The sequence below is a fragment of the Phalacrocorax aristotelis genome, chromosome 5 (assembly GCF_949628215.1).
Source record: "Phalacrocorax aristotelis chromosome 5, bGulAri2.1, whole genome shotgun sequence".
Classification (NCBI taxonomy): domain Eukaryota; kingdom Metazoa; phylum Chordata; class Aves; order Suliformes; family Phalacrocoracidae; genus Phalacrocorax; species Phalacrocorax aristotelis.
The window spans coordinates 767,057-827,958 of record NC_134280.1 but is presented as its reverse complement, the minus strand read 5'-3'; the positions used below and the strand labels follow the sequence as shown (position 1 = coordinate 827,958).

Genomic DNA, 60,902 nt, shown 5'->3' with positions numbered 1-60,902 from the left:
GAGATGCAATGCCAGCCAAAAGCCAGGGCAGGGTGACAGGCATGGTGATGCTGGAGACAAACGTTCCCACTGCTGCGCACAGACAGGAGGGATTACATGTCACTTGAACACCCAGAGGAAAACTTCCTGTGGATCATGCCAACAAAGTACAATCAAGCATTTCCATTTTGTCAGCAAGATAAATACCTCATGTTTATGAAAAAATGTACTGTGAGATTCCTCTTCTATAGAAAATTTCAGAATTTTACCTTTCCATGGAGCAGAGGGATGAAAGGAAAGGCATGGGCATTCCCCCTGGCAGAACTATGCCAGGCACCAGCCAGCCGTCGCGTGTCCTCGGGGCCGGGATGCTGCTGCTGCTGCCCTGATGCTCCTGCGGCCACGCTCGGCTTCAGAGGTGAGCTGCAGGCGGAGCGGCACGTTTCCTCTGAAAAACAGGAATACATGCCAGAGCGATGCAGCAAGAGCACGCTACTCGCAAACCGTGGGCACATGAAAAGTAATTCAAGTTTTAACAGTGTTAAAAATAGGCAGCTACTGCTTTCTTCCTGGCAAGCACAGCACAAGGAGCCTGAAGGGATCACTAATGAGGGGAGAGCCACCCCTGCCTATTTGAAGGCATTTGCCCGCACAGGTTGGGCTCCCCAGACCATCCCCAGCTCATCACGGTGACTGAAAGCCTGGAAGCTGCTTGGATGCTGCAGCATCCCAGCGGTATTTTTAAGCAGGCAGAGTTCGTAGCTGGGCTTGGAAAAAGGAAAAAGTAGCTGCAGGTTCCTCCCACCACAGGCAGCTATTTATAAACAGAGCTGGGCAAAACCTCCTCCCAAGGCCAGGAAAACATTTCATTTGCACAAACCTCAGGCGGTGTGATTGCTGCCTCTTTAAGCTTTTAAAAAAAGAAAAAGCCTGTACTGAAAGAGGCAAACTTTCCGGAAGCAGCTCAGGCTGCGACTCTTTCCCAAGCAGAGCTCTCTGCCCTCCCGGAGGCTTCCATCCGCATGAGGAAGCTCCTGTCCCCACCTGCCTGCGGGTGCCACCGGGCCATTTCCCGGCCGTGCAGCCCGGCATTGCCATCCTCAGTCACAGGCCATCAACCCTGCACCAAGTTGGCAAGGCCTCGGCGCTGGGGCCCGTCGGACGGACTTTGGGCTTCGCTGTCTTGGCCTTGCTGCGATGGCGATCTCTGTGCCTGACCAGGTGCCAACGCTGAGTTTGCTTTGCTTTTGCTCATCTGTGTGCGGCACAGCCATAGTTTTGTGCAGATGGCAAGGACAAGCAGCTGGTCTGTGCTGGGACCACAGCAGTTTCTTGGCTTTTTGTATGTATAAGGCGTGCTTCCCCTCTGCCTTGCAGTGGCAGGCAGGACAAACTCCGGCTCCCGCGATAACTACATTTTGTGATCTTAGTGCTACGAAAGCTGGGTGCAGCCAGCTGCTACACATGAAAACTTCTAAAACAGCTGCATGAGAAAGGAAATGTCAGCTACGAAAGCAGAAATCGGCGGAGCAGAACTGCACACAGGAAGGCAGAAACAGAGCCATCCCTGAAAAGCGTGCAGAAAAACGGTCGCTGAAGTGAAGCCACCTGCTCTGAGCACAACCAAAACCGAGCAGAACCCAGGACAGGCAGAAACAGAGGTCAGGCAGAAAAACACAGAAACTCCTCACGTATTTCAGCAGCTTCCAGGGCTGGACCTTTAATCTGCGACGGGAGAGGTTTTCCAGGATAGTATAGCCTTGAAGCCAGAATGATTTTCCACTGGATTTGAAACATTCCTAGCAGAAGCCACAACTTGTTTCATGGTTTTGTGGAAAAAAACTTCTGCAGTAGAAATTACAGGCCAAGAAAGCCCAGCAGGAAAAAAACCCAAACCAGCTATTGCAAAGGAAAAGGGCAAGGCTGGCTAGAGGGCTGCCAGCCAGTGAAGGAGGTGAACAGGTCTCAGGGCAGCAGCTGAAGAGGCACTTCTAGGCCCTTGGAGAACATTGCTGCGATGGCCCCCGCCCAGTGCGGGAGCCGCAGGAACCAGGGCGCTCAGCAGAGGGGCCGTGCCTGCACCCCCTGCACCCCAGGAGCAGCCGAGCGACCCCGGCACTGCGCCTGCCTCTCTGCCAGTGCAACGCCAGCGTGTGAGGCTGTGCTGCTACGGCAAAGAGGTTTTGCCAGCCCTTGTGCTGGAAATGCCTCAGCTCACTCTGTGCTGTGCTAAATCAAGCCTAAAGATTTAGGACCCAAATATTCCCCTCACCTCAAGGGGGTTTTCTGCCCATTTACTGCTGACCCCGGGGCCGAGTGCCGTGACTGTGCCTTGCCCATATTTGATGCAGGGTCTGGAGTTCAGGGAGTGGTTGCCTAGAACTGGGCACTGGGCAAGACCCGGTTAAGGGTTTAAGAACCCTTACAAGGTCAGGCTTAGTAGCACTCAGCTAACTAATTAAAGTTTTAAGTTTAAAAAGGAATTGCATTATTCATAGCAGCCCCACTTCTTTCTGCAGTAAACTCACGTTGCCCCCTTTATCCAGAGGGGATAAGAAGAGAGAAGGTAATCCCTTGGCTATTAGGAAATCAAGCAAACCCTACAATGACTCCACGATCAGTGAGAACACCTCCTCTGCTGAAGGTCCAGAGCACCGACCACACACATTGCTCAGAGCCCCAGCCCTGTGAACCACGGCGTCACCACGCAGCATTGCCTGCACACCGCAGAGCAGGGATCATTGCAGATTGCTCGCTGCAAGGGGAAACGCCATTTTAAAAGAGCTTTCCCATTCATTTTGCTCTCTGAGCTGTTTGGTTTGCCTGTGACCTCCTCCCTCCCCTCGGGAGGCTGGGGCACTGTCGATCTCGACACCTGCTGCAGCGGCCCCGCGGAGCCTGCCTGTCACCCACATCCTGTTTTTCATTGTGGCCTCAAACATGTCGTCGTCTTGTAGCAGCCAAAGCATGCTCCTGCCACTGCTGGAAGGCTGTCTTACTGCCCTTCTTAAGCTTGTTGGATGTCTAGGCCCATTCCGCCTTTCCACACTAATACCAAGAACATATCTCACAAGGTATGTCAAATTAACTTTGCATACCAAAAGGAATCACTGCTTTAGACCATAAAGCTGCATTAATTTCCACCAGAGATGCAGCCTTAGGGAATAGAGTTCATACAGTGTTCTAAATACCATTTTTCCCCTCTATAAAGCAAGGTGGAGGATGTAGGCTGTGACCAAGGCACCCTGCCCAGCCCCACCTCTGCCACTGGCTCTCTATAAACCAGCTGCGACAAAGGCAAAAGGAGACTTTAATTCAGGAGCTGTAGAGGGAAAAGCGAAGCAGGCCCCGGTCAGGCTAACTCATTTTCATCGGTCTCTGCAGATCAGTCAGCCCACGCTCTCCAAGGCAAACACCGCCGGCCTGGCTCTGGGCATGCACTGATTTTCACCCAAGCAAAAGAGGCCGTAGCACCGGTGGACAAAGCTTCAACCCTCCGGTCAGACACGTCGGGCTAGGGATATTTTGTCCTCTGACACAAATGCATGCAAAAGTCACGGCTACAAATATCCTTTGGCCAGGCAGAGAGAGTAGTGCTCCCACTCCTGAGGAGCAAAGCACCACCGGCCCCTCAGGCCACGTGCAGCAACGTGCCAGACTTTGCCTGGACGCGTCCACGGGCTCTGCAAGCGGGCAGGTGACGGCCCTTGGCTGTCGGTGCGGCACCTGGAGCCAAGTGTCCCGACTGCAGCGCGTCACTGGGTTTAAGGTCCCTTCCTAAGTGCTGGAGCTGTTCGTTCTCTTTGGGGCACCATGGCAACCTTCACCAGATTTTCTGATTATTGTGTCCGCAGCTGCTTTCAGACACCCATATATCTGCCTTTAACTCCACAGTCTGTCCAAATAGAAATAACCTCTACTTTTTTTTCTCCTTTCAGCTGGTGTTGCTGGCAAAGAAAAGTAAATCACAGGCAAAAAACTTGATGTGTAGCAATGAGCTCCAGAGCCCAGCACCCGAAATATTGGCTGGAATCAGCCTGGGCTGACGGATGGGCTTTGGCTCTGTGCAGGTGTCAGACCAAAGCCCACCTCCGGGGCTGGGGGCTGGGGGCTGAACCGACAGCAGAGGGGCTCACGGGCTGAACTGCAGGTGCTCAGTTCAGCAGCATGGACAGAACATCCCTCCCATAGGCAAAAGCCTCGTGAGCAGCTCTCCCGGGCATTCGCCGTGTTACTGCCTACTTAATCCTTTTAAGAGAAATTACAGACGCCAGTATAGATTCTGCTGGCTTTGAAATGTTCGTTAATTAGAGAAGTATTGGGAACAGGTTGTTTCTGTTTGGGGTTTATGTTGGAGGGAAGCTATTTGGTTTAGCCTGAGGTTTCTGAAAAGACCAGGAAATCCTGCCACAGCAGTACCTGAATGTAAACAGCCGCATGGTCTGCTCGGTCAAAAGATGAATGAGTCACACAAGGTATTTAAATTATATTTAAAATTCTTCCAATTGTATTTGAAAAACATAATTAGATTGCTCAGGCTGAACAAACAGCCTATTTCTGTGTTGCCTGGGAGGGAAATAAAATTTCTCTTTTTCTTCACATCTATGCCCGTATTTATTAAATCACTTCATATAAGCCATCAAGTAAATCTTACTGCCTGAAGTCTCTGCTCCTGAAGAAATGTGAACAGCTAATGATGTTTCTGCCGATGAGCAGCCCAACACCCGCCCAAGGGGCACCTCCTGCAGCCCCCGGGACCGCAGAGGGACCAGGCGCAGCCCGCTAGGGAGGTCCCCAGAGTACGGCTTGTGACCTGCCACCACGTCCAGGCACAGAACACTCCTGCTCGTCCCTGCAGGACAATCCTCTGCCTTTACTTCTCTTGCCTTAAAGAGGGCAAATCAATCCGAGCTGTATAGTTACATCATTGTAAGCGGGCAAGTATTTTCTCAAATCTCCTGAAATTCTGGCCAGGCGACTTGAGCGCTGTGCACTCCGGGGGTGCGGGGGGACCCCGGCCCTCGGGTGGCCCTTGCCGAGCTGACCCCCTGCAGAAAGCGCTGTTTCTAGCAAGGCCGGCAGGCACTGCAGGGCACCACAACTTTGGCAGGGAGCCACAGAGCCGCGCCGGGAAGCAGGAGGCATACAGAGACCTGCCGCCCTTCGCTGGCTCCCCACTGCCTGCACTTGCACCCTCCCCACGGCAGCCACTGCCGCTGGCCCCTTGCCCCCCCCCAGACCACGCAGACCCATGCTCCTCACCCTTTTTCCCTTGGGAGCACTCTCTCGACAGGGGCCACCAGCCTGTTTGCACCCCTGCCCAGTGCTGCTGGCGCTCCCCACCGCGCTCCTCCTGTGTTTGACACAGGAGCCCACACGGGTACGTGGTGACCAGTGCTCCGGGCACGCAGAGCTGCGCAGGACACCGAGTGCACGGCCACCACCGGCTTCCCGTGCACTGGCACGAGGAGCCCCGGGGCTGCGTCTGTGCTCAGGAGGGTCCTTTCTATCCGAATGCCCCGGAATAAAACAGGTTTGGCAGGACACGGGATATCAGCTACTGGCAGAGATGGCGGCTGGTCAGATCACAACTGATAAACCAGGTTATTGCAGGGTTTATACAACGGCTGCTAAGAGATGTGAAAGCATTGGCAGCCAGCGTTTACTTCATGAATCTGTTTATTGATGCTGTCAGCATGGGGGACCCGGTCCCTGCTTTGGAGACTGGGAAGTGGATTGTGGAGCTCACCCTTTCTTTTTCTGACACACGTACCGAGTGTGCACGTCCTCGAGCAGCAGCAGCGCCTTAGGGCAATGGCCTGGCACAGGCGGCGGGAAGCGGCCGCCACGGGTCCTGACGTGGCAAGTGTGCTCCGGGCCTGCCCCAGCGCCCCCGCGTAAATCTCCCACCGCAAAGCGCGGGTGAACCAGTGCCCTCTGGTTCAAAACATTCCTGCCCAGGGTCTCTCTCCGATGTATGCTCTGGTCTCCATCTGCTTTCTAATGGGACTCTGTCGCTGGTTTTAGTAGAAGCACTTGCTTTATAAAGACTTCTGGAAGACTAAGACTTTGGTAACAGGAAATAAATAGCTATCAATTTTGCATTCAATTAAAAACTATTATTAACATTAAAGTACGCTGAGGAAGTTCTGCAAAGGTTCCTCACATTCCAGAGTTCACCATTTTTCACGTTAATGAAGAGGTCCACAGCGTCCTCTAATTAAAAATTAAAATAATTAAAAAGTCCAGAGGTTTTTAAATATCATCAGTACTGTTTGTTGGAGGACTGCCATGCAGTGCCCCCACACTTCACCCACCGCATGCTGCCGGGTGAGCCGCTGCCCTCGGTCCGTGCCACGCAGCCGTCCCACGTGCAGAGCCCCAGACAACAAGGATGACACGTGCGATGTCAGACCCGACTTTCTTCCTCTTCCACCGCCCGGTGAAGGCCTGGAATGAATTTCAAAAGATGCTTTCGGACACTGGATCTCCTGCTTTTCCGTGGGAGGGTCCCAAAACTACTGGTGCCGCTGCTCCCCTCCCAGAGCGGGGACATGGACCCGCTGCTGGCCAGGCTGATGCTGCGGTTCCTCCGCAGGGAGGACCGCCCGGCAGCGCTGCCCCCATCCCGGGGGAAGAAGCAGTCGTCATCCACGCTCGACTGGCGGCTCAGGCTCTCTGCAGCTGAATCCTCGAAGGCACAGCTCTGGTAGAAGCTGTCCTCGCTGTCCACGGTCATCAGGCTCAGCCGGCTGCGGGAGCTGCTCTCGCTGGAGAAGCGAGGCTTCGTCGGAAACAGGGGCTCTGCTGTGCTGCAGCCGCCAAGCACGCTGGACTCCTCCAGTTCCAGCATGCCCAGCAGAGCATTGTCGTTCACTTCCCCTGGAAGCAGAAGCGGAGCGTTATTTACCGGCGCCTGCTCAAGGCCGCAACGGAGGATGCTTGTGCCACGGCGGCGCAGCACCTCAGCGCGGGGAGCAGCCCCTCTCCCTCGTGGGAAGCTGTTTCCCAGCTGTGGGGTGCTCTCTGCCCCTGCCTTCCCCCACACGCAGAATCAAAGCTGCTCCCTGGGCAACCCATAAAAAACCCCAAACAAACTAAACTCTCCCCTGATAAGTCCAGAATAAGAATGGGAAAAAAACTTTGCATCCTGTATCAACTCCTTTCCTAGAACTAATGCAAAGGATCCTTTGGTCTGTGTTAGTCAAGTGGCATCCAAAGCTTTCCCAGGGGCCAGCCCCATGCCTTCAGTAACAGGGAAAAGAAAGCAAACGAAAATCAGATTAAAGGATTGCTTCTGCAGAAGGACTCAGCAGCGCTGTGGTTTCCTACCCGGAAACAAGTACGCACCGTGCAGCAAGCGCTGTTCCTGTAAGAGCAGAGAATGCAGCTCCACCCATTTCTGCTGCAGAGTTTGCTGTGGAGGAGAAAGAGGGCTCTGTCACTCACACACTTTTGCAGAAGCACAAAACACTTGTAAAGATAACAGTGTGTTCAGAAAGTACAGGTCACCTGAGCTTGTACATCCCTCTTATTACTAAGACAATTTTCCCAGAATTTAGCGAAGTGCTTCTGGAAAGCTCGATCCTGCTCGTGTGCTGGTGCTTCGGCTGAGGTACTGCATGTGCGCGATCTGAAAAGCAGAAGCCTGGCACCTGGGGCGCGTGCTGCTTGCCTTCGGCTACAAAGGGCGACACCGGCTCCCCTCAGCAGCCCGCAGGCTGCCCTCCGCCCACCCTCTGCAGCTCCAGAGCCCCCCCGCCAGGAACGGGCACCCCCTCCTCCTTCCTGGGTCTGGCAGGGCAGCGCGGGCACGGCACAGCTAACCATCCCCAGCTCCCGAGCAAAGAGCCTTGTAACCTCTAAGTGCTACACGCCAGCCAACCGTGAGCAACAGTTTTCTTTCCCTGTGTTGCAGGTCAGCTTTTGGTGGAAAAATAAACCTTTGCATAGTCAATTAAAAAAAAAAAAAACCAAAACAGCAGGTGAACCTCCAGCCAGAGGTAGTCACCGTAGGCACTTCCCCAGTAATCTGCACGAACCCGGAGCCCCTCAGACACCAGCCTGAGGTGGCAAAGCACACATTTATACAACCAAACTGACCAGATAAAGCTTGCGTGGGCAATCCTGTTGTTGCACTCACATATTTTTTTCTCTTCTCCACATTTCAGAAAAATCAACAACAAAACGATAACCATGGCCCGGCTTGGTTTTCCACCTTGCAGGGTGGCAGCGCCCACACGGCAAGCCCCCAGTCCCCGCGGAGGCCAGGCGGGACCCAGCAGCAGGAGGAGGGGGCGGCACGGAGGATCTTCCTGGGGCTCCCCGAATGTACTGAAGAGCAGCAATTTTCAAGGGCACTGGGAAAGAAGCCTTTTCCCAGCTGCTCTCCTCCCTGAATCTCCTCGTAGGGGATTTGGGCACGACCTGGCAGAGAGCTGGTGCCTGGGGTCTGACCGGCGCGGGCCGGCTGGGCGGCCTTCACCAAGGCAGAGGTACAGGGTGGCTCCAGCTTCCCCACAGAGCATTCCTACAGCACCGAGACAGGCTTGCCGGTAAAATGGGAGCAATGGCTGCTTTTAAGGAGAATTAGTTTGGACAAGTTTGCTCTTACGGTCTCTACACAATGTTGAATAAGGTAGTTTTTAGAAGTTTATAATTCAACTAAACCTAGGAAGTTGTATGCAAGAGATGCTGTGGAGTTGTCCAAAGATTTTCTTTATCCTCGTCCGGACCCAGCCAAAACAGCATCCACCTCCTAGTCCTGGTTTCTCCCATCTCATTAAAGCATAACAGCGGCGGGGCTGTCAGGAGGACTGGTGCACGGAGAGGGTACCCGCTCGCAGCTGCCAGGACGCCCATTCCGCCAGCACGGCGCGGCGGGCGCAGAGGGCTGCGGGTCCCACCTGCGGTGCCTTGCAGGGGCTGCGCTGCTGCGTCCCGGGGGCAGGACACGCTTGTGCAACGCACATCCAAACCTGCCGTGCTTAGCACTCACGGGCACTGTCGCGCTGTGGTTACAGGGGTTCGCAGCAACCGAGCACGCCCTTCAGTGGGGCATCAGAGACAGTTATAAACAGAATTAGGTTCTTTCTGCTGCAGCCACACCGGTGTGAGAGTGCAGGGCTGAGCATATACCCATATTTGACTCTGTAACGACATTTGCCACAGTGGCTTGGAACATTTGCGAAACAGCTGTTATCTAAAACCAGAACATTTCACAGCAGATTTTGAGATTTTGGCTTTATAATTTCCCTGGAAAGGGGTGAGGGGGGGACACGGACACGGGGAGAGATCCCATTTCTGGTAATGTCCCTGGTTATTTCATCCAGATTGCTACGGGGCCTGACCAAACGGCTTGCCATGCAGCACTGACCGTGGCCGGGACAGAAGCATCCTGCTGCTGTGTTCTCATTAACACAGTGATGAACTCTGCGGCTCTGGGGTCTGGCTCGTTTCTCGCCAGGTCTGGACTAGCTGGCTGGCCGGGCGGTCTCAGCATCCCCAACCAATGCTCTGGCTCCCGCCAGCCTTGGGACCCAGTGACGTGGTCACACACAGCTCCACGCGAGGCCGGCACGGCCCCTGCACTCGCACCCGTCTCCCAACGCCTCCCACCCTGCTGGACCATGCCGGGTGTGCGGGGCTTTGTCCCAGCACCACAAGGAGCACCAGGGCTGCCTCTGGGCTTGGCTCTCCCAGCTGCTCCCACCACCCAAGAGCCCCCACTGCCTGTTAGTTGGTTTTACCTCCTTTGAAGAGAAGATAACAGCCAGCTGCGGGGAGCAGTGCCTAAAACCATCCCAGCTATTTCCAAAAGAATCCTACCTAGCCCCTGTCAGTGTAATGAGCCTCTGAGGGGAAACGAAGCTCATGGAGGTTTTGCCCTGCTCTCCTTGCCCCTGCCCATCTTCTAGGCTGAAGTGACGGTGACCAAGACACCGCCTGTACAGCCAGGCACTGCCCTCCGCACCCCGCTGGCCGCAGACCGGCAGAGGTTGGGAGGGAACCTCCTTCCCTCCCTGTCCAGCCCCCACGGCCACCGCTGACATCATCTACAGCATCGGTGACACGCAGCAAGTTACAACAGCCTGTGCTGTACTCTCATAAATACAGTGCAAAGCAAATTAAATAAACATTGTTTTAAACATGCTAAATACTGAATATAGAAATCACCCCCGTGGCAGGGCTTATATTTTATAGGCAGTGGCACATATGGCAAACCCGTCCCCACTGCTCAGCTTTGGCAAGCCTAGCCCATTTGGCATGAGGTTTGTTCTAGCCAGATTAATTTTTAATGCACTTTTAAAAGTACCATACTACTGCGCGGAGGGTTTTGGCATAGAGCTGCCATAAGGAAGAACCCCTGGCTCAGGCTGACCGAGTCCCGGCTTTGGAAAGCCCTGGCCCTTGCGGCGCCTGCGGCTGCAGCGGGGCGAGCAGAGAGGCACGGCAGGGCGCCGGCACATGCAAACCTGCTGCCGGCCCGGCAGCCTCGGACTTGGCTGGGGAACAGCAGTTCTATGAATCGGTGGTGCCGTCACCCTGCCGTCCCTAATGAGCCTGAGTTTTGCTCGTGAAAGCCTGCTTTCCCTTTTTGCTGAATACAAAGCACAGTAAAATAAGCTGTTCTGTTCTTACAGGGGAGGATTGCCTACAGCCTGGGCACAGCTGAGACACAGAGGGAAATGGAAATTCTTAGAGAGCTACAGAAAGTATTGTGGGGGAGAATATTACAAAAAAAAGTTATACAGAAAATATTACAGGGACCGCGGCTGGGGGTGCTGGCGGCACGGGACGCATAGGGGTCCTGACCCAGCCCCACAGACACCCACTGGCAACGAATCCACAACGGATTAACTAATGAATTATATTACCTTCAGTAACTGCAGCTTGGTCTCAAGCTCCATTTTCCGCAGAAACATGGCCGCGTTGACAGTCTCTAACCTGTGAAGAGCAGGTGACGTCGGCGTCGAAGTGGAGAGGAGCGACGAGCGCTGCCGGGGCTGCCGGACCCCGCACCGCGGCTCACCGCACTGCAGCGTGCTGCCGTGGGGTCCTTGGGGAGCAGCTGCACGAGGGGATGGGGAACACCCTGCCTGGCCGGACCCTCTCATCCACGGCCGTCCTCAGCAGCAGCCGTGCCGGCGCAAGCCAAGCAAACACATGGCAGGGGCAAGAGGAAAAGGATTTGCAGGGGCAACACTGGGGCACCTTCGCAGAGCTCCTCCCTCCCGAACCCTCACCTGCAGTAAGAGTGCGGCTCCGCACAACCAAGCCCACGGGGATTTCTGCTTCGAAGACAGCACAGGGCTGCAGGGTAGCACGAGAAGCTTTCTAGGCTTCCAGCAGGAAAGAGTATTAAGCTAAAAACCACTCGAAGGAAGGATGCCTACCTTAAGTAGTTCCCTGAAGACTTTATCAAGTTGACTATTTGCTTGTGACTAAAACCATCAGTGTTCACGCCATTGATACTGGAGAGGATATCGCCTGTTAGAGATACACAGAGGTGAAAATTAGCGTCTGCAGCACCCGCACGCCTTCCGCGTGCTCTACAGTAAAAGTAATTGGGAGAAAAGCAAGATAAGGCCACCCACAGCAGGAAAAAAACATGAATATTTACCGGTTTGAAGGCCAGAAAGATGGGCAGGACTTTCTTCTTGAATTTTGCAGATGCAAGTGCATACCTCCAGGGAGTCATCATTTTGGTGCGGAAATCTAATAGTCTGTTAATACCAAAGTGACGGTGTTACCAATATTACAGCCATAAAAACAATTTAAAAATTAATAGTCTTTTTACACATTTTTTTAAAATGAGAAAGCTGTGATGAGCAGGGTATATTATCACGTAGGTGAGAACACCAAAGTGTTATACCCTAACAATTAGAAATTGCATTCTTATGAGAGAGAAGAGCAGACACCTGATCGATGCCTGTACGTTGTTTTTGCAGAAAATTAGATTTAAGGCAAGTTGGTTACTTATTATCAAAATCTCAGTAACTTCAGTCACGAATATCTGTTAGCATGGCTGCAGATTGCTTCCTGGAAGGGTTTTTCATGTTCCCAGCCGCAGCATGGCAGGGTGTGACTCAGGCTTCTCAAGTGATTGACTCCTACTCATTGGGACTGCCACGTGAAGGCAGCTGGTGCTGCCAGGTAGATCGGCCCGCAATGAGAACTGGAAAGCAAGAAGAGTTGAACCTCCTTTTGTTCTTTTGGCCTCTTAAACTCATTAGCCACGCGTGTCCCCACACCTCCTTGAAAGTGATTTTGATTCTTGACTTATACATTTAAATATACATTAAGTAATTTTTAATATATATAAATATATAAATATATAAATATATAAATATATAAATTTTATCTATATAAATCCATCATGTGCTTATCAGTGCTGACGTGTATTTAGAAAAGTGCAAAAGTGGGCCACGCAACCTGACCAGATCCTGTAATGACAGGAAATGTCTTCTCAGTTATATGCAAATACCAGTATTTAGCCACATCTTCCTGCCAATATTTAAACTGAAGCTGAACTTCCTGAAAACCTGAGACAGCCACATCTAACCCAGATACAAGAAGTCACATTAGATTCCCAAATTTCTCAGTCAGTGTGGAACAAATAGGGATGAAGACTGGGTGAGTTCAGAGCGTACCTGGCCAAGTCACACCAACGCAGTCATTTCAGCCCTTAGACCAAGAATTTTGGCTAAACTAAGAGTGCCAAGTGAAACATGAGGGTCGTGGAGGACGTGCCACTGCAGGTCACACATGCTTTTTTTTATTTTTTTACTTATTTCAGAGCGGTAGGTCTCACCTACCAATCTGAAAGACTGGGCCAGCTTGAGCAACACTAGCTGGACAGGCAGGATGGGACTCATCACACCTAGCTGGAGCTGTCTGGAGAGAGCCAGCGGAGAGGTGGACGTCTCCAGGGTGTGACTGATGGCCCCAAGAGAAGCACTCCAACCAGGAGGGTGGACTTCCCTTCTTCCACTCGTGGAGTGCGGAAGATGGCTGGGCCGTGGTGGGGAAACCTAGCTTTTAGGCAGCTGCAGTGAGGGGAAAGACGTGCTGCCAGAGCATCCGCTCTGCAAACACCCGGGCACTCGGAGCCACACGGCATCCGCCGTGCCCCCAGGCTCTGGTCCGCAAGCGGGAAGCAGGAGAATAACCAGTCACAGGCAAGAAGCTCTGGCATCCGGCCATCACCGCAGCTCTCATGAGCTCCCTGCAGACGGTAGACCTAGAGTTTCACATCATCTTATTCTGCTTTGCCTAAATTTAACTTGTAGCAATGAAACTGCAGCTTCTAAATAATGGCTTATCCTCAGTATCAGACAGATGCTGCCTTTCCTTAGCCTGGACTTCCTAGTGAAGTGCTCACACTGCATGTATGCTCGGGAAGAAAATGTGCCAAGAACAATTATTTTTAATCATAATGTCACATATAATGAAAATCTGCCCTGACAATTTATATAAAAGCCCAATAATTGACTCAATTATCCGCCCTTCTGAAAGCTTTCCACTGCTCACGAGCTGAACACTTACCCGCTCATTAGTCACAGAACCAAATTTGAAAAAGTTAAGCTTTTCCTAATACACTAATTTCACTGAAAATACTATTTTCCCTTTGTGCAGAGATACCGGCAAGCGCTTTGGAGACACCCTGCCACCGCAGTAAAGGAAAGAGAGGGGCGATGTGGGAGGGTCTCGTGGGCACTGGCTCACGGAACAGGCTCCTGCCCGCAGGTCCCGCCAGCAGGCAGAGCTCCGCGGTGGTGCCACGACCCGCTGCCCCCAAAACAGCGCCTCTTTATTCCTGGGATTATTTTTTATTTATAACCGGGATTTTAGCAGGCCTGATGATCCAAGAGTCACCTTTCTCACAAAAATCTACAGAACAAAAATGTCCCATTAGCAGTGCTCCTGGCAAGATTCTGGTTTTCCTGTTTGATGATTTACTGACTTCTACATCTAACAGAGTTTCTTACTGTATGATTTAGCCCCCAGCAAGTCAAGCTTAGCAGTTTTTTATTAAAAATACACCAATACTCTACATCTACTTCAAAAATACATGTGTCTATATATGTTAAAGGAGGAAGTAAAATGCTAGGTATAAGGTATTTTTTGGAGAGAGAGATTTTTAATATCTCTCTTTTTATATGAAAATATTCTCATATACAAGACTCAAACAAAAAATTCTCTTATGGAGGTATGAAGACATTGCCATTGCTTCATATTGGGATTTGAATAAAATTTCTCCTACATTCAGTGCTCTGAATTGTGAAAAGGCCGGAAACTCTCATCTGTGACCTTCACTATGAAAAAAATCGTTGGAAATGCATCCTATTTCTGCATCATTACTGTAAGTTCTTCAAATTTCATGACGAACTGATGGATATCTTTCTCCGCTCTATGCTGTTTTAACCTGATTTTGAGGAGCTGCCACTTAAGAGATTACACCATATTTTATTTTTAAATGAAGTGACTTGTCATTGAAGTCTTACCTGGATTTCAAACCCAAATGTCTCTTTATCTTCTTTTAATATAGCAACGAGGTGTCTGCAAGAAGAATACACAGAACTCTGTATGAACGCCGGGGTGTCGCATGTCATGCGCGCTGTATGTCTAACCAAAGCAATTGTGCCCCCGCCATCGCCCCTCCCTGTGCTAGCAGGGTGTCAGCACGCCTCCCCTCAGACGTTGCAGAGGGGGTGCTTGCTCTTTCCTTGCTCAAACTGAATGTGACTATTTCACCTGCATGTCCCAGGTGTTGGGTACCACTCTCTGCCTTGCACCCTTAGCCGACTAGGGCCACTAACGGGGAAGATTCCCACGATACATGCTTTATGCAGAGTAAGTATATGACAGTGATTATAGAAGGATATCTTCATACCTTTGTGGCCTGGAGGAGTCACCCAAGGAGCTGGATCTGACTAACGCAAGCTGTAACCAGAAACAGGAGTGGAAAAGGGTCAGTAGGTTCAAGGTTCTTTGAGGCACATGGCTAAAATGAGCAGTTTAGAGCAAAACTAAAACTAGCTGGTGGCATCTCACCACCAGCTTGCACCAAAACAGCCTCTCCCTCAAACGAGAACTTAAACTTCCAGACGAGGAGGAAAGGCAGCTAGGTCCAGGGTGCAAGACAACTGGTCATCATGTTCAAAGCCACCTGTCAGATGCTGAAGGTGAGCTCAGCTGGGCACAGGCAAAGACTCGGCAGCCAACAGCAATGACCTCTGGGCACACTGACCACTCCCTGCAAAGCTTGGAAGAGGTGCTCCCTCCTGCCCAGGACGTCTTCCTCCACCCTACGGTTCCTTTCCAAGCAAGTTAGAGAGTCATTTTACACAGTAACAGGCCTGACATCAACACCCATGGAGGACGTTTGACTGGCATTGCTGCAAGACAAAGTATCAACTGCCACACGTTCTGGTGTGGAGGTTTGCGTTAACCTGCAAGAGATGGTTGTTGAAGGAATCGCCTTTATGAGGAAAGGCTGAGAGACCTGGGCTTGTTCAGCCTGGAGAAGAGAAGGCTGAGGGGGATCTCATCAATGCCTATAAATATCTGAAGGGCGGGTGTCAGGAGGACGGGGCCGGGCTCTTTTCAGTGGTGCCCAACGCCAGGCCAAGGGGCCACGAGCGCAAGCTGGAACACGGGAAGCTCCACCTGAACATGAGGACAAACCCCTTCCCTGTGCGGGTGCCAGAGCAGGGGCACAGGCTGCCCAGAGGGGCTGTGGGGTCCCTTCCCTGGAGACATTCACCCCCCGCCTGGACGCGGCCCTGTGCCCCTGCTCTGGGTGTGCCTGCTCAAGCAGGGGGTGGGACGGGGTGAGCTCCCGAGGGCCCTTCCAACTCCTGCCACTCTGGGATTCTGTGAATTCATGTTTATTTTTACTATGCTGGGAATTAAGCCCTGGAAAACTGGGTATAGGTCAGCTTTTTGTATTTTTCCAAACTTTTAAATATAAAATTGAGTGTCCCCAAAGTAAAACAAACATGGGCACTCTTAGCACATCACAAAATTGATTCTGTTTTTCTCCTCCAGAAAACATCTGGGCATCCTCGCTGGGAGACTGTAATGCAGTACCTGGTCCAACTTTATTAGAAAACATTCACCACCCACTAGCTCTCCAGGCTTCCCTGCAATAAGTTAAAATTGAGAGCTGAGCTACATTCAGCCAATATAAAATGAAGCAACATAAGGAGGGTTTCTGAGCAGGGGTGATAATTTGGCATCTTCACAATTAGTTTTCATAAACTCACAAACACCTACTTCAGAGGTGGAGAGAGGTCTGGAATCAGAAGCACGTTGGGTGGGAGACCCCTGTAGCAATACCTGTTGGAAGACCCTGTGGCAGGAAGGCTCTATCGAGGGTGATAGAGGTTGTTGTGAAAAAGCATGAGAACAAGTAGAAAAATTGAGATTGAATCCCAAAGAAAATATTCTGATGGCAAAAGTGCTCCGAGCAGGGAATTAATTCTTCCCACAAAAAGTGAACCACAAATAAGCAATTACATTGTCACTAAATGGTTTGTAGAATTTAGTCAATATAACAAAATGTCTCAGACTTCAGCAGTATAAAATGGTGCCGCAGTGTGACACCTACAGAAACACCCTACTTCCTAAACCCGCGTTTACCTGGGGAGAGGAGGGGGAGGCTACACGTATAACAACAGAGCACACAGGTGAAAGGGCTAATGGCAGGCATACACCAGGGCTGCAGGGCCCCTGCGGCGCGTGAGTGGTAGGCACGGTCTGCGCCGCGCAATCCTCCGGCCCAACACCCATGTTGTAATTTGTCTTTAACAGAGACAGCCACATCACAGCCATTATCGTCAGCCTTCCCTTGCGCTGGCAGCCGCTGCCACGCACAGGGCTGCTCCGTCACAGCCGCGGGAGCTGGATGCCACCCAGCAGCAGTGTTCCCAAGATTAGTCTGGCTCTGGCTTGCCTTTATCTCCCCACACTTGTACAAAGAAAAGGATTAAGCATGTTTCCACTACTGAACAAAGCCAACGCCTTAAGTGCACGGATATCATGCACCGGTTTTCTTATAACACTTTCAGATTATAATGTGTCTCTAACATTTTCTGTTTAGGTTTCTTCATGCTAGACAAATAGACCAAAGCTGGACTTGCTCAGCTGGCAATTTACAGCAACAGCAAGAGAGAGTTTTGTGGCAATCCAGTTGCAAACAGCAGAATTGTGCACAAATGTGCCGTTCAGTTCTGGGGGAAAAGCCCAGACGAGAGACGCAGCCCAACCAGCCCCAACAGTTGTAGCAAAATACTCCAAAATCCGGATGGAAACAACCCATGGTAGGTGCTTTCTGTCAGTGTTGCAGAACAAAGAACAGTCCAGCCAGGCCATGGTACTGAAGTAAATGCAAGTTTAAAGGAACACCCAGCCAGCAAGAGCCTCTTTTGACTCGCAGCACTGCTGCAAATGGAGAAGAACCGCAAACGGGGCAGGATCTCGGCTGCAAAAGCACTTCATGCGCCCAAGCCACCCCCGGCAGAGTGCCTCTCTGCTTGCTCCTCTTGGGAGCTTCCCGCACTGACGGTGTTGCAACGGTTTCATTGCAATCCCAAAACCAGCTAGGCTAAAGGTGCCCAGCAGTAATCCTTCCAGCACCCCGAAGTCAGGAGCACGCAGCTCCGCAGGGAACCCGTGCAGTCCCTCGGGGCAACCTGGCCGGTTCTGCTCGCGCCTGCAAATGCGGGCAGCAAGTGGCTGTCGGGGCAGAAGGGAGCCATCAGCCTCCCGGAGCACAGGAGCCACCCCGTACCTGCTTGCGCCCACGGGGCAGTGTCCCCACCGTGTTGGCCAGGTGCTGGATCCTCCTGCTGTCCATCGGCAGAGCCTCCTCCCCGCCGGCAGCACAGGTCGGGCCAGCGCCGAAGCCTACGAAGTTGGCATTCTGGTTCTGCTGAATGAGTCGCCGTAGGGCCATGTCAGTGGAAGGGCATTTAGAGCGTCATTGCTAAACGCTGCGGCGTGGCTGAGGAAACTAACATGCTCGCCCCTTCGAGCGATCAAAAAGTATGAGAGCGGAAAGCCAGCCACGTGACCTGTGGTTTAGGTGCGCGTTACATAAATCTCTTCTAGCAGATCGCCAGGGCACTCAGTATGCATTGTGCTCATAGGAGAGTTAAGAATCAGGCTTGGCGATTAAAGAAATCTGCATAATTTTTCCATTCCTGCACACAAGAGTTCTCACCGAACAGCTGCTTCTCTTTGCAGTGGTTTGTCCCTGAATCACTGCTTGCTTCAGGCACTTGCCTGAAGTCAACTTGTCCCTCTCTCAGTTGCTCAGCACCCCTTGCATTGCTCAAAGTACCTTTTTTGCAAAGGTGGGAAACCAACGCTTTCTTTGGCTAACGGGGTCAGCGCGTGACTTCCCAGCCACAGGGAGGAAAGCAAGAACTGAAGGCCACAGCCTGCGAGCAGGAGCTGAAAACATCGCAGAGCAAAGGCAGAGCAATGCCCTCGGCAGAGCATTTGTGTTTTGGTAAGGAGCAATGACTTACCCAGCAAAGCAGGTCTGGCAGCACACAGCGGTGTAAACACAGGGCCTGAAGGAAGGGACAGGAGGGCTGCCTCAGCAGAGCCACAGTGCCAGGGAGAGCCTTGGCGTCTTTGCACCGAAGATGCATCATCATGTCATCCTTGCACCTTTCCTGGCTGGCCTGGGCTGGAGGAAGCCAGCGGGGGCTGCTGGTGGGTGGACAGGAGGGCAGCCACGCTGTGCCAGGCTGGGGGCCACGCTCCAAGCCTGCCCAGCCAAGCAGCTGGGGTGGCTGTAATTGCCAGCGATGCCCCAGGTGCCCTGCGGACCCTCCCAAGGTGTCAGCCTCGTGTAGCTGCTCGACACGCCATGCTGGCAGCCAGGGTCCCTCTGGGGGAGCCAAGCTGTCGGTCTGCCCTGGAGCAGAGCGATCCCAGCCAGGATCTCGCCCCAGTTTGCAGTGGCCAGAGCATGGACTGACCCCTGCAGCCAGCTGCTGCTCCAAAATCAAATTTTACCGGGGGTTCCTCTCTTCCAAAGGATTTTGTCCCAGCAGCAAATAAATTTGGGAGGATTCATGATGCTAGGAATTGGGGGCTGGTTTGTTTTTTCACTCCAGTTATCATCTGACCTGTTGTTCAGTTCAGCATGGCTTTTAATAGCTTTAGGTTTTGAGAACCCCTAGCAGATTACTCACTCCTGGGTTTCATGAAGAAGCAGGGGAAGCAGCCCTGAGAGCAGTGGGCAGCAGGGCTGCCTGTCCGCGCTTCCCCTCGGCTGCAGGTAAGCAATGCAAAAGGAGGGCCAGGGCTGAGCCCTCGGGCAGCACAGCTTGCCAGCCTCACCCCTGCCAAGTCCTGGACACAGATGGACCAGGAGCTCCCTCCACCTCTGCACAGCTCTGCAGCTGGTGGCCAGAGCCCCGTGTCCCAGGGCAGCACGCACTGCCAGCCACCGGTGGCCAGAAGCAGCCCTGGCAAGGCTGGACATCCCAATGGGACCTGACTGAAACACACGCATTTTCACCTGAGGTAGCTGGACAAACACCAGGGACAATAACTTCACAAAGCCTCCAGAGTTCATCACCATTAACTCTAGCTGGCACTTGAACGTTCACGAGAGAAAAGCAGGTCTATCGCTCTTAAAAAGGAGAATAAAAATTTACAAGTTACGCTCATTTTTCTCAGTAGAGGCTTCTCATGCACCTTTACAAAGTATTGCTACATGTGCCTTGGACACCCAGCTCCGAGAGACGAGTCTGGCAGAGGCGCAGGCAGCGGAGGCGCAGGCAGCAAGCACTGCCGGGAGCAGCACGCCACCGTGGGGTGAGAGCTCGTAGGGTTTGCCTCTGCTAACCTCATGGCAGTTCAGCACGGTCTGGTATATGCTGTCACGACAGTTTAATTCAGAGCTGATTTGCGTGCCTTTTGTAACGGCTCTGCCCCTATAGATCATGGTGGAGGAGGCGCAGGGATGGGTGTCCGGCTGTGCCCCCCACAGAAAGGGCGACAGCTTTTAAGGCATTGCAAAAGAAGCACAATGAGTTTTTAAAATTAGTATCGTTTATAAAAAGAAACCTGTGTCTCCTCGTATGCTGGAGACAAGCCCATATTTGGTCTGCAGAGCACTACAGATCACATCATGATCTCAGCAGAAACTCAGAGTCAGTAAAACTGTGAGCGTGGTGGGATGGGCCATTCAACTAAAACGAGAATTGAACTCCTAGCCCAGGTTTTTTTTTCTGTTTGCTTTTTTTGCATGGCTGATTTTAATCGTATTTCTGACACAGTAAGTTTGTTTTCCTCCTACTGCTTGCCCAGCCCACCTCTGCACCAGCTCACCAGGGAGGAGCTGCCTTCCCCCTTGCTCCCCGCATTGCCAGCAAGCACAGGTCTGGGCACAGGAGACCCACAGGCTGCTCCTCCCACAGTGCCAGGAACCATGTCTGTCTGTCCAGCCCCTGTCCTTCCAGGTGCTCTGCCATGCCCAAAAGGACAACTGGAAGAATATGTTTGCATACATATATCAATGTACCTGGACTGGTTGTTTGGTAAAGATCTCACTCAGCTGTTTTTTAAATCTTGTGATTCTTCATCTTGCCATTGAGCAAAATTACCAATAGTTTTAGGAGCAAAGGGAAATATTCCATTAGAACAACAGCAAATAAGATACTATGTGCTATCGAAAAATATCATATCCCTTCAGAACCAGTCAGTGCTGGAGAGGAACTCTGGAACGACTTGGAGAAGGAGCAGTCACCCACATTTGCATGCCCCAGCAGAGATGCCTCAGCTAGCTGCTGGCTGGAGTACTCCACCTTCACCATCACCAGTCCGCCCTGGCAGGGCTTGCAAGTCCTGGGGGTTAGAATACGTAGCGTGACCCTCCCTGCGCCGGGCAGGGACATACGGTTTTCCATCCAATGAGAACTAAAGAATTTTTTCCACATTTTTGTCACCAAACAAAAATTATTTTTAAATAATTAAATAACAAGTTTTCACAGAACTGGGCTGGCAGCCATTGCCACTGGCGTGCTGTCGGGGACCCTGCCTGGGCACAGGTTCACCACTGCCGGTGAGACTGACCGCTTGCCACCCAAAGCAAACGAACTACGGACCCAGAAGCCTCCTGCAGCCTGACAGACCTGACTCTGCATGATGCACCCAACTGCATGAAAAAGTACTTAATTCAGGTTTTTGGCTCATGAGGAGTTTCTATCAGAGGCTCAGTAAAGCCATCCTGGTCCTGAGCTGTAACACAACCTGTTATAAAAAACATTATAAAGCCCCAATACAATGACCCAGTGTGATATAAGCAGAAACAAGAACAATCTCAGTGCCTGTACAGATTTCCATCCATTCTAACTCACTCATTACTTCAGTAAAGTTCATTTTAAGTAGTATTTAAGTAACATTAGTTTATTTCAGATCTATAAACTCCATTGGTAAATGGCACTGACTAATCTGTCCGAGCTGCAGAAGGAAGCCCAGGCGACAAGGAAAGAGGCAAGCGTGCGCCAACGTTTGCTGGACCCGGGGCCGCGGGTGGCCAGCCCCAGCCCTGCGCCTCCCGTGTCGCCTGCCTGGCTTCGGCGGCTCAATGGCCGCACATACGCTGGCTTTAGAAGTGGGTTTTTCTGTCAGCCCAGAAAGAGAAGGCTGGCACGCCGACCCATCCTGACACCCAACTTCTAGTCCGACAAGCACCCGGTAAAACCCAGATTTTGCAGGAGACGTCGGTGATACAGCAGGCAGGAAAACAGTATTTTCCACTTTTGAAGACGTATTGGCAATGCTTTGGGATTTAATAGTGAAGAGGGCTATTGTTTTATTCTTATTCCATAGCAGTCCTATTGCCTTGCCATGAACGGCCTGCAGCTCTCCCAGAGAGGCAGCCTTCAGATGTGGAGTGTTTGTGAGAAGGGCACTTGTTTGAAGGACCTGTGTCTTCCTGGGGATCTTGAGGCACATCATTTCTTTCTTCAGCCAAAGGCTGCGTTAGCGTTAGCATATATTAGTCAGTGTAACCAACTTAAAATATGGCCACTGAAACATTTTTATATTTGGCAGATATCTGCAATAAAAAAAAAGTAATATATTCCGGCCCAAGCTCAAACTATTTTAGTCTGTAAGTGCTATTAGTGCCACAGAAGTTCATGTCTCCAGTTAACATTCCCTCTTTATGCTAAACTGCTGCTGCTGTTACACCACACGTGAGCTCTGCTGTGCTCTGCCCTCCTGGCCAGCTCGGGAAGGTGTTTGCCAGAGCAGAGGAACCCCTGGTGCCAGGAAAACGGCAGCACAGGGCTCCCCCCCCCCGCTTCAGGGGATCCACTCATTCCCCTGGAATGCTGAAGTGTTGGTACATTCCCATCTTAAACTTTCATCCCTCAAAAAACCAGCAACTTGCAACAGGTATTTCTACCCCATCAGAAAACATCTGGCCCCCATGCCTGGAGAAGGGCTTGTGGCTGATGTGTGACGGGCCCCTGAGGTCCCCGTGCCTCTCCTGGCAGGCAGCCGGGCACAGACGTGTGTTGCATCTCACAGCAGCACAACGGGGACAATTTTAGACATACATCCTTTGCCTCCGAGAAGGGGAATGAGTGTTCTGACAGATCCAGGGGGAACCTCTCGGTGTCAAGGGGTGGCACTGACCCTGCTCACATTTTATGTCTCTCTCACCTCCTCCCTGGTGCTCATTCAGGAAATAAAAGTGTTTAAAAAGCAATGTACGGCAGGGAGGAAAGCTCTCTCTTTTTTCCTAAGAAAAGTAAGCTGTTTCTTAGGGTTGGCATCTGCTTACTTGCTAAAGCACGCTGAGTAATGCGGTGACCGCGGTGACTCAAAGCCTCTTCCCCTTTTCCTGCTCACAATCACCCCTCTAAGTGGCTTTGAAAACAAACAAAGTGCATTTCAGTTCCTCAGGCAATCCTCTTTTACGTTTCTGAAACGGAGTGACTCATCTCCAAACAAGCTGAGAGGAGAAACAAATAAAAAACTTCCATCAGAGCAAACAGCAAGACCTTGCTCCGAGCTGCCCCAGCAGCCTCGCCGCCGACCTCCCCATGGGCACAAAGGGCCAGGCGCTGCCCTGGCCCCTGGGTGATGCCACGCGCCCCAGCACCCTCCAGCCGCCTGCCCCCGCACGCACCCCGTCCGTCACAGACCAACTGCTGTCTTGCTGGCCATACCCACACCTGCAGGAAGCCCAGACGAGGAGCGTGAGTCCCAACCAAGCTGCCCACAGCGGCTGCCCACGCGTGCCCAGGGAGCTCACCAAGGACGCTCCGCTCCAGCCTCCTCCCCGGCACGGCGCTGGCTCTGCCGTCAGGCCCAGAGTCATGGGCAGCCTCGTGCCCTCTCCAGGAGCAGGCAGGAGTCCCAGGATGGTGCGGGAGAGTTGCTCACAACCCCCTGGAGAGGCAGAGCAGGAGAGTGCATCAACACTGCTCTTGGGGCTGCCCACCACCGATGCAGAGCCTCTGCAGCTATTCAGCTGAGCCCAGCTTGGCACTAATCACCCAAGCAAAGGACACACAGCGACATGCAGGTGCCAAGCAGCACTGCCAGATAATGTTTATCTTGCACTTTAAATCCCTCTAACATGCTGTTACTGCTGGGGGACTAGTGATATGGCACTATGAACACACTGTCCTGTCATCCCTCCGGTCCCCTTCAACATGTCCACAGTGCTGACGCATTCTGGGCAGACACCCAGCGCTGGTTGTGCCACGCTGACAGCCATCAGCCCAGGCAGTGCTGAAGGGAAAGGGAAGAGCAGAGAAAACACATTGGCAGGGCCCTCCTTTTCTCCCACCAGTTTTTGTGGAGGGAAAGCCATAAATCCTCATCTTCCATCCTCAGACCCCAGAGAGTGGCTCCCTTGCTCCTCCATGGGGACCTAGTCCTTGGTTGCCCACCGCCTCTGCCCCTCTAGTCCCAGAGGTCCCCATCTCCTCACAGGCACCCCAGTTCCTAAAAGTATCTCTGAGCACTGGTGCCCACAGAGGGACTCCTCGCCGCACATCAGAGCGGGTCCTGGCCTCTCCGGCACTTCCCAGGAGCAGAGCTGGTCCAAAACCGAGCGCGGGCACTGCTCGGCCCTGCAATAGCTCTGACTCGTGCCTTCAGCCCTGGACTCAGGGCACAGCACCGTCCTGAAGGACCACAACACTGAGACGCCTTTGGGATAGCTCGTTCATGACGAGTCGCTGCGGCTTGATTGCAACATTATCTGTCAAACCAAGCTTGCTTCTTTCTCTGTGCCGTTACCTCCATGGGCTGGGTTTGCCTTTCCCACACACATTCAGGCCCTGGGCTTCCCTGCAGACATTCAGGCTCTGCTCCAACCCTTTCTCTTATCCTTTACACAGCTTCTTTGAACCACAGATTTCTAACTGTTTTGAAAGGAGGCTGTAGCGAGGTGGGGGGTCGGACTCTTCTCCCTAGTAACAAGCGATAGGACGAGAGGAAACGGCCTCAGGCTGCGCCAGGGGAAGTTTAGGTTGGACATTAGGAAAAACTTCTTCACCAAAAGGGTTGTCAGGCACTGGCACAGGCTGCCCAGGGAGGTGGTGGAGTCTCCATCCCTGGAGGTATTTAAAAGAAGGGTAGACGTGGTGCTTGAGGATATGGTTTAGTGGTGGGCTTGGCAGTGATAGGTTAGCGGTTGGGCTCCATGATCTTAAGGGTCTTTTCCAACCTTAATGATTCTATGAGTCTATGAAAACAAAACTCTTGTGACATTAAGGGACTGATTTTGCATCAAAACAAGTGGATGGATGATCACAGACCTAGGAAGGATTTGTATGCTTTTAATGAAACGAGAACTGGGCTCTTACACGATCTGCCTGAAAAGGCAACACGAGGATGTTCCCATGAGTTGGTCTAACCTGAATAACTTCATACATTCCTCTACAGACTCATTTTATGAGAGTGCACAAATCCTCCTCAAGGCTGTAATGAAATCTGCTGCGTGATTTCAAACAAGCAGTCTCTCTCTGAATTTTTCAAATAAGGTTTTGTATTGTCACACTTTAACACGTAGACAAACCACATGGGATATTTTAAGTAGCTAGTCCTTTGTGCTACCAGCTTTTCCATTTGACAAGTAGCTGGTAAGCTATGCAATGACTCAGACTAACGGTTTGAGTACCCAAATGAGTATCACCCTGTGTGTGTCTCAGCATAGCTGCTGATGTATACCCCGTGCTCTTCTCTGCTTTCCTAACCAAAACATAAATTCTTCAGAATACCAAGATACAAAGCGTAGGGCTGATTTTGAAGAAGTCTTGAACAACAAGACTCTTGCTGAGGGTTGGAATTGTCCTGAAAGTTTAGATTCCTAACCTCTACATAATCTTAGTTTCCATGATTTTATATCAGGCTTTCAAACACTTGCAGAAGTACAAGATAATGATCCCAAGCAATAATCTCGGTGACTCTTTTATAGCCAGTAAATTTCCAGTACCTTTCATTTAACTTACCAATGAAATCAGAAGGTGGTTGACAATGAATCAAATGCGAGCAGCAACCCAGAAATACTCCAAATATCTGTACAGTTCATTTTTAAACAAATACATACCGAGGACTCAATAGTACCTGTAGGGAAAATAAATGTCAAAGGGCAAATAAATACGACAAAACCCTCAATTTTATCAATGCAGTATAGAGGTGTGCCTGTTTCCATAGAATACAGCTGAAGAGGTGTGTATGTGTATAAACATTTACAGGGAGATTAAATATACATCCAAGATGACACAAAGATGAGGAGTTTGTGAGCAATTTCATACGGAGTGCCATGTCCTCCCGGCAAGGGCAGAAGAGCGATGATGATCTGAGGTAGGGGAAGGACCCTGAAAGATATGCGGTCAACGCTTGCATCCATCTGGGTGTTCTCCAAGGTTGCGGTGACCCTCCACCATGCCAGGATTTCACCACAGCTGTGTCCCGAGCACCACGGGGCAGGGGTTTCAGCAAGGACACCAGGGTTGTCCTAGCAAGGACAAATGTAGACCAATATGTTTCACAGCAAAACTATCACGTTAAAGGGGATTCCTGCTACCTATTGCTGGAGTAGATCCGGGGCACACAGCTTAGCAGCTCTGCCCGCTCTCAGGAGCGGGAAAAGGGCATTCAGCTGCATGTACACATGAACAAATAACTGCCTGTTTGTAACAGCAGCTCCTCAGGCAACTGCAATAGCACCCTGCTGTAGTAGCCCATCTATGTTGCTGTCTCGTTAAAAGGTAATTGTCATCTGTGCCCATCTTATTTGTTCTTAAACATAATCTCAAAAGGTTTAAAAAAAGTAGATTTTGGTATTACATCCTCCCCACCACAAAAATCCAGCCGAGTATCAATTTCATGTTAAACTGTCCCATAATTTTGCTAGCACTGGGACCAGCTAGACTGAATCCCTCCAGTAGCGCAGTTCTGTAAGTTACGGCTTCTTGGCTATTGCAGTCCAGCCCGAGGAGAACAAGACAAATCACATAAATCTCGTTGAACCCAAAGCCCTTCGCTGGGCTGTGCCATTGCCACCACAAACCAGCACAGAGCAGCTTTATGGGGCTGTTCCCCTGCACTCCGCTCCCACTGCAGCAGTCCCCCCATCCACGAGAGGGCCTGACATGTCAGCACAGTGATTTTTACCCAACTGTGATTTGTTCCCTGTCGCACTGGCAATAAACCTCCAAGCGGCAAAGGCAGGTGCTACTCTTACGGCAGCGCTGTGAAACGAGCGCTCCTCAGGAGGGTATTCTCCGGCTCCCCGGGGGCAGCTGGAGTTCTAGCAATCATTCCCAGCAGTGAGGAAGTTGAAGGCACATCTTTCAGCAAGTCGGTAACTGTCACCTCTGGAGTGCAGAAAGCACCCCTCCCTTCCCCTCAGATGCTTTATCAAAAGGCTTAGTGTGAAAGAGGAGAATAATGCATTTGTAGGACATATACTGGGACTGGAACATAGGCTTATTAAAGTATTATAAACATATTTATACACAAAGCCCATCGCAATGCTTTGGAAAGTCATTTGCAGTGAAAAAACTTGATAAAGATAATGCAAGGAAAAATCCCAGCTTCTTTTGGTTTCCTTTACATTTACTTCGAGCCCAGATTCTAGTCATATGGCAGACCCTCCACTCATGCTAGTATTAAGGATAGCAATATCTCAAGTAAATTCTTCAATATTAAAATAGAGCTCCTTACTTCCAGTCTCCAAAGAAAGGCCAGTCATCAAACTGTGAGAAGTGAGCTTTGAATTCAGCGCACGGCCTGACAAGCAGGGACAAGAAACACCAGCTACAGAGCTCAGAGAGGAGTTGAATCCTTATAAATAAAAAAGCAGCGGTTCATGTCTCAGCAAGCCTTTACGTTTGAGTCTGCTGTTAACCATCTCTAAAATGCACAGAAAATGTTGGGAAGCTTTCCTAGGAGCAGAGATTATGCAAAGCTGCCTGCTTCCGAAGCATCCAGCCTTCCAAGGCTGCGATGCCTGCAGGGTTTCTGCCCATACTCACATTACCAGGGCAGAAGGAACGAGCGAGGAGTCATCCTCTGCAGGACATGAACCTGTACCTCCAGGGACTTGTGAGCTGGCTCTTCTCCTTTGCTGCCAGGTTTGACCAACCTGACAGCCTTCTCTGATGGCACGACTGCTGGGTAGATGAAGGGAGAGCAGTGCATGTTTACCTCCACTTCAGCCAGGCTTTTGACACCATCTCCCGTCACACTCTCACAGGTGAGCTTAGGAAGCATGGATTAGATGAGAGGACAGTGAGGTGGATGGAGAACTGGCTGAGCAGCAGTGCTCAGAGGGTCATGATCAACGGGGCAGAGTCTGCCTGTAACTAGCGGTGTTCCCCAGGGGTCTGTGCTGGGTCCAGTCCTGTTCAACATATTCATCAATGGCCTGGACAAAGGGACCAAGCGTCCCCTCAGCAAGTGTGCTGACGACACCAAGCTGGGAGGAGTAGCTGATGCACCAGAGGCTGTGCTGCCATCCAGCGAGACCTGGACAGGCTGGAGAGCTGGGCCCGAGGGAACCTCATGGAGTTCAACAAGAGCCAGTGCAAGGTCCTGCCCCTGGGGAGGAACAACCCCCACACCAGCACAGGCTGGGGGGGACCTGCTGGAGAGGGGCTCTGCTGAGAAGGCCCCGGGGTGCTGGGGGGCAGCGAGGTGACCCTGAGCCAGCACCGGGCCCTTGGGGCCAAGGGGGCCAACAGAGTCCTGGGGTGCATTAAAGGAGTGTGGCCAGCAGGGTGAGGAAAGTTATCCTCTCCCTCTACTCTGCCCCAGTGAGGCCGCACCTGCAGGGCTGCGTCCAGTTCTGGGCTCCCCAGTTCAAGACAGACCAGGAACTACTGGAGAGAGGCCAGGGGAGAGCTACGAAGGTGGTCAGGGGGCTGGAGCATCTCCCTTGTGAGGAAAGGCTGAGAGACCTGGGCTTGTTCAGCCTGGAGAAGAGAAGGCTGAGGGGGGATCTCATCAGTGCCTATAAATATCTGAAGGGCGGGTGTCAGGAGGACGGGGCCGGGCTCTTTTCAGTGGTGCCCAACGCCAGGCCAAGGGGCCACGAGCGCAAGCTGGAACACGGGAAGCTCCACCTGAACATGAGGACAAACCCCTTCCCTGTGCGGGTGCCAGAGCAGGGGCACAGGCTGCCCAGAGGGGCTGTGGGGTCCCTTCCCTGGAGACATTCACCCCCCGCCTGGACGCGGCCCTGTGCCCCTGCTCTGGGTGTGCCTGCTCAAGCAGGGGGTGGGATGGGGTGAGCTCCAGAGGTCCCTTCCAGCCCCCGCCAGTCTGTGATGCTGTGATGACTCCTGTGGCCTCCTGTGCAGTTGGTTTACCTAATAACAAGAAAATGAAGAATTAGCTCTTTCTCTTTTAGACCCAAATCCTCTGCTGAGCAGTTCCCCATGAACACCTCTCCCCACGTGAAGGCCCTTGGCGCTTTGCTGGGGTGCTGAGTGCCAAGCCTGCCGCCGAGCCGGGATGCAGCAGACGGGGCCAGCAGCCATGCAGGAATGCACCTGTCTGGCTCACAGCAGCAACCTGCTCCTCCTTCCACGTGTGCTGGGAGCAGGGGTCTCCGAGGAAGCAGGGATTTTTCAGGCTACAGCATTTTGCTCTCCCAGGCAATGGACACTCGCCCGGCACGGCGCTGGCCAGGGGATGGCAGCTGACGCTCGCGGACGCGCCACAGGCTGCGGCTGTTTGGCCGGGGACCCGCTCCAGGGGCACCGCTTGCCTTACAGAAGCCAGAACCTGCACTTCATAGTCAGCATCAGACCTGGCGATTCAAACTTCCTTGAAATGTCCAACTACCAAAACATGAGGGTGCACTTATGGATCCCACTGTCTGTTGCAGAGGGACCAAACTCACAGGTTTGTTACAAGTCTGTAATACAGTGGGCATTGAAAGAAAGAAATAAAAACCCACAGTATCATTCAAAAGCCATGGAGGTCTTGATACTGTTGGGTAGTAGCAGGGTGGATTTCATTTTGACATGCCTTAAATTTGAATAAAACCTGACTTAAATCCCTGTGTTATGGTTACGATATGGGGATTTTCAGGCAAGCAAAGACTATAGAATTGAAGTCCTGTATGCGAGCAGGTCTTGCTCGGATTTACACCACTGCAAACATAAATAGCTGGAAGAGTAGGATCGAGGGACTTCTATGAAAGGTTGCTCAGCCATCAGCATAGGTGCAAGAACAACGTGCTAAAGCCGAGAGCTGGCTCTCCTCCCTCAGGTGCAAGATGTCAACCCCATAATCTCAGGAAGGTGGCTCTCAGTATGGGCGAGAAGCTGCTGTTCCCCAGACAGGGAGGCCCAAGGGTACCAGGAACACGGCACTGCAGCACTTGTGCTTACTAGCTGTTTGTTGCCTTTACTAGAACAAGGGCTCCAGATAGCCATAAGCAGAAGCTGCATGTTTCATGCATCACCATGTCTGCTGTACACCAGGAAGGGCACAGGCAGGGAGGAGCAGCCAGGCAGAGGCCGTGCCCCATGGCTGCATGCCACCCTACCAGCACAGCAGCCCGGGAAGCAAGCAGGACGCCCCTCCACACAGGACTTACTCCCCATTCAGCAGCGCATCAGCCAGGAGCAGCAATGGGAAGCTGAGGCAGCGGTGGCCAGCAGGAACCTGTCCTTCCGCAGTCTCTGCAGAGCCCCAAGAGCCCCGTGCTCGGTGGCAGCATCGCCCTGCCCAGCACACCTTTGGCCACAGCCAGGTGAGAGGCCGGGGGCACGTGCTGGCGGAAGAGCTTCGTTTCGCACCTGAAACCTCCAATGTCTACAAGTTACCTGAAACAGCCCTCAACCATTTTCCCCTCACAAGATGTACATAAAAATAATAGTTCTACACATCACAGGAACACAATGGCAGACTGTGCTTAATTTATTAAAATTGCCACATCTTTCCAAAAGTATACTGGTATGTAAAATATGCATACAAAATACAACATTTAAACAAATTATTTACATCCAGGACAGCTGCAATAAGCAATAAACTTTAGCAACAGTTTTAAAAATAACTTGCTGCAGTGTACACCAGATTAGGTATTTCACAATACAAAGGTTGAATTTTAGCGTTATACTGCTATACTAAGTTCTGTTACAGTACTTCCAGATAAAATATTAAAGCTTCTTTAAAAAACCAGACAACTCAGAAACTCGTTTGTAGATTGACCAAACACTACACATTTTGGGGACTGAAAGCCACAGCAGATTTAGACACAAATGTAAAAGCTACATTCAAAAGTCATTCGGTCTATTTATGCCAAAAATACATTCAGAGCCTTTGGTTACAACTTATTGCACATTTCTTACGTTCTGTAGAAATATATTGTACCTCTTAATGCTTACTTCCTATACGTTCATGAGCTGTGCTGCCTGTTAACACAGAACACGCGTGTCTTCCCCTAAAAGCTTCACAGGGAGCACAGCACGCAGGGGCGATCCCTGCCGCACCACTCCGAGGCACAGACACGCAGCCTGCGCTGCCGAGGCGACAGCGGCCCGACTCACGGGAGCAGACTAACTCCCAGTGCTGCTGCTGGTCGCACCCACGTGTGGTGGCATGGGGCTGGCACGCAGGCCAAAGGCAGCTTTACCAAACCACTGCTAAACCACAGCAGGAATTTTTGAGCCATAACCTTTATCGACACACACCACTACACAAAAAGGTGCTCGTGCATCTGTATCTGTAGACCCCAAACAATGCGACAGAGCATCTTCCCACCTGACCTCACAACAAAACCCACCAGCCGGGTGGGAGCCCTGCAGAAGCACTCCCTGCCACGGGTGGAAGTCCTGGTGCTAAACATGTCCCCGTAGCGGTGAGGCAGTTTGTACGATACCATTCTCAACAGCAATGAGAAACAGAAAAACTTCCTTCCCATTGGCAGGGGTGTGCTGGGGACACCCTTGAGCCCATCAATGCTTGCAGGAGACCCGGGCAGATAGGGACCAAGAGAAGACCTCACTCTGTTCAACATTAAGACTTGTTGTAGGGACTAGACATGTTTCTAAACAAATTCATTTATAATTCCTGAATGTATTCCCAAAAAAAGTGACACAACAATGACTAAAGTATTATAGGATTCATTATAGGATTACATGAGGGAATGATCTTGGTCGAGTCCAAATTACTATAAAAATAGCAAAGTGCAAAAGAGATTACAGTTTGAATTTCTCATGGGGTATCGGGGGGGGCAGTTCAGGAAATAAACAAACAAAAAATTAGGTGCTATAGAAAATGTTAATTAACCTTCCCTTTCAGTTCATATCCCATGAATTATGCTTTAGGTTGTTACTAGAAATTAATGTTAAAAAATTATTAACTCCCCCAAAACTAGAAGCATCAATTAGGAGAGGCTAACTAAGGTGGCTGCTGTTGAGCATCCTTGAGCCTGAAAATTTCTACGAGCTTAAGAACTTGTGCCTTAAGTGAAGATTAACAGGAACATCAGTGACCTCTCAAGAAACCTAAGCCTCCCTAAAACTACAAAGAAGTGGCTCAGTATAATCTCCGTTCTCAAATTTGAACAGGACAAATCTACACTGAGGGAAAAGTCACTAAAACAAGGGGGGTTGGGGTTTGGGTTTTTTTAAAAGGAGCATACAGTTTACAAACATCTTGAAGCCCAGTACATCAGCCCCTTGGCTCAGTTAGCGTAGAATCATAGACTGTACTGAGTAGGAAGGGACCTACAAGGACCATCGAGCCCAGCTCCTGTCCCTGCACAGGACAGCCCCGAATTCACACCATTTCTCTGAGGGCCTTGTCCAAGTGCTTCTGGAATATCGCCAGGCTCGTGCCATGATGCCTCCCCGGGGATCCTGTGCCAGGGCTCCACCACCCTCTGGGGGAAGGACCTTTCCCTAATGCCCAGCCTAACCCTCCCCTGGCACATCTCCCCGCCATTCCCTCGGGGCCTGGCATTGGTCACCAGAGAGCAGAGACCAGCCCTGCCCCTCCTCCTGCCCTCGGGAGGGAGCTGCAGAGTGCCATGAGGGCTGCCCTCGGCCTCCTCTGCTCCAGCTGAACAAACCCAGGGACTCCAGCCGCTCCTCGTACGGTTTCCCCTCTAAACCCTTCCCAACTCCGTGGCCTCCTCGGGACTCTCTCCAGTAGCTTTATACCCACAATGTCCTGCGGCACCCAACGCTGCCCACAGCGCTCGGGGTGAGGCCGCCCCAGCGCGGAGCAGAGCAGGACAATCCCCCCCCTCGCCCGGCTGCGATGCAGGGCTCGGTGCCCCCCAGGGCACGGCTGGCCCTCTGGGCTGCCAGGGCACGCTGCTGGCTCGGGTTCAACTTGCCATCGAGCAGAGCCCCCGGGTCCCTGCAGAGCTGCTCCCCAGGCTGCCTGTACAGCCAGGGCTGCCCTGCCCCAGGGGCAAAACCTGGCACCTGCCCTTGTTAAACTCCATATGGCTGGTGACTGCCCAGCTCTGCAGCCTGCCCAGATCCCTCTGCAGGGCCTCCCTGCCCTCGGGAGTGTCAACAGCTCCTCCCAGTTTTGTGTTATCAGCAAACTTAATTAATATTCCTTCCAGTCCTGCATCCAAGTCATTTATGAAGACGTTTAAGAGTACTGGCCCTAAGATGGATCCCTACAGAACCCCACTAGGTACGGTCACCAGCCCGATGTAACCCCACTTACTGTGACCCTTTGAGCCCGACCCATCAACCCATTTCTCACCCCCTGCATTACATGTTTATCCAGCCATGTGCTGGGCATTTGTCCAGGAGGATCCTGTGAGGGACAGTATTGAAAGCTTTACTGAAATCCAAAAATATTACATCGACTGGCTTCCCTTGGTCAACTAGGTTTAACTCTAGTTTCCTAAAACGTACATCTACCTCTCAACAACAAAAGAAAAAAGAAAAACAGTGCAAAAATATTGAGCTAAGTGAAAGCTAGCGCATACAGGCCATAACGTCTCATGCCATGAGATACGCACACGAGAAGATTTAAAGTATTCCCAGGGCAGAGCTGTGACCTGAGCGGTGCAGCCGAGTCAGGCCAGCGCCCGGCTGCGCAGAGCGTCCTTCCCCTTGCACACCTCCCCAGCCTGGCACAAAAGGGTCTTCTGCAAATTCCAGGGTTGTTCAACAATTTTCAGAAACTCCAGGAGGGAAACTGAAAAAAGATAGCCTAAAAATCCACCGTAAGACTGACAAAATGGATAAGAAAAAGTGGCATTCACAACTAAAAAGAAGTTACTGATGGTGGTTGCAGTGGTTTCTGAAGCAAGATTAAACTAAAAAGAGCAGGGGGAACAGGCCGCACCCCAGGGCAGACCATGGAGGAACCGCAGAGGAACACAGGCTTGTGCTGGTGAGCTCCCCCTGAACACTCTGCCTGGTTTCACCACACCACGGTGTAAATAAAAACTGGGCATGCTGTGGCGTAAGGCCACCGTAACAGCCACCCGCACCTCCCAAAGGCAGGGACCACATTTATTTCGGTAGACACAACGCGCACAGGCCGTACCTTGGTCCCCGGAGCAGGGGAGGGCTTCAAGAAACACCCGAGCAGCGGGAGCAGCCCCAATCACAGCCCTGATCACAGTCAGGAGCAGGCAGCGCCGTCCCTGGCTGCCCCTTCACTACCATGTAACCCAGTAAACCCTCCTCTAAACATCCCCTAGCTCTGCCCCGAGCGCGGGTCGCCAAAGTCCCTTACACCAAAAGCACATTTTTCCTAATTTCCCAGCGCCACTTGAAGTCTGGCACGGTTCCTGACACAGAGGAGCTTCTGCACAGACACCAAATTCCTCCACCATGCAATCCCGTCACAAGGACAGAATTCCCTGGAACAGTTATCAGAGAGACTTCAAGGGCATAGACACTTTCAAAGGGTAATATAGATTAAAAGTGCATAGGAGTGAATTTAAAATGGAAGAAATATCCTTAGAGACCATCCTGATCACTCTCCCTGTGAAGCTCAAAGAATGACCCCATCTTAGGCAAAAAAATTAATATGTTTTAGAAGTGGTATAAGAGAAGCTGATGGTGTCCCTTGGTCATCCTGCGCTTTGTACGGCGGCTGACCAAGTTTTCATTAATGAGTCTTAATGCATCAAGGCTGCTGCAAACATCACACACTTTGCTATCGAGATGGCTTCTTTGCACCGCTCAGCAAACCCCGCTCTCCCCTCTGCTCCCCTCTGAACAGTCATGAGCCTGCTCAACCATGAACCGTCCTGCTAACAGAGACCGTACCTGCTGTCAGCATAGGGGCTGGCGGCCTCGGGACGGAGGGCATTCCATTGCATTCTCCTTTTCAAGCTACAGTACTTCCTGTTTTAAAATTATTTCCTTCCATTATTTCAGTGTTATTTTAAACAACTATTTGTGTTTCTTAATTTACGGCTCCGGCACGGGTAAGCAGTGCTGTGACTGTGCACCTGCACCACGCTGCGAGAAGCAGACGTCCAGAAACACGTTGGAGCCATCTTCAGAGTTCCTCGGGCTGGTTGTTCATGGGTGCCCCACGCCAGCAGGTAGGTCACCCTGCAAGGTGGCTCTGTCACCTCAGTAGACTTCACCCTTTGATACGCCCTCCTCGTTGCTAACTGCTCTAAAGCACTGGGTTAAAGCATAGTTTGACACGCTACTCTGGTTGTTCACAAACATCTGATTCTTTTTTTTTTGGAAGAGGAGCTAACTGGGTCTGCAAGCGCCAGGAGCTCTGGAAAGAGGGACCGGCTCCTCTTGGGCACCTTCCCGAGTGCTAAAGCAATTCTGAAAAGTTCGTCTCACCCGCACAGTTTAAATACTTTTGAAGAAACAGGCCTAAATCAGCATACTATTTAAAATTACTTTTACTCCACTACCACTGATTTCAGACACCTTATGCTGCAAATTCAATAGAAGTTGACTTCAACGGATAAAACATTTCCTTTTCCCACGTAAAAAAAACCAAACAACCTTGATTGTTCCTATTTAACAGATTTTTTTCCAAGTGACATCTACAAGAACAAATCCTGGATCTTATGTTTGCAAATCTTTTGATACTCCAGTCAGCATCACGCTTTGGATCATACAGTTGAAACAATTACCCCTCAAACAGCTTAGAAAGCACGCATCTGTTGAGCTCCCTGGTGCAGTTCATGCAGCTGAAGCACATCAGAATTAAATCTGTAAGATGACTTTGATTATACCTCAGAAAGCATAATGGGGAAAAAAAATCTGCTGGCAATCTAGTAGAAATATTCCACCATTCAGCTAACAGACCATGAAGTGAGGCAGAGACTTGCGTTCTAGGCATTCCTGCTTGTCTGGAAGTTATGCAAACAGGTAAATTACCATTAGAGCCTATTTGTGGGGCAATTAACATCCATAAAGAGTCCATAATGTCCCGAGAGTGTGTGTCAGGATGAAACACTGAGTACTGATACTACTGACCGTCCCACTCAGTAAAAGTTTAACCCATTCTTCCACGAAAGAGCCCCATTTCAAGAGGTTTCATCTGAAAGATTGCTCTTAAATACCGTAATTAGCTAACAGCTTACTTGCACAGAGCTGCCGGCGCTACACCGCGTTTTTGGAAAGGTTTGGTATTCTGGAAACATCTATGGGCTTAATTTCCATGGGCCACCTGGATGTAGAAGCATTTAAAGAACCATATTATTATGAAATGTATAATTTTGGCTATTAAAAAAATTAGAATACTATATTCAAATGTGTGGACCACAGAGTGGGGCAGAATTCACAAAATGCCAGAGCATCAGTGATTTTTGAAAAAACAGCCCGCTTTTTATAGCTTGCAGTATTATGGAAATATGATACTTTTCACCAACCTGGTGCTATTACAGAAATCCATAGGAAACATCTGAATAGGCTGTATTGGCTTTGTGCAAGGACATCAGCGCTTTAAATTTACATTTTAACAGGTCCCTCGGCCGTGACGGACAACAGCAAACAGCGATCCAGCCCAGAGTGCAGGTACATTTGAAACATTCATTCTAAGAGCCAAAAGCTAGGGTGGTAGAAAGCACGTTAATCTCCCGAAGTCAGGGGCACTGCTCCAGCACACGGCCTCGAGCAGGAGCTCTGCCATTCCCGAACGCCGCAGCCGCGGCTCCCGGTCGGGTGGGCGTCCCCGCACACCCCGACACAGCGAGGTGGGCTGCGCGGAGCGTCGCAGCAGCAAGAAACGAACCTTTCTGCCAGCTTTCAACTGTTTGCTGAGCCCTACTTTTGTTAAAGCTTCCCCCAAAAACATCAAAAGGCACTAAAAAAACGTTACCAGTGACAGATTGGCAAGATGTTGTTTAAAAATATATCCTTTCTCAGTTTAGGTGGAATTTCTCCCATTCCATCCCTACATATCCTATCAGAAAAGTATTGCCTCCATTATTTTTCCTACTAACTGGTAAACAGAAAAATTGTCCCTTGATCAGTATATTCAATGAACAAACGAACAGAGTAAAATAACTCCAAACCCTAACTATGATATTGTATATGAAATCAAGACAATAAAAATAAAAGTTAATGAAAAAACAGGTAGACGCTTTTGTTCACAATATATATGCTTAGTGGAATTTCCATCTTTTTTACTTAGGTAATGATAAATATAGGATTTTAAAATGCATTTTACTGAGAACCCCTTTTCAGATTCCTGCATAAAAATATATAAAAAAATTTGATTAAATTTGGTCTTTGACTTCATTTGAGGATAAAACGTGTGGTTTCTCTTGCAAACAGGCTTTAACCAATACCAGCTATTTCCAATACGTTTTGGATTCAACGAGGATAAAAAGCGCAATAGCGAAAGGTGTCGTTACACCGTTGCAGTGTTTCAAGCACCTTTCTGCAATCAGCCTGGTGTCTAATTTACTTTAGAAAACCAAAGCAAGTCATTGACTTGCTGTATAAAACACGAACTACGAGCCAAAAGCTGCCCCTTCCAGTGGCCAAAGATGAAGCTGGATGTCAGTGCTCTGGTTTGGGCACTTAAATACTGAACCACGTTATGTGAGGTAGACCAAAAATAAAAATAATATCACACGTTAAAAGACGAACAGAAGAATTCATTCCCATCTCTCGCTCCAGGGAGCTCCGTCAGGCTTTGGAGTCCTCCTGCACACGGAGCTGTGAAATCGTTTTCTTAACGCGCAGCGCGGTCAGCCGCGCGGCGCCATTGGCGTACCAGCATTCGCGCATTATCCTGCCCATTACTCGCAGCGCCTGCAAGGCAGAAGTTAAAAGAACGGGTCAAGAATAAAACCGTCACCTCCTGCTTTTAATTTTTTAAGTGCCATACTGGAAGATTAAATACAGCTTTCTTAAATGGTAATACAACAGTAATATCATAAATTAAGACCTATATTCCAGAGAGTTCAGCATTTGGTGCAGTTGCCTCCGTATTGATCTGGGAGCTGAAGAACAGCCAGACACCCGAAACATTGAGATTCAGAAGAGGCTGGACATCGGGTTCCCTTTGCCCCACTGAAAAATTCTGTCTCAATTTAAATATGCTTTTTAGTAAACTGGAAAACTGCTTTTACCTCACAGCTTTGCCACTGGTTTGGAATATTTGGTCTGAGCTTCTGCTCACAAACTACCCTTCTCATGTCTTCTATCGAAGGATCGGAAGGCACGACGTCATAGTAAGGCAACTGGTATTCCTCAGTGATCCCTAGGAAAGATTTATTGCGTAGGTAATGCAGAATCCAGAGTAGCTGCTCCAGAATAAATTCCAATTATTTGTTTTCACGGGCAATGAGAGCGCGCAGAGGAACATTTGGGGCCGCCTCGAACAACTGCTCCATGACAGACTTGTACCACCACAGACTGTCAAGAAAGCTGAGAGTGCAGGGGGAGGGACATACATAACCGGTTTTGTTTTATATAAGGCAAAAGCAGTCTGGGTTGCAAAATGAAAAGGCCAGAAAGCTCACCTCCAACGGAGCACCTTCGGGCTATCTCCCAGTATACCAGCCCAAGAGAGTATATGTCCGCACGCTTGAAGGACTCAAAGATGTTCATGTTCATCACATCATCAAGTATCTCAGGAGCCATATACCTTTAAAGTACACAAAGGTCAGTTTGCCAGAGGGAGATGGTACAGAAGAGCGCCGCTGCACGCCGGCGCCAGGTACGAGCCGGTCCTACGGGGACACGGGACGGTGATGCTGCGTGAAAGCAAGGGAGGCGGCCGAGGTCATGAATATAACGCTGAGGCTGCCTACATCCACACACGTCCCCGCGCTGGGAGCGCCGCCCAGAAGGACCCGGGGCGACCGACTGCGTGGGGTGGTCATCTCTGTCCCGAGCCGGGGCTGGCAGCTGCCCTCCCCACCAGCCCAGCGGGGACAGAGGGCTTAGGTCTGCCACCGACGCTCGGCAGGCGCCAACAGCAGAGGGGGAAGTCACCGATGGGGGGCCAGGAGGGCCAAGAGCAGCCGTCCTCACCCACCTCCTGGTCCCCACCCGGGGGTTCTGGGGGATGTCGATGGTGTTCAGCACCGAGTCGTGCTTCACCGCCAGGCCCAGGTCCGCGATGGCGCAGCTTTCATTCCTCTTCACTAGGATGTTTTTAGATTTCAGATCTCGGTGTGCAATCGCTGGCTTGCCTGTTCACAGAAAGCGAAAGCGCCGTCAATTCTGATAACAACAGTAGGAATTTTAATGTAACAAGCAAGGAGGCAAAACCAGTTTTATTCAACTTTGTTACTATACCCTGTAAAAAAAAAAAATATTGAAGCCTATTTTGTACCAAGTAAAGCTCTGCTAAAGGCCATCAAATTAAAAAAAGCCTTGAGGGCATTTTTGTTCCAATATCTGTATTTCAGGAATAAAACAGGAAACGAGAAACTAAGTTCATCCTCCAAATTCACTCAGAAAATCCTCCTTTAGCACTGCTGCTCCCACAGACACCACTTAAAGATGTGGAAGGAGGGACAGACAGGGAAAGTGGGAAGATTATATCCCTATTCTGTTTATACTGTATCACAGTCATACCAATACTGTTTCTTGTGGTATAAGTGTTTGTAAAATGCTTCAACATGCCACATCACCCATAAACATTTTTGCAAACACTGAAATTCCTTAAACTACTGGAAGGACAAGTGGAAGGGAAGCACTTGCCTTGCGTGCCGACGATCTCCATGTGGAGGTGTGCCAGGCCACTGGCCACCGACAGCGCCAGCTTGACCATGCCCTTCACCGTCACCGTGCCTCTGTTCAGGTAGTCAAACAGGGACCCTTGCTCATGGTATTCTGAGACAAGCCAGAGCTGAGTCCACGTCCCATTATCTACCCAGAGGAAGCAAGATTTTTCAGATTTATGAAAAAAATTAGCCAGGAAAAGCCTTCCCCGTTTTGTGGCCAGCTCAGGCATGCAAATGAACAAGTCTGCTGGCCGCCCCAGCGGGGAGGAGCTCAAGAGAGCAGCAAGGTGCAAAGTGGAATTTCAGATGGGAGCAGGGGCATCAAAAGCAATTCTGAGACAGACACGCGGGACCTCACACACGGCTCGCAGCATACCCTTGTTATCGGCAGCAATAAAGCCCAGGATGTTTTCGTGTCTCAGCATAACCGTCTGATAAATTTCTGCCTCCCGAAACCAGGACCGTTCATCTCTGGAGGAGAAGATTTTGACAGCTACGTCTTCCCCGCACCATTTTCCACGCCAGACTTCACCAAATCGGCCTTTTCCTACAATTTCCTGCAGGACAATAGTCCTTGCGATTGTTCTTTGTACGAGCAGAGGTAAGCCTAGTTTAAAAAGAAGAGACGGATATTTGTGAAATAGTTCACCAGTGGTTTTTAAATCACAAAGTTAATTTTCCAGCAAGTTGTAATCGTGACTTTGCTCTCAGAGAGTACCAAGGGAAAGCCCTCTCCCAGCCGAAATCTCCCACAACCGTTACTTTCAGCGTTATTCGCCAGATGAGTGCGCATTGCGTCTGTCACCAGGTACGACAGACAACCTCAGTCCCAAAGCGAGTCGGGGCGAGCTCTCCCTCCCAACAGCCCCACGCAGACCGCAGGCCACAGCACCAGGTTTTGGTGCGTGCCGGTGACAGCCTAGTGTCTGTCAGTCGGCCAAGGAACACCCGCGATCCCCCCTCACACCGGGGACAAGCTCCGCGGTTCCTTTGAGGGTGATAACCTAATCTGGGTCACGGCAGGAGTTACGTACCCTTCGGGGGGGGTGTGTGTGTGTGTGTGTGTGTGAAAGAAACAGAAAAGGTCTGAAAAGCTGGCGTGTACACCATGGCCTGCCTGGAAAATAAGCCCAGCTTTGCTATTCTGTTGACAAAACAAAAAAGACTGACTGGGGCCAATGTGTAAAAAGCCACAAGACACTGCAGGAACCGTGTGCTGGCAAATGCCAGGGCTGGGCCCCAGAGCCCCGCCGCCCCCATGCTGGGCATCGCCTGCCACGTCCTCAGCAGCCTTGAGGGGCTTCTGCCACGCCACGTGCCACGCCACGCCTGCCAGCCCTGCCCAAGGCTGCGCTCTCTTCCCTTCCCGTGGTCCTCAGTAAACCACTACGCAGGTATAGTTTCCAGCAAAGCCAGGAGACCCATATGGCACAGGTACCTTCCTTTCCCCAAACTCTACCTCCCTAAGCCCAAATAAATGTAAAAAAACAATAAAAATCAAAAAACCAGGCCTGAACTACGTAATTTGGTTTGATATGGGCTACAGTTTGTTTTGCAGTCAATGAGTTGATCTGTTCTGGCTGAAATTTTCAAAAATAAAAATAAATTATCATAGCAGCTTCGTTTTGTTTTGCTAGCCATGAGCCCCCGCCTCGTTTGATTGGCTACTGTGTTTGTTTGGGACTTAAGTATTTCTTTAAGAAAATCAAGACAACCTTGCTTTTAACAGAGCAAAATAATCGGCAGAGAAAATTATAAGCTGAAGGTCATCTTATTCAAATTTATTCAAATTTTCCCTCTGGTTTCCTCGACAAAGCCCTCACACCTGCAGCCACTACTGCCTTTACACAGGCTTGTCCCGGCTGCACATGAGGCTCTGCCTGCCTCCACGGAGGGTCAGCACAAATAAAGCCCTGTTATTAGCTCAGCAATGTCTACGAACAGTTAAAACTTCAGGGTAAATAAAGCCACAGTCTACTCAATGTATCTGCGCAAAAACATTAGGGAAGTTCAATAAATTAATCCTGAAAGGTACGCAGTTCCTGGAAAATGAAGTAAATTAAGTACAATTTATGAACTTTCCACTTATAAATAAAAGTAAGCATGAGTTACATATTTTGCAAGTGAATACAAATTCTAGTTACAGAAAGCTGGGCTGTACGCCCCAGACGTGCCACCAGCCTGATGGGCTGGAATTGTTGAATTACTGCCTCATTTTTGCATTTCTTTGATTTAACAAGTTCTCAATAACAATAGAAGCATCGTAGTAGATAGGATATCAGAAATGGGAAAAACATCAAAAAGGTTGGCGTTCTACTCAAAACAAGAATTTGGAGTAACGTTATTCTGGTGTAAAAATTCCAGGAGTGGCATCCCGACTCATTCAGTTAATTTAGTGCCTTTTGTCACCAGCTACACCACACCAGCCAGCAATGCTTTGTTTCACACTTGAAACTGACTTCTGAATCAACTTTTTCAGCTCTTCCATTCAAACAAAGAGTGGAACTTTTGCAATTTAACAGAAAGAGAGCAAAGCAAGCCCTATGGCTGCTGTAAGGTGTGCCCAAGCATATCAGCACAAAGCCTCCCTTGACATAAAGCTTGTCGCCAGTGCAAGAGCCTCTGAGACGAGGCTCCCACCTGCACCCTCTGCCTGGCAGGCAACGCTCTTCATCAACCTACAAGCAAGGCCTTTGGTTTAAGCATCAAGAAAATGTGCTCTGGGAGTTGCCTCCGCGCGGCTGCCGTTGCTTCGCTGACAAGGGCGGCGGGCTGGGCATCCCCCACGTACCAGAGCCAGAGCCGGAGGTCGTCATGTCGTAGATGAGATCCTTCAGTGTCTTCCCAGAGTTCACCAGGTTGCACTCGGAGAGGGGCTCCTCCACGTTGGGCGGCTTCGCCCTGCCACGGGCGCAGCGCCGGCCCTGGCAGCCGCACACCACCAGCACCGCCGCCAGGGAGAGGACGCAGACCGGCACGGCCACCGTCACCGCCAGCACCACAGGTCCCGTGCTGGCTCTGCCGGGAGACTCCGACGCTTTCGGAAAACAAGGGAGAGCAGGGTGGAGGGAAAAAGGCGGTAAGTGAAGGGCTGCAGAGCAACTACGTTAAGATTTAGCGATTTCCCACAGTCACCCTGACTGGGACTGGCAGCTGCGAGACAGACCACATTTCTCTAAGTCAGTCTTTTTTTCGCCCCAACGCCTTTTTTGCAGGTGGCTTGGACTCAGGTTAGCGCTGTGATCGCCACTGAACACCATCTCGGACAGATGGCCCCACCAGCAGTTCCCCAAGGAAACCCCAGCGGGGACGTTCAGCAGCGTACGGCTGGCGGCAGCACAGCTGGAGGTAAGGTGCCGTACAGACCCTCACCACGCCGGCCCCCATGAACAGCCCCCGGAAAGCTCCTCAGATGTGCTGACCCCTCCTGCAGGCTAGTGTCTGGTTGTGTCTCCACTTTTATCTGCTGCTAAACCCATGCAGACTTCTCACAGCACAGTGCCTCCTGGCCACCAGCTTCTCCAGTTACTCCCACCCCACCTCTCGGTGCCATTCAAGATGGCAAACACCTGAAGAACATCTCCTTGCAAAACATTTCCTTCCAAAAACGCAGCAGGGACCCTACAGAGTACACATTTTTAATCTGCCCGCATTGTCAAAATGCCATTTGTCTGCAGCTGGTTGATCCCCCACCCTCCCACTGCAGAAGATCAAGAAATAGGACGAGCAAGACGTAGGCTTGGGCACAACCACCACCCCGACAGCAGCAATTTGCGTTTCACACACAGTGGCACAGACAGCAGCTCCACACGCAGGCAATCTGCGTTCAGCGAGGAACGCCCAGTGGGTGCAGCACCCTTCCCACGCTTGAAAGCCTGTGTATGAATGTCCCAGCACACTGTCCCTGCTGAAAAACAAATCCTTGGAAAAAACGATTTCCTAACACTTCATGCATACAGGAATACAAAGTTCTAGCAAATGAGGCAATAAAAGGATTTCTAAGACAGAACACTTTTGGAACTTGTGTCCATGAAGCTGCATTTCACAAGGGTCAAGAAATGGGACTGTCCTAGATCATTTTCCCTTTTAAAACTATAGGGGTGAAAAACATATCAAGAAGTGATAGGAATACATTATTAAGGTATTTACTTGCACATGCACACAAATGCCTTAATGCCCCCCAAATTGTAAATAGGCTTTAAAAAAAACAACTGAAACAAAAAAATCCCAAACAACCAATACCCCCACAGCACCCAAAAATAAAACAAAACAGAAACACGACCCAAAAAAAGCCCTCAACACTCAGAATCACAAGTACCAAACAGCAGATCTACAGGCTACAGAAGATTTAAGAACCATGAACTCCACACCATGCAAAGCCACCTCTCAGCCATCCTAGAAAACAAAAAGCCCCTTTCTCCCTTTAGGCAACCGCTAAGCAACGGGTACAGTGTGATCTGAATTTTGAGAGACCCCGCAGCCCGACGGTCCTCAGCACTGACGGTTACTCTCCTCCAGTTAACGCTACAACAGAAGTACTACTTCTTCACCGGGCCTCGTCAAGCCACGCGCCCCATCATGCAGAAGTGCCAGGAGCAAAGTTCGCTGCGCAGCGTTAGCTCGGTGCTTTTTCTTCTCTTCCTGATGTTTTAGCACTGTGCGCTTTAACTAAGCGAGAAAACATGATATTAACAATGGAAGGCCCCGTGTCTATTCACAGCGCACAACTCAAATCATTCTGAGCACAAAGTCACCGTGTCTTGCCCACAGGCTTTTCCTCTAACAGGCTTTCGCAGGACACTTGGGGTTCTCTGGTAGATTTGTAAGCGCCCTGCAAGCAGGATTCCTCCTTGCAACTGCTGCTTGTTAACCGACGCACTGAATGCCTAGGCTGCTTCTAATTATGTTTGCACACGGCAGAGATTTCCCCAAAGCAGGTATGAAGCGCGGTAGGTAGGTCTCTCTCATTCAAACTTCGGTGCTGTCCTGGGCACTGCGCCTTGCAGAGCTGCCGCACAGCACCGCACGGCTCGCACGCCGCGTACCCCACGCGGTGCCGGGGGCTGCAGGGGAGGATGGCCGCGCCACGCAGTGGGGCGCGTAGCTGGTACGAGGCATCGGGGTGAGGAGGTGTCCCCTGGGTGTTTGGCACCACAGTCCCTTAGAGTGTTTCACCCAAACCGGCGTCCTCACCCACAGATTCATTACCTCTCGGCAGTTGCTGTTAAAGACAAGTGCACACAAGATACTGTAAAATGTCAGTTCTTTCCATCACCTGCTGAAAACCAACATAACATGAAAGAAACAGCATATAAAACTTTTTTGTTTCTAGGCCAGTGCAAACAGTACTCGCAGCTTGAATCCCAGGCTCAGGTTTGGGCCCCTCGGGACAAGAAAGCCCTTGAGGGGCTGGAGCGTGTCCAGAGAAGGGCAGCGGAGCTGGGGCAGGGTCTGGAGCACAAGTGTGCTGGGGGGCGGCTGAGGGAGCTGGGGGGGTTTAGCCTGGAGAAGAGGGGGCTGAGGGGAGCCCTTCTCGCTCTCTGCAGCTGCCTGAGAGGGGCTGGAGTGAGGGGGGGGTTGGTCTCTGCTCCCAAGTCACCAGTGACAGGACGAGAGGGAACGGCCTCAAGCTGCGTCAGGGGAGGTTTAGGTTGGATGTGAGGGAAAATGTCTTCCCTGCCAGAGGGGTCAGGCCCTGGCACAGGCTGCCCAGAGAGGCGGGGGAGTCACCGTCCCTGGGGGGGTTCAAAAAGCAGGCAGACGTGGCACTTTGGACATGGTTTAGGAGGCCTGGGGGTGTTGGGTTAACAGTTGGACTTGATGATCTTAAAGGTCTTTTCCAACCTTAATGATTCTATGATTCCATGAAAAGGAAAATAATCAGGAAGCTTTGAACAGCAACAGCTGAACCGGTAGGGGGAGAGACTCAGAGGGGCATCTTCGCAGACTGGCACGCAAACTCCGTGCCCGGAACTGGAGCAGCAACTCTCCCTGCTGCAAGCACCAGCGACAAGCAGTGCTACTGGAAAGTATTTGCTCCCAGCAGCGAGTGATCTTAAGCACCTGCAGAGCCAGTGGGTGCTGCACATGTCGAATGCCAACAGGCAGGCAGAGAGCAAGCAGCGGTCCTGGTGCCTGCCCCTCGCCGTATGCCCACATCGTCTGCTGCTGGAGAGCTCGTCACTCCACCAGCACGTGGTCCGCTGCTGGGTCACAGCAGTCCCTTCTCGCCGCCTACATTCACCCCTGGCCTGTATCCCCCTCCTGCTCCTTCCAGCTCCTTCCTTCTCCTCCTTTTTTTGCAGCTCCCTCCATCCCAGAAGCACCACTCCTTCCAGAAGCAACTTCTTAAAAATCTCCAGGTTTGTTCTCTTTTTCCTTTACTTTCAATCCTGTTTCCTCAGAGTCTGGACGTTACAGGTGGCACATCTGTACAGGCAAAAAAGAGTAACAGTTACCGTTGGCTTTCATTTTATCTTAAAATTATATAGATCCCAATGTATACACAAAGAACTTCCCAGAAACTGGGAAGTAGCCCTAGAGATACTTTGAATAGGGGAAAAGCCAAGTTCGCTAAGGGCACGATAAGTCACTTTGCTTAGCTTTTGTTAGCTGCACATCACATCGCTGCCGTAACAGCTCACCCTGCGTTTGGAGAGACTGCCCAGGCCGTGATTTCCGACCAGCAGCTAAGGGAGTAACTGGGTGATGACAACAAGCACAAAGCACCGAGGCATGCAGCAAGGCGAGTGGAGAAACGTGCACTCCCACAAGCACTCTTTTCATTGCAGGACATGCTGCCGACTCACGATGAACCTAAAATAAGTACCCATTTTGAAGGGTTTTTAACATTAAAGGCATATTACTGTACTGGCTACACGTACCCTGCCTTGTCACACGTTATGCAAATCTAGGTTCAGTTCACAGATTTGCCAACAGAATTAAGTGAGACTTCTGGGATGTGACAATTTGTAACTTGCAGTGCACTGTCTGCACATTTTAAACAGCCGAAACAGGTTTTACAGCAGAATTTTAAGGGGCTCATAAAAAATGCTCAGTATATCTTTTCAAAAAGAGCAACAAAACCATTTTTATCAGGGAAAAAAGAGAAGTCTTGAATTTTAACAGAAAAGTGATCTGACACATTTTTACTGAAAACACATCTGAGCACATCAAAGAACTGCAGTGCAGGCTTTGTGAGAGAACTGCATCAGGACTTAATTATGAGAGCTATTTCCCTCCCATATGGCATTCTGGGAGCCAGGCAAGCAGCAGGGCAGGCAGGGGGAAGCGGCAGGTTTAGCAGGGGCACAGTGAGCACAGCAGGCCAGCGAGCTCGTTCTGACACCCTGGGGCAAGGAGCGGCAGAAACCTCAGCTGACACAGGAGGATGGAGGAGGGAGCAGAGCCAGAGGCTCGTGGCCATTCTGGGGCTGTGGGTGAGACATCAGAGCGAAGCAGAAGCGAAATTCAAAGACACTCTCACACCCACTCAGGAGGGTGACAGTCCAGCATCAGGAATACAAACAGACACCAGCTTTATGACTTACGCAGTGACAGTTGTTCAGAATAAAACCAGGTTCAGTGATGCTTACAGGTCTCCTCCGAGGTGCCAATAAGCTGAGAGAGCTCAAGTGCAGAGGGCAAGTTAGCAGGGAGACTGGAAGCTGAGGTGTCTGGGCCAGTTTGCCCGGGGTCTCCATCAAGTTCCTGGGAAATGAAGAGATCCTGACCGTCTAGAGAAGTCTCTTGGAAGGAGTCAACCAGGAACCTCCTTTGTCATCCTTTAGTCTATACCAAAGACAAAGTGCAGATCAAGGCTGGTGGCAACTACTCAAACCCCTTCCAGTTCTTCATAGAGCACAAGTGGGAGACTTGAGAAGTACCAGTGCTGTGATTTCTCCGTTACAGTTGGTTGTAGGCCATCTTCAGTCCCAAGCCTTGCAGCACGGTGTCCCACCGCCATGCCCGTTCCTGGGCTTGCACACCATGGCCCCTCGGGGATCCCCGGCACTTCCCACAGCACAAACCACACACAGAAGGAGTGACAAACTCACAAGTGCAAAATACATGACACGCACGGTACAAACAGTAATTAAAGGCAACATCACCAAGTAAGTGTGGTAACGTTTACAGCAATTGTGCAATGTTAAACTCTCTGGGAATAAGAAAATCCCTCACGACTACCTAAAACCATCAGATCAACACCATTCATCATAACATTTTGCAATCTGATTTCAAATGTACTATTCAGTAACTTAATAATCAAGAATAGAAGCTGAAGACATGTTGCCATGTATGAAACAAAAATAGCACATCTGGCAATATTTAGCAATTTCACAATATGGTATAGTTACGTTCCAAGTTATGTAAATAAAAAAGTACTTTCAGGCAACAAAAAAAAAAGGAAGGTTTTTTCTCCCTTCCAATGCAAAGACATTCTCACACACAATGTTTGCCTTGCTTTTGACATATAATGGACACCTTAAGGCCTTTTTTGCATGTTTAAGTTCCTAAGCTACTCAGGGGAATTCTTTCCACTGTAGTAAGAAAATATATTGCATCTATTGGGGGGGCTCTGGTCAGACATACAGAATGCTTTTAAACAATTTCAGAAGTACACAATTTGGACTAGAGTCTAATATTAAGTTTCTCCAGCTTTCACCATGACTACAGACCCCATCATCCCTTTCAGGACATTCAGAAATCAGCTGGAAAAGATCTGCTTAAGGATCCAGAAGTTCAAGCAAACGCATCAGGGATAATGCATCCGGTTATCTCTTAGCTGTATCAGAATTGCTATTTCCCCCCTCCCCGTCCCCAGTCCTGCCTTCTCTTTCCATGGCATTCTTACCAATCCCTCCAGAGACAAATCTGGGACAGCCGAGATGGACAGAAGTATGTGAAACATTTGCAGAACGAGTCATCCCCAGAGCAGCTACGACAGGCTGGAGGTCTGCCCGCAGGGGTTTTGTTGAAGAGACCCTCAGGAGATCGGTCCAGCCGGGGGGGGTTACCCCAGGAACTGCACCAGCGGCGCGGCACGGAACTGCACCAACGTGCAGAGGAACGGGTTTGGTGCACCTCGTGCAGCTCTGCACTGCCACAGGCCAAGCTGGCAGCCCCCTTTGGGTCATGGACAGCTAACCTCTGACAGCCAGAAAGAAAACGTCTGTAATTCAGAGGCCAATGTGCTCAGGCCAGCTGTTACCGGGATGAAGCGCTTCTCACGCTGGCCTACACAGGTGCCAGCAATCACATCTTCTCCGAAGCCCCCTGACCAGGCTCAGCCCACCCCTAGAAGGCTGGAAGGTGCTAGATCCAGCTCTTCCTCCCCACTTGTTCATTTTGTTTTTGAGCCCCGACCTCCATCCAAGGCTGCCCGTGCCACAGCAGGCAAGCTCATCTTCCTCGTTAAAAAACCAAACCAGAAAACAGTCAGCTGAATTAAGGTTTCTGTTACTGTTTTGCAGCAGAGTAGAAGCACAAACTGTTAATGTTGGCCGCTGAGCTCCATCAGTGGCTCTCAGAAACCAAGGGTTAAGAGGCAACAAAGCAGCCACGCAGAAGAGAGAAAAAAGGTATCAAAATATTTCCCTCCTTTTTTTGCTCCCATCCTCCCTGGTTTTATCCATCACTAGCATCTTAGGAGAGCTACTGAGAACTGTTTTGTCTCTTCCCTCACTGTCCAGACCTTCCTTCTAACTCTATCCTTGGACAAAGGCCATGCTGGGAAAACAAAGTCAGACCTTTTCACCGTGTTCAGTAACAGACAAGGAACACCAAAAGTAAAGGAGAGGGAAAGCCTGAGCCATGCCCTGACCCGCAGCACAGCTGGCACATCCCTCTGCCCTTCAGGACCCAGGGAAGCTCTCAAGGCCCATGAACAATCAAAAGAGATTCCCCTACAATTTGTATTCAAACACTGTTTTATTCAGAAGGTCATTGGTTGAAGGCTGATTTTTCTTAATTTCTGGATTAATATGTACCTTATAAAACTTCTGGTACAGTAGTGTCCGACTTCTTTAATACTAACATATCCAAGTGCACCATTCTCCTAAAAGGCCTTTAATGTCTTTAGGCATTTTCAAACCAGGTAAATGAACAGTAATTATTTGTTCATTAAAAAACTACAGTCGATATTAAAAAAAAAAAACAACGAACAAAATATGAGAATCTTGCCCAACAATTAGTCTAATTGGTACCATTCATCTCTCTTGGCAACACGTATATAGTCAAAGGATTTTTGTCTTAGGAATTCTCCTGTATTTCTTTTTCTTTCATCCCAGTGTGTGCCACTGTGGGTGATACGAGGGCCAATTGTGCCTTTGAACAGTTTGGGCAATAGGAATAAAGAAGAGAGCTGGAAATTACTTATTATACAGTTTGTTAATCCCACTATTAGCTTAATCTTGTTCCATAAAGCCTCCTTTCTCCTCTGACTCGTATTCCATTATGCAAATACAGAACAGAAATTGTATGCTTTTCATCTCAAGCTCTAGAGATGCCGCTGTGCCAGGTCACCCAAAACAGAGCAGAGACCGTTCTTGCCGCGTGCTGCCTTTTGCTGAAATCAGAGAGGTACTTTTGAAGGAAAAACCTTAAAACCAGCTAATTCTTTGCTGTGCGCAAGTTTCCCTCCAGCTCACAGACACGTGGCTGTACACGCTGAACTCATCCCCATGTTTTTTCTCAGAGGGGCTGACATTTTCTTTAGCCAGCCTCTGAAATCCTGGTCAGAAAGCCCAGAATCCTGTGACAAATTTGCAAACCCACCTGCACCCATCCAGCCTCAGTTTTCAGCATCTGTAAAGATGGAGATGTAACATCCAGCGTCACTAAGTCTTTCAAGATCAAGAGGTTAGAGTGAGTAGCAGAATGCACTTTTCTCCACACATCCATAGACACACAAAGACGCCAGAGCTCAAGAAAGTCCTGTTAACTACATCTGGTAACAAATGTGAAGCATCTGAGCCTTCGGGCTCCAGTTCAACAGCTGCTGAGTCACTGCCTCCACCTAAGGAGGTAACTGAAGCCAACATCAACTCTGCTGCTTTGGAGATGGGACAGGAAACAAGCTCCCAGCCTGCCCTTACTCTTCCTGGGGCCAAACACCACCCTCCACCACAACCAAACGTACGCGTCGGGTTATAAGAAGCTCCAGTAGTCTACTCCAGGGCTGCAGGTGAAGGTCTGTCATCTATGAGCAGGCTTTTGAGTGGGGTAAATCCCGCTCACGAGTGGGGTGGGGGCAGAGATCACAAGCACTACCTCCCAGATCTGAAATATGGCCTGAAAAATCCTATGAGACACAAGTCTACAACTGGAAGAAGTCCTCTAGATCTTATTAGCAACTCCTCAGAATAGTCTGTTACATGCTGAGGTGCACAGAGGCAATTTCTCAGAGAGAGAGAGATTCGCAGAAAGGTCCGCCGAGGAAGCGGCATGCAGGTCGTTTTCTGCAGCCCCGTGACGACACCCCACTGACAGGGGAAGGTCACCTCAAGTCACCTGCTGGGGCACAAAGCATCCCAGTTAAAAGAGTAGAAACCTGGAAATAAAGTCAGGGTAACAAAGAAAAACCCTAATTACTGCAAACTAACCCTGCACTTTGAAACTTAGCACCTGTTAACACAAAAAACTGCCATGAGATCCCTGCTAACGGTGAGTATATAAAAAGCAGATATCCAGGTTGAATCTGTCCTTAAAAATTTATATTTTCACCCGTCATAAAAAAAACCAAACCAAAAACCAAACAAACAAAAAACAACCACAAAAAAAACACAATTTAAAACAAAAACAGCCTCCCCTCAAGCATGGCACAGTAACACAAGCTCTGCTGCTGAGGCACGTGTTGCCATCTACAGTTTTACTACAGAAATTCATGCATGAGCAATCAAAGCAAACAAATTGTTTCCTGCTCTCCGAGATCCTCGTGCTGCCAGTCATTTTATTGTGTTCCAGTCATACATTTACAGCATAAGCCCCCGGTAATTAACACAGAGTCGAGCCAAAGCGGGTCGGCGGAATCAGAGCTGAGGGACCGGCGTGTGCCCCTGGCTGGGGGCAGCTGCGGAGGCAGGGGAGAGCCTGCCGGAGCTCCTGCCTCGCCTGGCAGGGACGTGCACTGCACCGCACCTTCTCAGGGCTTCTCCTCCTCGGTGAGACTCACTCCCGCCTGAAGGCGAGCTTTTCATATCCACATGCTCTACTTTTAAACTAGAATCTGCAAGATGGAGTGAAATAGACAGACAGACAGATGTAACTTCCGTATCAAGATGTCTGTACCAAGCGCCAAACCGCATGTGCTATTACTCTTTTAAAGAGAGGGAGGTGGGAGGTGGGCTGGCTTAAATAAGCATCTTGACAAGGCAGCTATGTTTTAAAGACCAGAGAGCCTGTGCGCTAAGTTCGGCACTGACAAACAGGCCCAGTGGCTCAGTAACCCACCGCAGCTGGCAAGGGACAACCACCGAGCACGAGACAAGCCGTATAACGGCACGCGGTGACGCGCCGGAGGAAGAGGCGGCATTGCACATGGGCCTCTGGGCCATCCTGCGCGGGCCCTGCACCAGCGGGGGCCGGCACAGCAGCTCCCAGCTGTGCGAACCCTGGCGTCGCCCGCACTTTTACAATGTCAGTAAGGTAATGGACTAATTACTAAACCTAGACCTGGCTCCATGTTTTGCCAGACCAGTTAGTTCCAGTGCTGGTTACTTGCTATGGTGCCTCCACTTTAAATTTCTTGCCCTCAGTCGGGGAAGCCAAGATCTAGGTTTGGATTTCTGAGTGCCATATAAAACCAGAAGTGAAAGAAGGAAAAAAAAAAAAAGCAATCTGGGCAAAGAGTTGCCTGAAAACTCACTTATGGAAACAGCAACTTCCTAAGGACAGGAACGCACCTACAATGCAGCCTAGGCAAAGGCATGCAGACCGTTTCTCCCTGCAGCAGAGCCCGCCGCCGGCACGGCAGGTACGCCTCGGCTCCAAACCTCCGGACGCGAAGAACACGGGTGCTGCAGAGGCAGCCCGGGCTTGTGCCACCTGCACGCTCACCTATACCCCCTGGAACCTTTATCTGTACTGGGGCCCAAAGGAAGCTTTCCTGTAACACGAATTATGTGAAGAAGGGCTGTCAGAAAAGACCAGCAAACAAATAACATTGGCATTGTTCAATTTTCAACTAACATGAATCCCCCCAAATGTTTAGAGCAAAGGGCTCAGGCTAAAAAGTAAGTAATTTTCCCTGGTACTGAAACATGAAACCAGGGGTTTTGCAACAACCAGTTCAAGTGCTAGGACGACAGACATGCCTTAGCCACTCCTCCATAAATAGCAGTTTTCCCCTAAGATTCCAACATCCAAACTTAAAAAAAAAGCATGGTATTTTATTTCTGCATTTCTAGAGCTTGACCACTATTAGTAACTCCCTTCTGTTGTCAGCTGAAAAAAAAAAATACTTAAGTAATCCTTATTCCTGCCCCAAGCAACAGGTGAGATTAGATACCAGGGTACAGATGTCCCCGGTGTCAGGCTCCTCTGAGAGGCTGCTGGGAACGGACCTTCCCCGGCAGCGCCCAGCACCTGCCTGTCAGCACCAGGACCTGACAGTCCCCAGGGCTACCCCAGCAAGACCCCCATGGTCTGCCCTCCTGTATCTAATACGATACAGCAAGTGCTTCCAGTAACAGCCTTTTCAATTAAGTACCATATGATAGCAGCTTAAATGCAAGTTAGAACTGTAAATTATGTGTTAATTTGCATCTTTGTCACATGTAACATCTCTCACTGGTCTAAATAGGTAAAAAGGTATCATCTGATAAAGTAGCATATTTTGCAGCTTTTTCAAAAGAGCCTGGATTAAACACCCATCTTGTAAAGAAAAGTCAAATAATTAAACCTGAAAAGAGTATAAATATTTATTTTTTAAAATACTGAAAGCACTGATTCAACTTCATTACAAAATTCATTTTGAGTCTGGCAGACTCCAGTACTGCACCAGCTGTGTAATACACACAGCTCCTGGAAGTGCAAATCTTTTTCCTCCCTCTAATTGGGACCAGGAATCTTACACGTTCTCATCCCTGCTGGGCAAGGATCAATGATTCTGATCTAACACAAAAGAAAAGCTGCCTTATGAGCTGCTAAAATGAACTGCAGAACCCCAAAGTTCGAGGCAGACTAAGACGACTGCTGAAACGGCATCGGCCAAAGGCATCCCCCAGCAACGACCTGGTGGCCTTGACCCCCCTCGCCACCCACCAGAAGACCCTAAGTGCCCTATGACCCGTATCAACAGAGAGGACACGCCTTTCTGACCACAACGAAGCCACTGCAAACCCCTTGCTTCCAACGCACAGGCGCGCGAACGTAACCGCCAGTAACCGCTCGATCCACATCACCAAGACATGGCACCCGGTGACACGGACCGGAGGACAACAAGGAGAGGGGCTCCCCGCGTGCGGGGGGACCACCCACCATAGGTCAAGCCTCGCTGCCAACCCAGGCACCCCTTGGTCCGAAAACACAGGGGTGCGTTTTCCTTATACACTTCACAGCCAGCACCTGCAACTACCCATCTTCTTTTCAAACCTCTCTTGTCTAAATTCTTTCCCAAGCCATCTAAAGCAGGTCTTTTAAATTGTGCACAGAGATGTTTGAGACTGTAAAACTTCAGCCAGTGCAAGGTCTTCATGATTTCCTTGTGATGCACCAGTTAACAGCTCTCAGCTCCTCACAATTACTGATTCACAGCTGCTGATCCATGCCCCATGGAAGGTCCCCAGTACATCAGATATTATTTTCCTAACATCTAGACCAATGCCAATTCAAATCACAAACTTCCTTAAGAAATTCCAGCCCATAAAACCTGTGAGGTTACAAGCCTTTTTCCTTCAGACACTTCTTTTCATCTTATGGTTAATGCCTCAGGGGATATCAAAGATGACGTTTGGAATATCTTTGAGGAAAAGTTAATTTCTTGCATTTCCTAAACAGAGTTGCAGTTTAGATTCCCCTGTCTGAAACAAGCTGGGAAAAACATAGCCACTGTTTTACAGACAGCCTTTAAAAGCCCCATCAGCTGGCTCCCACGGTCACGTCCTCTGCACAGCATTTCCACACTCTCAAGCCATCACACAAGCGTTTGAACAGCATTCTCCACGCAGACGACACTTACCGATGGGCAGGCGGAGGGTGATGTTGTTGCAGAAGTCGGTGTAGCAGCACTCGGTCTTTGTGATGTTCTTGGAACTGTGGCAGAAGACCTGCGCGTTCAGCTCCGGGAGGGAGACGCAGGACTTGATCACCTCCTCCCGCCCGTTGGTCAGCATGACCGAAGCCCAGCAGGCACCCTCCGTCTGGCAGGTGAAGTTGGTGTGCTCGCACAGCTGGCACACGCACTTCAGACCTGAAAAAGAGATTTCCAGCTTTCATGAGAAGACCCCAGGAAGACAGACCCCCCTCACAGCAACCGTGCCCGTTTGTCTTGCCAGTCGGCCGAGGCTAGCAAGTCCACCAAAAGCGCCCCGCGGGAGCTCCGGTGCAGGTCCCGTGCCGGGGTTGTCACCCGTGCCCGTGAACAGCCTCCTGGGCTGCAGGAGGGAGCCGACCCCAACAGCACAGGTCCCCAGCACCCACAGATGACAAGTTTTTAAACCAGGTGGTCCTTGGTCACAAGAAAGTGTACAGCATCTCTCTTGTGTGGTGGAGAAGACCGACCACCCCAAGAAGAAGTTTCTGTGCAAGCTGCCTTTTCCCTAGGTGGGGAGAGGGAGGTTCAAGTCTTCAGGTTTATGTTGTTCCCAGCTCCTATGGACTCACACCTCCGACGACACCCAGGACAGACACGCAGGCACGTGCTCCACTTCGAGACGTGCATTTAGGCAGAGCGATGTTTGTTACGAACTGAACTCTCGGTAACACCAACAGCCGCCGGTCAGGCAGCTGCGCTGACCTCCCGGAGCGCAGCCGCCCTCGCCTGCGCCAGCAACACGCGCCTCGCCAGAGCCGACGGGGCCAGAGCAGCAGGTCCGGGGAAGCGCCGGCAAAGGTGCAAAGGTGCAAAGCCCCGGCACGCACCACCGACGCCCTACAGACAGACACGGGCAGTAACTACGGACCCTCCCTCCCCACGTCTTCTGAGATGATGCACGTTTTTCAGGCACACAAAACAGCTGCCCAATTTCTTCAGGTGCAAAAGTCTGATGGCTGCTAAGCTTTGCATGTTTTTAACCGTATCTTCATGTTTCACCAAATCAAATAGAAACACGTTTGATAACTACTACATTTTCCAGGCTTTATTGACTCTTCCTTGGAAGAGGAGGAGGAAACCAAAGCCACATAATCTCAGTGATGCCAACAATGAAATTTTTTGCCTTCATTTGTTTTCTTCATCTGCATCATAACAAACAATTTTTCCGCGCTTCATGCCAAGTTTAGGAGCCCATCTTAGCAGTGGTACAATAACCAGGACATCTTAACCTTGGGCTGAAAGCAATTTCTACAGGAAACGCTTCCTTAACTGCATGTTATACAATTGTTTCTGTAAACAAACCACACATTTTACAGTACAGAGACTTGATCTCTTCAGCTTTTGACAGTTCTTATCCGACTGCAGGCCCCCCAAAATGCATTCTGTACACCTTTCCAGGTCAGTTGTAACTCTGCAGGATTGAACGTTGCTCTTCTTATGGGAGCTAGGGCATAAAAAAAAAAAAGTTATTTTATCCATAAATCCATTCTGTTTCTTCAGGAACGGGTGGAGGGGGAAGGTGCAGTGACCGACGGCTGCAGCAGCACTCGCCACGTGGCAGGAGTAGCAGGGGCCCATCTCAGAGGCTCCGGAGCAGCAAAGTCCTGACAGACGTCAGCGCAAATCTGATTTCTGTTTCTGTGACACTATTTGTTTTCTTACAACAGTCTTCATCCTGTGCTACCCTTCTGAAATAACAGCTTGTAGTGTTTATCTTCCGCTCAGGCCCGCAACAAACTTCCTTGGCACCATATGTTCGTGTTTATCCTGGATGCAGGGTACGCGAGGAACCATATCACTGTCTGTCTGCTTCAGCTTTCTCTCGGGACGGGGAGCGAGCACAATCAATCACCCAGCACCAGAGCAGGTGAATCTTTTCCTTAAAGACATTACTGTAGTGTTAGAAGAGATGCCAGGAGCAAGACTCATCAGCTCCAAATAAATAAGAGATTTAGCAGAAGAAAAACAGACGCATCATCACCAATACTGCAAAATAAAAGCATTACTTGAGGAAATGAATATAAGACTGGCACAAGTGTCTTCAGTGGTTCAGACGCAGCATTATGCTGGTTTTTCTGCCCCTTCTCATGGTCTAAAAATAAAATGGGAAATGGTCTTTATGACATTGTCCACAGTAGGTAACTGACACTTTTATCCATATCCGGGTATTTTGCAGATGGCTTGAGAAGGGAGCTGATCAAAACCGTCACTGCAAGTCCTGAACAGCTCCAAGGGTATTACTCTGGGCACCGTGAACACAGGTGAGAGCAGGATGGCAGAGGAGCCTCATAGGCTCTGGACCCTCACGTTGACCAAGCTAAGGGAGTCACTTATTTCCAGGACGAAAGGGCCTTGCACCACCTCGCGCCTACCTGTAACCTGCGCCGGCTGGAAGCCATGCCAGCAGCAAAGTCTGACGGCTGGCTCGCTTGGCGGGGAAAGCAAGGGCTGCCACCACGTGAAGACTGGTATTTTCTACTGTTGCATTCAGGGACCATTTTACTTTGCTGGATATCCTTTTTTCTTTCTACATCACTGATAGAAAGATTCTAACCCCATTTTTCCTGTTGGTTCTGAATAGGTTGCTTGAAATGGACTCGTCCAATCCACTGCCCACGACTGCAAGGTCACAGACCTACAGAAATCAGCCCTGTTCCCCACAGAACTGGTCTGCGAGAACCCATTATGCAAAGAAGAATAAAAACAAAAACATACAGGGTCAAAAATCTCAGTAGAACCGTGTTGTTATTGCTTCTGAAAGCAAAAGCATTTGGCTACCAGACAACAAGCTGGGAGGAGTGGGTAAAGAAGCATGTTGAACTCAATATTTCCAGGGAATTTTATGCCCACTGGAGACTAGAAAGTCCTGGAGACCAAGAGGGCTTGACAAGCATTCCCCCTTCTCGTTCGGAAACACTGAGCTCACAGCAGTCATGTGAGACAGGCACACAAACCTCTGATGGGAACACCACGTTCAGTTTGGACGAGGCAGAAGAGCACATGAAGAAAAACTTGTCCACACCCAAAAGCATTACATCCTAAAAACTTTCTAATGAATGTTTGTCCTACCAGGCTTGAACTGTTGCCTGTTTTCAACACTCCTCTAAAAAGAAAGCTGAGAACCACTGCCCCAGCAGGTACGAAGCCTTCAGCCTGTGCTCCTCAGCCCATCTCCTTCCAGCTGTCCCGTTCCGGTCCTGACTGCCACCCCATCCTAGTTCCCATCCCCTCATCGTTCGGCAGCTCCAGACTCCCACTGCCACCTAGCCCCAGGAGCTCTGCCCCGGAGCACCTGCCGCTCCCCTCCGCTGCACCCTCCGACCGCCCCCGCGGTGGCTCGCACTCGCTGCGTATGGCGTGCCAGCCCCCGGAGTGTCGCTGACACGTCCTCCCAGTCCACTCGCCTCCTCCTTCACCCTCTCCCGGTCCCTTCTTTACTCCCCCGCTCTCGGTCCCGCTTTCTTTCCCATGGCGCTGCCAGCTGCAGCGTTGGCCCCCACAGCCTCTCCATCCTGGCTCCATCAGGCTCTTCCCCCACCTCTCGGCCAAGGCTTCATCCTCCCCCTGCTCGGCGGCAGCGGTCAGCACCGGGGCAGGGGAAGCACCGTGCTGGCAGGACCAGGCAGAGGTTTCTTTGCTCTTTTTCATCCGACAGTCCTGCGTTAGCCTCCGTCCAGGATCAGCTGCTCCAGCCAAGTCTTCCTAAACTGAGACTCTGGGCTGGAACAAATTTAGGCTGAATTCAGATGGGCAACACCGGGAGAGCTGGGAGTAACACGCTGGTCGGCAAGAATGAAGACTTCGCACATCTCTGCCGCTAACGAGACTCCAAGGGGTCCTACCGAGAGGTGGAGTCAGCCCTCCCTCCCCCTTCAGCCTCATATTTCAGATTTTCCTAGCGTTGTGTCTGCTGCCATCGCTCACACAAGGTTAAATGCTGCCAAATTTCAAGCCCTTATGCGGGGGGAAAAAAAAATGCAAAACAAAACCAAAACAACCCAAACCAGACAAACATCGCAGCTAACTCTCTTCAAAGACGAGATCATAGCTGGAGTTGTGAGCAAGATGAGACTCTTCACAGAGCATTTACATAGACCACTTTTAAATATAATTCTACAACAGAAGCCCAAGGCTCCCCAGCTTACCAGCCAATTTCTCACATAGAAAAAAGGATAGAATACTCAAAACAGATACAAATACTTGACCTTGTTTCCAAGAACATTTATGTACATCAAGAATCCTTTGCTAAAAGAACAGAAAGATGCTCTTAAAATATAACCCTAAAAGTGCAACTTCCCTGCACCCATGCTATTCCAGCTGCCTCGCCTCAGTGGAATTGGGAGAAGAGGGGCCTGGGCCCTTCTGAACATGCCCTTGGGAAGCCCCATGCTCTTCCTGCTCCCGGTCCGGCTGAACAGGGGCAGGTGACAAGTAGGTCACAAGTAGGTAGGTGATGTCAGCTCTCAGCTCCCACCCAGCATCGCACCCCCGTACCGTGCCATGCACATAGCTCCTTGCAGGCGCTTGTACAACCACGTGAGCTCTGCCGAGCCTGAATCACCATCCCCGCTGACACCCTCAGGGACGGGGGACTCGCCAGAATTTGCAAATTATCCACCAGACGTGTCCCAGTGCTGCTCCAGTTTATTCACGACAACTTCCTCTATTATCCTTCCCTTTTTATGGAAAAAATTGTCCATATCCAGGTCTGCAACCTAGCAATGTATTTCAAGCTTTCACATTACACATCTGCACAGTTTATGCTCTAATTTGACTCCATCGCTGTCTCAGAGAAGCTGGCAAGATGTTCCCCCCATTTACAGGCCGGAGGGATAACAGCATGATGTTGAATGTCTCTCACACTGCTCAAACCAACACCACCTTTGAGCCGCGCTTCCCCTCCCAAGTAGGCATTCTATGGCACGAAGGAAGAGGAGGAATTTGCAAATACTGACTGAAATTCTGCAAGGTCTTACATGCAGCAAGAAATGCTTATTCCCTGCATGGGGAAGGGACGCCGCACTTCTCCAGCTCTGCTCCCAGGGGCGGTCCTGGCTGCGTTACCGGTGACGTGTGTCACGGGGGAAAGTCGGGACTTTCACCGCCACGGAAGCGGAATAAGGTGGTTGTGAAGGAGTTAAAGGGAAAAGGATCAAAGAAGCAGGAGGCAAATGTACTCCAAGAGTTTCAAAATAAGACACTCTCTAATCCAGTAACGAACATGACTCCTTTATTTACTCAAGCACAACATTTCCCTTAAAATGTTGCATTCTCTGGTTGAGAAATTAGGAGAAAGTGAACAACTGAAATATGCCACAGCCTCAGAGCGCTATGCGAGGCATCCAAACTTGGTTACTAATGGTTACAGCTCTCTGAGCACGTAATTCTCCGGCAGTTGTTAACAAATTTGTCCCGAGTCTCCCCAAAGCACCGCACCCCCCGCAGATGCTGCACCCCCGTAAGGATCACGAGCACGTTGTCCTGCCGAGACCACTGCCCAGCCCAAGGCAGGGCCGGGGGCAGAGCGGGAGCGGACACACCGTGGGCTCCCGTCAGTAGGGACGGCAGTTTGCAGGACCTATTGCACGGCAGAGGCGTGCAGTCGCTCTTGCCTTCCAAGAGGAGCGCGGCACTTGGCAAGACCCAAGTGAACAACAGGAGAAACTAACAGCCAACCAGGAAGTTGATTCACAAGTTGTCAGAGACACAAGGAAAGCAACTTTTAGATATAGAGACCACAAGGAACAGGTGTTCCCGGTTTTAGCATTTTTAAGACGTAAGTACCATTCAAGAAGTTTTTTTCTGCTGTTATTGCAATAGCAGTTGAGCCCATATACCAATTTCTTGGATAAGACTCACTATGAATCAAGGACAGAATGACTTGCTCTTCAGAGCAGAAAATAACTGACATGACTTGCATAAAAAGCAACGTTTCTTTCTTTTTAGTTTTCAATGCAACCATAAGAAAACGCACAGTACAGGTAAGCACACCGTGCAATTAACTTACGT

The 60,902-nt window shown here is 50.3% G+C and overlaps 2 protein-coding genes across 2 annotated transcripts; both read right to left on the bottom strand.

The window, feature by feature from the left end:
• Positions 1 to 6,047: 6,047 nt before the first annotated feature.
• On the bottom strand, positions 6,048 to 18,040 carry CYTIP (cytohesin 1 interacting protein). Its single transcript, XM_075092704.1, has 8 exons — positions 17,777 to 18,040; positions 14,876 to 14,925; positions 14,487 to 14,541; positions 11,603 to 11,705; positions 11,376 to 11,469; positions 10,857 to 10,926; positions 7,330 to 7,396; positions 6,048 to 6,861 (listed from the first exon to the last, which is right to left on the bottom strand). Exons 1-8 carry the CDS (start codon positions 17,939 to 17,941, stop codon positions 6,389 to 6,391), a joined length of 1,077 nt encoding a protein of 358 aa, XP_074948805.1. The 5' UTR covers positions 17,942 to 18,040; the 3' UTR covers positions 6,048 to 6,388.
• A 12,354-nt stretch (positions 18,041 to 30,394) lies between these two features.
• Positions 30,395 to 55,044, bottom strand: ACVR1C (activin A receptor type 1C). Its single transcript, XM_075092703.1, has 9 exons — positions 54,819 to 55,044; positions 53,640 to 53,642; positions 42,432 to 42,677; positions 40,017 to 40,247; positions 39,618 to 39,785; positions 38,947 to 39,103; positions 38,429 to 38,553; positions 38,036 to 38,166; positions 30,395 to 37,715 (listed from the first exon to the last, which is right to left on the bottom strand). Exons 1-9 carry the CDS (start codon positions 54,970 to 54,972, stop codon positions 37,590 to 37,592), a joined length of 1,341 nt encoding a protein of 446 aa, XP_074948804.1. The 5' UTR covers positions 54,973 to 55,044; the 3' UTR covers positions 30,395 to 37,589.
• Positions 55,045 to 60,902: the final 5,858 nt, after the last annotated feature.

Bases quoted from the DNA above. Each gene is read 5' to 3' on its own strand.
- CYTIP (XM_075092704.1), bottom strand. From the start codon at position 17,941: ATGGCCCTACGGCGACTCATTCAGCAGAACCAGAATGCCAACTTCGTA. The intron at 14,542-14,875 runs GTATGAAGATAT...TTCTTCTTGCAG, and splicing joins GACTCCTCCAGGCCACAAAG to ACACCTCGTTGCTATATTAA. The intron at 10,927-11,375 runs GTAGGCATCCTT...TGCTCTTCACAG, and splicing joins TCTTCAGGGAACTACTTAAG to GTTAGAGACTGTCAACGCGG.
- ACVR1C (XM_075092703.1), bottom strand. From the start codon at position 54,972: ATGCTGACCAACGGGCGGGAGGAGGTGATCAAGTCCTGCGTCTCCCTC. The intron at 40,248-42,431 runs GTACGTGGGGGA...TTTTTAAACTAG, and splicing joins GACCTCCGGCTCTGGCTCTG to GCTTACCTCTGCTCGTACAA. The intron at 39,786-40,016 runs GTATGCTGCGAG...TCCTCTGGGTAG, and splicing joins TATTGCTGCCGATAACAAGG to ATAATGGGACGTGGACTCAG.